General features: G+C 42.6%; 1 protein-coding gene across 1 annotated transcript; it reads left to right on the top strand.

Annotated features, from left to right (window-relative positions):
- The first annotated feature begins 40,983 nt into the window (after positions 1 to 40,983).
- On the top strand, positions 40,984 to 69,251 carry LOC106024628 (sphingosine 1-phosphate receptor 3). The gene is made up of 2 exons (XM_013136999.3): positions 40,984 to 42,529; positions 67,563 to 69,251. The coding sequence occupies exons 1-2, from the start codon at positions 41,832 to 41,834 to the stop codon at positions 68,053 to 68,055; spliced, it is 1,191 nt and encodes a 396-aa protein (XP_012992453.2). The 5' UTR covers positions 40,984 to 41,831; the 3' UTR covers positions 68,056 to 69,251.
- The last annotated feature ends 921 nt before the right edge of the window (positions 69,252 to 70,172 follow it).

The following is a 70,172-nucleotide window of genomic DNA, read 5'->3' as shown; positions in this document are numbered from 1 at the left end:
TGCCAGAGAACACCAGAATTGGCAGGCCCGCCATTGGCGGCCTGTTCTCTTTGCAGATGAGAGAAGGTTCACACTGAGCACATGTGACAGACCTGAAAGAGTCTGGAGATGCCGTGGTGAATGTTATGCTGCCTGCAACATCATTCAGCATGTTTGGCGAAGGGTCAGTGATGGTCTGGGGAGGCATATCCTTGTATGGTCACATAGACCTTCACATGCTGGCCGACGGTACCCTGACTGCTGTTAGGTACTGGGATGAAATCCTCTGACCCATCGTCAGACCATACTCTGGTGCAGTGAGCCCTGGATTCCTTCTGGTGCAAGACAATTCCCGGCCTCATGTGGTAAGAGTGCGTTGGCAGTTTGTAGAAAATGTATTCAACTTATTTATTAATTATCTTATTAGAAGCGATTTGTACTGTTTGTTTGATCAATTACACATATGCTAAAAAGCTAGTCTTTCTCTCTGTGTCCAACTTATAAGGCCAGTGTCTTGTGTTCAGGGGCAGTGATGAATGGAATGTCGGCTGAGCAGGGCCTTGGCTCCTTTAAGCAGTAAGAGAAACAGGCTTCTGCCTGTGCCATAAAACCGCCATAAGAAACTGTTCTCTAGGAGGAAGCTCTTGAACAGCAGGGGGTTATTATTACTTACATCCCACAGGTGAACAGAGCTCTATTCCTTATTGGGAAGAGCATAGTTAATTTAAGTCCCCATATAGTAACTGTCCAGATTTCTATATCTCAGCCTTTGGCCGGGTTGTCTGGGCAACCGACATTCTATGATTCTCTGTCTCCTGGAGCTATTTGTGCAACCTTGCATTTTTAGATTACACCGTAGTGGCTACTATGCCTTGTATGTACATTCTGCAAATGCTAATTCTGTCATCTGTACTGTTGGAAGAGGATATAAGCTTGAAACTTGAAATGCATAATCAGAACAATCTGTCCTCCTCCATGAACTACCACCTTAACGTGGTGGAGGGGTTTGAGTACCCGAGTGACCCTAGGAGCTATGTTGTCTGGGGCTATATGCCCCTAGTAGGGTCTCCCAAGGCAAACAGGTCCTGGGCGACGGGTCAGACTAAGAGTGGTTTAAAAACCCTTCATGATGGAAAACATTTTGAGGACCGTGACATCGCCCGGTATGGCGCAGCCGGGGCCCCACCCTGGAGCCAGGCCCGGTGGCCGGGCCTTTCCCCACGGGGTTCGGCCAGGCTGAGCCCGAAGGAGCGACGTGGGGCCGCCTTCCAGTGGGCTCACCACCTGCAGGAGGGACCATAAGGGGTCGGTGCGTAGAGGATCGGGTGGGAGTCGAAGGCGGGGGCATCGTCAACCCGATCCCTGGACACGGAAACTAGTTCTAGGGACGTGGAACGTCACCTCGCTGGCGGGGAAGGAGCCTGAGATTGTGAGTGAGGTTGAGAGGTTCCGACTAGAGATCGTCGGAATCACCTCTACGCATGGCTTAGGCTCTGGAACCACACTCCTTGAGAGAGGATGGACTCTTCACCACTCTGGAGTTGCCCATGGTGAGAGGCGGCGGGCTGGTGTGGGTTTGCTTATAGCCCCCCAGCTCTGCCGCCATGTGTTGGAGTTTACCCCGGTGAACGAGAGGGTCGTTTCCCTGTGCCTACGGGTCGGGGATAGGTCTTTCACTGTTGTTTGTGCCTACGGGCCGAACGGCAGTGCAGAGTACCCAACCTTCTTGGAGTCTCTGGGAGGGGTGCTGGAAAGTGCTCCGACTGGGGACTCCATCGTTCTACTGGGTGACTTCAACGCCCACGTGGGCAACGACAGTGACACCTGGAGGGGCGTGATTGGGAGGAACGCCCCTCCAGAGGAACGCCCCACTGTGCTAGTCACAGTTTGTCCATAACGAACACCATGTTCAAGCATAAGGGTGTCCATCAGTGCACGTGGCACCAGGACACCCTATGCCGTAGGTCGATGATCGACATTGTTGTCGTTTCATCTGACCTGCAGCCATATGTCTTGGATACTCGGGTAAAGAGAGGGGCGGAGCTGTCAACTGATCACCACCTGGTGGTGAGTTGGATCCGATGGCGGGGGAGGAAGCTGGACAGACTCGGCAGACCCAAGCGTACTGTAAGGGTCTGCTGGGAACGTCTAGCCGAGTCTACTGTCAGAGAGATCTTTAACTCCCACCTCCGGCAGAGCTTCAACTGGATCTCGAGGGAGGCTGGAGATATTGAGTCCGAGTGGACCATGTTCTCCACCTCCATTGTCGAAGCGGCCGCTCGGAGCTGTGGCCGTAAGGTCTCCAGTGCTTGTCGAGGCGGCAATCCCCGAACCCGGTGGTGGACACCGTAAGTAAGGGATGTTGTCAAGCTGAAGTCCTGTGGGACTCCTGAGGCAGCTGACGGGTACCGGCAGGCCAAGCGGACTGCAGCCCGGGTGGTTGTGGAGGCAAAAACTCGGGCCTGGGAGGAGTTCGGTGAGGCCATGGAGAAGGACTATCGGCTGGCCTCGAAGAGATTCTGGCAAACCGTCCGGCATCTCAGGAGAGGGAAACAGTGCCCTACCAACGCTGTTTACAGTGGAGGTGGGCAGCTGTTGACCTCACATGGGGATGTCGTCGGGCGGTGGAAGGAGTACTTCAAGGATCTCCTCAATTCCGCCGTCACGTCTTCCATTGAGGAAGCAGAGGCTGAGGGCTCAGAGGTGGACTCGTCCATCACCCGGGCTGAAGTCACTGAGGTAGTCAAGAAACTCCTCGTTGGCAAGACACCGGGGGTGGATGAGATCCGCCCTGAGTACCTCAAGTCTCTGGATGTTGTGGGTCTTGGTTGACACGCCTCTGCAGCATCGCGTGGCAGTTGAGGACAGTGCCTCTGGGATGGCAGACCGGGGTGGTGGTCCCTCTTTTTACGAAGTGGGACCAGAGGGTGTGTTCCAACTACAGGGGGATCACACTTCTCAGCTTCCCCGGGAAAGTCTATGCCAGGGTACTGGAGAGGAGAATACGGCCGATAGTAGAACCTCGGATTCAGGAGGAACAGTGTGGTTTTCGTCCGGGCCGTGGAACACTGGACCAGCTCTATACCCTCTACAGGGTGATGGAGGGTGTTTGCCCAACCAATCCACATGTGTTTTGTGAATTTGTAGAAGGCATTCGACTGTGTCCCTCGCGGCATCCTGTGGAGGGTGCTTCGGGAGTACGGGGTCCTGGGTCCTTTGCTAAGTGCTGTCAGGTCCCTGTACGACCGAAGCAGGAGCTTGGTTTGCATTGCTGGTAGTAAGTCAGACTTGTTCCCAGTGCATGTTGGACTCCGGCAGGGCTGCCCTTTGTCGCCGGTTCTGTTCGTAATTTTTATGGACAGAATTTCTAGACGCAGCCAGGGGCCAGAGGGTGTCAGGTTTGGGGACCACACGATTCCGTCTCTGCTCTTTGCGGATGATGTTGTCGCGTTGGCCCCTTCAAACCAGGACCTTCAGCATGCACTGGGACGGTTTGCAGCCGAGTGTGAAGCGGTTGGGATGAAAATCAGTACCTCCAAATCCGAGGCCATGGTCCTCAGTCGGAAAATGGTGGCTTGCCCACTTCAGGTTGGTGGAGAGTGCCTGCCTCAAGTGGAGGAGTTTAAGTATCTAAGGGTCTTGTTCACGAGTGAGGGAAGGATGGAACGGGAGATTGACAGACGGATCGGTGCAGCTTCTGCAGTAATGCGGTCGATGTATCGGTCTGTCGTGGTGAAGAAAGAGCTGAGCCGCAAGGCGAAGCTCTCGATTTACCAGTCAATCTACGTTCCTACTCTCACCTATGGTCATGAGCTTTGGGTCATGACCGAAAGGACAAGATCCCGGATACAGGCGGCCGAAATGAGCTTTCTCCGCAGGGTGGCTGGGCGATCCCTTAGAGATAGGGTGAGAAGCTCGGTCACCCGGGAGGAGCTCAGAGTAGAGCTGCTGCTCCTTCACATCGAGAGGGGTCAGCTGAGGTGGCTTGGGCATCTGTTCCAGATGCCTCCTGAACGCCTTCCTGGGAAGGTGTTCCGGGCCCGTCCCACCGGAAGGAGACCCCGGGGAAGATCTAGGACACGCTGGAGGGACTATGTCTCCCGGCTGGCCTGGGAATGCCTCGGTGTCCCCCCGGAAGAGCTAGAGGAAGTGTCTAGGGAGAGGGAAGTCTGGGCATCTCTGCTTAGACCGTGACCCGGCCCCGGATAAGCGGAAGAAGATGGATGGATGAGAACAATCTGTCATGACTTACTCTGTGTTGGTCTCTGTATTTGAACTATTTTTGTCATGATGCTTGTTCCCGTTGTGCCACGTAATTAAACTTGAAATAATCAACTGTAATACCAGATTCTGAGAAGTTTTTATTGCAATAAATCCCGAACATTTTCAGTCTTTCCACAATTTGGCACCCCAGATGGGCCTGCAATATCTTCACGACGACGTTGTTTGCTTTTCAACTCTCTCCAGCTGACTGTACTGCATGCATCATAAATAGGTAAGCAAAACGTACTTGACAAAATTCGCAATGAGTTCATATCAGTCTGTTTTGGAAGTTTAATTGTTTGCACCGGAGCTGGGAGTGACGAAGTCCGATTTATTACATGTAAAATAACAGTTGATTATTGATGGTACATGTTTTATTGTTGTTACATTGAATTGATGTTATGTACTAAAAGAAAAAATATAGAAAATCCTTCAGTAAGAAGTTAAGAACAAAAAAAGAGATGTAATGGACTGCTGTGATAAATACCTGATCATTATGAGAACTCCTAAACAGTATAGTATAACCAATACGAGGTTCCCAAGATCTATTGCATGTGAGGGAATAACTAATACGGCACTCCCGAGACCTCATTCACACCTAAAAGTGAGGGAGCTATTTGACCAGTTATCAACTGCCGCTGGGGGTTAGAGTCCTCCAGGAGAGATGGTTAGAGTCCCCTTGCGGGTGATTAGACAGGTGTGTGAGGTAAACTAATTGGGTCACATTACAGTGGTTGAATCACTATGTGCCAAGCCAAGGCTGGTCCTAAAAAAATAACTACATTTCTAATTCAAATGAGATTATCCATGAAAACCTATGTTGATGATACCCAATACTGTTAGTTTTGGGAACTGTTAGAAATTGGGCGTTTCATATAGTGGTTGAAATAATTATCGAATACCCAGTTGTCAAAGGAGAGAGTAATTTAATTATTTATTGCAGCATTTGATAGTCAATTAGCTCATGCTGTTACAGGCTCAATCTCTTCTCACTGTAATGTTGGTTACAAGCTGATATATACATTGAAGGGTGTGTCTACCTAGCAAAGATCAGGTTTTCCAAGACAGTAACCCCCATGCCAAATGGTCAATGTAAAACATTCCTGTGATTATCAGAGCACAACCTACAGAGATAATCTAAACAGATAGGTTTCTGTTGTTCTCATTATCTAGGCACATTCACTTTCCATGAAACATACATTCACATTGTAATTGTTAATGCTCAGATTCCACAAAAGCATCGACCATGGCGAGGCCTGTTCTGAGTGGAACCTGTCCTGTTAAACAGCTGTATGGTCTTGGCCACCATGCTGCAGCTCAGTTTCAGGGTCTTGGCAATCTTCTTATAGCCTAGGCCATCTTTATGTAGAGCCACAATTCTTCTTTTCAGATCCTCAGAGAGTTCTTTGCCATGTGGTGCCATGTTGAACTTCCAGTGACCAGTATGAGGGAGTGTGAGAGCGATGAAACCAAATTTAACACACCTGCTCCCCATTCAAACCTGAGACCTTGTAACACTAACGAGAGTCACATGACACTGGGGAGGGAAAATGGCTAATCGGGCCCCAATTTGGACATTTTCACATTTGTTGCCAGCGTTTTAGACATGAATGGCTGTGGGTTGTGTTATTTTGAGGGGACAGCAAATGTACACTGTTATAAAACTGTACACTCTAATAATACTTTACATTGACGCAAAGTGTCATTTCTTTAGTGTTGTCACATGAAAAGATATACTCAAATTTTAACAAAAATGTGAGGGGTGTACTCACTTTTGTGAGATAATTTATGTTCATCAGACCAAAGCAAATTCCTTGTATGTTAAGTACTACTTGGTAATAAATCTGTTTCTGATTCTTAGTGCTATTCTGCTTGAAGTTATTGACCACATAAGTGATCTCTCTTCAACATGTGCACATTTTGTGTAATTAGAATGTGATACACACTTTGAAATATATTTAATTACTGTAGGTCAAAGGTGTTCATAGATATTGTGATTTCAAAATCTAAAGTTTAATGTAGCACCCACCAAAAAATTAATTGTTTTGGCTGTCATAGGCCTTTAAACTAAACAAGTATCTTGTTAGTGCCCCATATGCTCCATCATTTTCTACAAGGCTGTTGGTAACAACTTGTCAGTCGGCTTCATGTCACAGACACATACTTGGTAAGTAATTAGAGGTGTAGGCATACCACTGTGTATGAGGTGATCACAGAAATTGGTGTAAAGGCTTTATAGGGATTTTAGCGCCTTTGATAGAGTCCTGACAGTCACAGTATTACCAATAGACATGTACATAACAATCACTTCACAGCTTTATAACAGCCTACTGTCCTAATATTTATTGTAGCTAACTTTCTTAATTTAGAATTTAAGAATGATAATGAGATACTTGGAGATCAGAAGGATTGAAATACTTATTTCCTCATTAGTCATTCGCCTTCAATCATTCTCAGGTGATCCAAGAGCCTAAAGATCAATGGATGATTGTTTATTTCATTAATTGTTCCTTCCAAGATCGGTGGATCATCATTCATTTAATTAATTGTTCTTTCTGGTGAATGTGATTTGGAGATCCAAAAGTGCCATGGATCATCGTTCCACGCTCCTTCTGCTGAACGAGATTTGAAGATCCTACTGAGATGAATCATGAATCACAATTTACCAAAAAGATTAGTTCAAAAAGAGCGAATCGTCCATGAACGATCCATCACTATTCGCTTCGAGCAAACTGGGTTAAAATTTCGAAGCAAGCCTCAGAGCCTCGGCTTCATGCGTCCCATCACTACTAATTTTGTCTCCGTTTTTTTAGCAGTGGCAACTTAGCTGCTGCTGTCAGTTAGCTCCGATGTTTTTAGGTGTAATACTGAATAAAATGTTAGTAGGCTTAATTCTAGAAAGTTTATAATAGCCCAACACGTCACCACAACACAAAGCTATAGCTATCCATTTGTACAGTGCTTTCTATTAAATACTGTGTTGATGTGTATTAGAATAAAATATTGAATTAATGCACAGATTCCAAATAATACTAATAAAGTTGGGTACTGTGTATATTAGTTAATTTAACGTACATGCAATTTGTTTTCTATTTCAATCAATCAATTCAGCTATGGGCTTTGTCTTTTTCTGATCCAGTAATATTATTTTATTTTTACATGAGTCAAATCAGTCAGGTGATTAGCTTAGTTGCTGGCAGAGACTTCTATTGCATTAACTTATTGAACGTCATTAATTGTATTGGCCAGCTAGAATTATAAAGAAGTAAAAGCCTGACTTTGGCATGCTACCAAGCTCTTAAATTACTTTAGCTTTACATATGAAGTAGATCAGCGTCTTGTGAGCAACATTAAAGAAACACTTCCGGGTCACGAAAATTCCAGAATTTTTCAAAAAAAAAGAGACCAACGAATTACTTAAAAACTGAGAAATTTTGTTTATTAATTGTTGGAGAACATGTACCTCTCAAAACATTGACAACAATTCAAATATGATTATATTTAAGAGTAATTTCGATAAAAAGTGGGTGTTAAAACACGTTCCAAATTCAATGCCAATGACAGAATATGGAATACATATTGCCTCATAGCTTATAAACTATTGAATATACCACAGAGAAAGCAGTGCAGGAAATGTTCAGGAGAATGTGTAGAGTAAGACAAACCTGTCTAATCATGGGGAAAGCTGTGTTACATCTAGCAACACAATATTTCCACACCCTCTTTTTCCACAATGCAACTTAATGGATATGAAATACATATTGCCTCATACAGAAAAAAATATTCTATACGCCACAGTGAATGTATTGTAGGAAATGTTTAGGAGACTATATAGTGTGTTTATGTGCAAAAGAATCAAGGGGCACTGTGTATTTGCAATTGTTGCTGGCATTTTACTCCACCCACCCCATTGGCCACAATGTAACTCAATGGATATGAAATATGTATTGGGCTATAAAAAAAAATCGGTTCTATATGCCACAGTGAATGTATTGTAGGAAATGTTCAGGAGACTCTATACAGTGATTATATGCAAAGAAATCAAGGGGCACTGTGTATTTGCAATTGTTGCTGGCATTTTACTCCACCCATTCCATGCAACTCAATGGATATGAAATACATATTGCTCTGTACAGAAAAAAAATATTATATACGCCGCAGTGAATGTATTGTAGGAAATGTTCAGGAGAGTAGATAGAGTAATTATATGCAAAAGAATCAAGGGGCACCGTGTATTTGCAATTGTTGCTGGCATTTTACTCCGCCCACTCCATTGGCCAAAATGTAACTCAATGCATATGAAATATATATTGGGCTATAAAAAAAATCTGTTCTATAAGCCGCAGTGAATGTATTGTAGGAAATGTTCAGGATACTCTATAGATTGATTATATGCTAAGAAATCAAGGGGCACTGTGTATTTGCAATTGTTGCTGGTGTTTTACTCCGCCCACCCCATTGGCCACAATGTAACTCAATGCATATGAAATATATATTGGGCTATAAAAAAAATACTATTCTATATAGTATATGCCGCATATGCCGCAGTGAATGTATTGTAGGAAATTGTAGCAAGATCTCACCCCGTGGGGTCAAAATGATCACAAGAATGGTGAGCAAAAATCCCAGAACCACACGGAGGGACCTAGTGAATGACCTGCAGAGAGCTGGGACCAAAGTAACAAAGGCTACCATCAGTAATACACTACGCCGCCAGGGACTCAAATCCTGCAGTGCCAGACGTGTCCCCCTGAATGTATTGTGAGATTTTGAGTGAAAACGTCCTTCCATCAGCAAAGGCATTGAAGATGGAACATGGCTGGATCTTTCAGCATGACAATGATCCCAAACACACCGCCCAGGCAACGAAGGCGTGGTTTCGTAAGAAGCATTTCAAGGTCCTGGAGTGGCCTAGCCAGTCACCAGATCTCAACCCCATAGAAAATCTTTGGAGGGAGTTGAAAGTCTGTGTTGCCCAGCGACTATAAAATGAACTTGTGCTATAGTTATCCCAATCATCCTTTCAGTTGCCAGGTAGCATCTTGTTCACAAATCTCTCATTTGATAGGCCTGTAATATATAACCAGGTTAGTAGGACAAACCCCATTTGCAGACAGTCCTTGTTTGGACTCTGCTTGGATCAGCTTACATTTGTACTGAATCACTGTTAAATCTTTTTAAGAGGCTTCGTTTCTTCATCAGGTTGGCAATATCTTCTCAATTTGTTGGTTTTGCTGTTTGATTCATTTTGGTATGCATATGTTGTTAATTTCATTTCACTGAGCAAAATTCTGATTGATTGAATGATTTTAATAGCCAAATGTAGAGGCAGAAAATCAATACACACATCTTCTCCTTATTGGCTTATTTAGATTATTTACAATAAAACTCTTAAAAAGTATTCATAGCAATATTCCCAGAGAGGTCTTTAAAGCACCATGGACATCTCTATGTTAACACATTTATAGCATATGTCTGCCCTGAATGTTGGTCGAGTAGGGCCAAAACCCAGGTCTTCATTCTCACATTACTGACTTATTTTGACCGGGATACCATCTGAGTACAGTTGAGATTGTCTGAGTGCTAACTTCCTCTAAGAAACAAAAACATAACAATATATATATAAAAAACGTAATTATTGGGATACATCTCTAACTTTCTTTCCTTATAGTTTGTCCTGATCATTGGTAATTCTCATCTCAATGCCTTAGTGGATAACATTGTCCCCATGCCAAATCAGGCTGATTCCACTGGTCGATCTACCATGGCTTTTGGCTTCATGTCCACTCCTGGAGCAAGAGTTTCACATCTGATGGCAGATGTTCGTGAGGAGGTGTTACCCAGAGGCCTCGTCCCAGTCATAGTATGTCTGATCATTCCTGGTAACAACCTTGAAGCCAGCCCATCCATCTCCCAGGCAATTACCAAGAACTACTTGCCCTGGAGTATGAAACCCAAGCATGTGATCTGGATGTGACTTACGGATTGGAGACGTCCAGGGCCTTCCGGGCCCTATGAGCAGTGGCCGAAAAGATTCATTAGAGCAATGTTTTTGAGACGCCAATTATGGCAACCCTGATCAAGGACACTTTGTTTAAGGAAATACAGGTAATCGATACAACTAGACCCCGTTGTGCTGGGGTCCTAACTCCTATTTGCAGATCTTCTCCAAGTCATTAAGGTATCAAGGCTGACATTTGGCAACTCAAACCTTCAGCTCCTTTCACAGATTTTCTATGGGATTAAGGTCTGGAGACTGGCTAGGCCACTCCAGGACCTTAATGTGCTTCTTCTTGAGCCACTCCTTTGTTGCCTTGGCCTTGTGTTTTGGGTCATTGGCATGCTGGAATACCCATCCAAGACCCATTTTCAATGCCCTTGCTGAGAGAAGGAGGTTCTCACCCAAGATTTGATGGCCCCGTCCATCGTCCCTTTGATGAGGTGAAGTTGTCCTGTCCCCTTAGCAGAAAAACACCCCCAAAACATAATGTTTCCACCTCCATGTTTGACGGTGGGGATGGTGTTCTTGGGGTCATAGGCAACATTCCTCCTCCTCCAAACATGGCAAGTTGAGTTGATGCCAAAGAGCTCAATTTTGGTCTCATCTGACCACAACACTTTCACCCAGTTCTCCTCTGAATCATTCAGATGTTCGTTGGCAAACCTGTACATGTGCTTTCTTGAGCAGGGGGACCTTGCGGGCGCTGCAGGATCTGATTGATTGATTGCTTCTGTGGACAGGTGTCTTTTGTACAAAATCAGCAGGGGATCAATTACATTTTTCCCTCACTGTACACTACAAGCCTTCATACGTCTCAATTAAAACATGTATCTTTCAATATAAGGACAAATACATATTTTTGTCTCAAATTACGCTATAGCTGGAATGTAGTTGCAATAAAATATATCCTTCTAAAAGAGTTGATGAAGTTGAACTTATTCTAGCATGTAATAGTTGGAAATTGGTTATGATTTGACTTTGTTGTAAAAATTATTTTGCTAATCTAAAAGGTATACAACTGTAAATGGTTTTTTGGACTCACCTACATCTCTAAAGGTGGTACAACAGGCTAATGGCCAGTTAATATATGTCATTGACAACTATATTAGATCATTGGCTGAATTGTTAGGTAATCACCAAGTGGTGATAATCACCTCCATTAACAAAAGGAATAATGGATCTAAAGGCTATTCAGCAATTTGGAATGTGGCCAATGGTATGGATGGAGGAAAACACCAGCAACAATTGCAAATTCACAGTGCCCCTTGATTTCTTGGCATATAATCAATCTATAGAGTATCCTGAACATTTCCTACAATACATTCACTGCGGCATATACAATAGTTTTTATAGCCCAATATATATTTCATATGCATTGAGTTACATTGTGGCCAATGGGGTGGGCGGAGTAAAACACCAGCAACAATTGCAAATACACATTGCCCCTTGATTTCTTTGCATATAATTACTGTATCGAGTCTCCTGAACATTTCCTACAATACATTCACTGCAGCATATAGAACTTTTAGAGCAATATATATTTCATATGCATTAAGTTGCATTGTGGCCAATAGGATCTAGGATGGGTGGAGTAAAATGCCAGCAACAATTGCAAATACACAGTGCCCCTTGATTTCTTTGCATATAATTATTCTATCCACTCTCCTGAACATTTCCTACAATACATTTCTACCATATACACTAAGCAAAGTGTCAAAATCGATACATTTAACATGATTAAAATCGCGTATTACCGCAGACTTCTATTTTGAAGGCAAAATCCAAAAACCGGAAGTCTTATTGTTGCTACGGAATCTCTAATGTTGCCAGCATGACGCTAATATGAAGTAGTGGGACAGACAGTAGTGTGGTACTCAGTGGTGAGGCAGATCAGAAGCAAATAAAGAAGAAGCAGAGAGATAGTTTAGGACAGTGGTTGTCAAACTTGGGGGTTGGCTCATGTGAGCTCCCTTGAGAAAAGCTTTCACTCATGTTATCAATAAATTAAATACCTGCAAAATAATTGTTTCAAAATGAACATCAAGCATAACACCCCCTTATTCAATCTTAAAATATGCGTAGAAAAGGCTAACAAGACATTGTTTAATGTCATATGATGTTGTTATAAATCTGTGGTTGTTGGTCTTACCTCAGTGGCCCATTGAAGTTTACATTTGACCAACTATCCATCTTTTTTTTTTTTACCAATGCATCACTGATATTAATACATAATTGTTATAATTGTTGTTTAGTTCGGGTAAAGTGTGATTACTAATGCATTGTAATACAATTGCGATACTTGAGAAATGTCTAGGTATTGATGTTTTTTTTTTTTGACAACTGACTGAAAAGTCGCTGTTGATACGTGTCATTGTGAATCTTCTCTTTTGTTTTAATACAAGGGTGTTGTCTTTTTTGCTTGTTTTTAAAATATATATATATTTTTTTTGATTGTATAATAATTCAGTAAAGGAGCATCAACTTTCAACTGTGAATATACTTTTTTTAGATGCATAATTTGGCAAATTTGTTTTTGTCAATATGACATGCCTGAAAGATTGAATAAAGATTTTGTTGTCAATTTAGTGTATTTTCATCCATGTATCTGTGTCAAATTAGAATATTTGTAAAAGCAGGGCACAACCTGTGCTACTTTTCTATGTTCAGGGAATTTATGTTCAAGTTAGTCTTTTTCTGTGTTCTGTTGTTTTAATCCTTTGTGTTCATTGCTTTCACCTGTGTTCTTAATCTATTCACCTGTCTCGTTTTCCCTTCATCACCTTCCTATTTATTCTCCCCAGTTCCCTGTCTGTTGGTCATTGTTCCATGTAAAGTCTTTGTTTCCTTGTAATCACCAGTAAATCGTTAGGTTGAACATGTTTGTTTATGTGCTCTGCACCTGTGTTCTGCTCTATATGAAGACATTACAATAATTTACTATGTTTTAATTTCCCCCCAGTCTCCACTATTCCATCTTGCTATATAATTTATTTATTAGAAATACATAATGCTAGATTATATTTTGAATATGGCCAGTAATTTAGTGTATAGTAACATTTAAACTACATAATGACATAGACACTTCTACTTTGCAGATGAGGACAGATGAGGGAAACAGGCTAGTGGAACACGTAGAACAGCACAGGCAACTGGACGGAAAGAAGAGGTTCTCAGACCTTTCCTGGGGACCCACAGCTGGTTCACATACTAGATGTTTTCCAGAGCTAGCACAACTGAATCAAATTGGCATCTAATCATCAAGCCCTTATCTGCTTGATGCAGGTGAGTTAGCTCTAGGCTACAACAAAATTGTGAGATTAAAATAAAAAAATTAAGTACTTTCTTTAAGTAATTAACTAAAACTGTAATAAAAAAATCTATCAAATGTCTTTTATAAAGCCTTATTTACATCCGCATTTGTCACAGAGTGCTTTTACAGATACCCAGCATAAAATCCCAAAGAGCAAGCAACTACAGAGTTGATACACAAAATTCCCTTGTAAGGTCAAAACAGAAAGAAACAGGGAGGAACCAACATACAAAGGAACCCTTCAACATAGACGGCCATTCCGTCTGTGACGTCCAAATGCACAGAAATCTGTGGGAGTGTGAACACGTCAAAATCCTGCTCCAAAATCTGTCTTGCATTAGTGTATCCTGCTGGACAAAAAGAATGAGCTATTAAGACCTACATTGTTCTTGACGAGCAGAGCAACAAGTCCCTTGGAAAAACAGAATTCTTTGAACATTTCGGAATTCAAGGCGCAGGATCGAGGTACACTCTGAAGACATGCTCAGGAGTGGTGGATACAGCCGGGTGACGAGCCAGCAACTTCATGGTGGAGTCGGCAACATCCACATTCCCTTGCCTACTCTGATTGAGTGTGACCTGCTGCCAGACGACAGGTCTGAAATACCATCACCAGAGGTAGCTAGACATCATCCACTCGTAAAACACTGGACAGACAAAATCCCAGCCCTGGATCCCAATGCGTCCATCCTTCTCCTCCTTGGGTGAGACATAATCCGGCTGCACATAGTGCGGGAACAATGTAATGGGCCACACAACGCACCGTTTGCCCAGCGACTCGACCTTGGATGGGTTATAATTAGAGATGTGTGACTGGGAAGAGCACATAAAACCACTGCTGCTAGCGTCTTCAGAACCAGTGTGCTGATAAGCGGACGCCACTCCATCCTCAGCCCATGCACCAGCAACTTAATAGTCAGAGAGAAGATTGACAGTGCTTCACCACCCCACACCTCTCTATGTGTGTCCCATGCAGCCAATGAAACAGACAGCCTGGGCAGAGATGTGTTTCAAAGAATGCAGCGCGACGATCAGCTTGGCCTGTCCATTGAAGATTGGTTGTTCCTTGACCTCATGGATAAAGAGGTCTACATAGACGAAGCAAACTGCTGGGTAGCACCGCTGCCATTCAAGCCAAACAGGCAGCGTCTGCCCAACAACAGACAACATGCTATCAACCCCCTCACCTCCCTCCGTCGCATGCTGGAAAAGAAACATGACATGAAAGAGCACTTCTTCGACTTCATACAAGCAATGTTTGACGCTGACCAAGCAGAGCCTGCCCCGGCACTGAGGCCACAACAAGAATGCTGGTACCTACCAATATTCGGTGTTTATCACCCACAGAAAAAGGACTAAATACATTTGGTGTTTGATTCCATTGCAAAGCACAAAGGCACCTCTCTTAATGACGTTCTTCTCAGTGGGCTTGACCTGAACAACACCCAACTAGGGGTCCTTATGCGCTTCCGCAAAGAGCCTGTAGCGATAACTGCAGATGTACAGCAGATGTTCTACTGCTTCGTTGTCCGGGAAGAGCATCGTGATTTTCTAAGATTTTTGTGGTTTAAAGACAACAACCCAAACAAACACATCACTGAGTACCGCATGAAAGTGCAAGTTTTTGGCAACTCTCCTTCCTATGCGGTAGCCATCTACTGCCTTAGAAAAGCAGCCCTGCACGGAGAAAGGGAACATGGCAGTGAAGCTAAACAGTTCGTCATGAGAAACTTCTATGTTGATGATGGGCTTTCTTCATTCCCCACCGACGAACAAGCCATCGTCGTACTGAAAAACACAAAAGAAATGTTAGCAGAGTCAAGCATCAAGCTACACAAAATAGCCTCTAACAGCCGTGCTGTAATGGATGCCTTTCTCCCTGAGGAGCGGGCCAAAAACCTGGTGAATCTAGAGCTAACTGCTGACCCCTTGCCACTGCAGCGCAGTTTGGGACTCACCTGGAACTTGCAGTCAGACACATTCACCTTCCGTGTTTCCAGAGAGAAGAAGCCATTTACTAGAAGGGGAATCCTGTCTACGGTCAATGGACTTTATGACCCCCTGGGTCTTGTGGCACCTGTCATAATTCAAGGAAAGGCTTTAGTCAGGGAGCTGTCTGCCGAACAAGCTGAATGGGATGCTCCTTTGCCAACGCTCAAAGAGGAACAGTGGAGAATGTGGACGGACTCACTCTGTGAGCTTGAGCAGATCCAGATTGAAAGACCCTATGTGCCTGATTCTTTGTGTTCCACAAAACACAGAGAACTCTGCGTCTTCTCCGACACCTCCACTATGGCCATATCAGAAGTGGCTTATCTCAAAGCAACAGATGAAAAAGGACACACTCACATTGGATTCCTCATGGGCAAGGCAAAGCTGGCTCCTCATCCCCCGCACACTGTTCCACGGCTTGAGCTTTCTGCTGCTGTCTTGGCTGTTGAGATGGCAGACTCAATTACAGAAGAACTCGACATAGACATACACAAAGTCACATTCTACACAGACAGCCAGATTGTATTGGGCTACATCAACACAAGTAGAAGATTCTATGTATATGTCGCCAACAGAGTCACTCGCATCAGAAAGTCAACAAGCCCTGAACAATGGCACTTTGTCAGCACAGAGCACAACCCTGCAGACCATGGGACCCGTTCAGTGCCAGCAGCCATGTTGAAAGACACAAACTGGTTTACAGGTCCAACCTTTTTAGCCAAAGACACTTCACAGCCAGAGGAGTTTGAGCTCATTGACCCTGAAGCAGATGTAGACATACGCCCACAGGTCCAGGCCTTCAAAACCAATGCCTTTGAAAGCGAGCTAGGATCAAAGCGATTTGAGCCCTTTTCTAGCTGGAAGTCACTCATTCGAGCCGTTACCACGCTCATACAAAAGGCCAGGTCCTACGCAAAGGGCACAACCAACAATATGGATGAGCGGACACAAGCAAAACTAATTGTTGTCAGAAATGCTCAACACGATGCGTTTGCTGAGGAGATAAAATAAGTTTCCAGAGGTGAAGTCGTTCCAAAGTCAAGCCCTCTGAGGTAACTGAATCCAATTGTGGACAAGGATGGCCTGCTGAGAGTTGGAGGACGCATTCCTTTGGCTGACATACCCTGGGAAGAGAAACACCCAATCATTGTTCCCAGAAAGCACCACGTAGCAACCTTATTGGTGAGGCATTACCATGCAAGGGTCGCTCATCAGGGAAGACATCTGACAGAGGGTGCTGTTCGCTCTGCCAGACTATGGCTGATTGGAGGCAAGAGACTGGTGTCAAGCAGCATACATAGATGTGTGACCTGTAATAAGCTGAGAGGAAGAATTGAAGAACAAAAAATGCTCAAGACGAACTTGTGGTGGCATTGCTGAGAATAAACGCTGGGCAGTCATCTTCACTTATACGGTAACAAGAGCTGTGCATATCGAAGGGCTTGAGTCTCTCTCTTCCTCAAGCTTCATTAATGCACTAAGGAGATTCACAGCTGTCCGTGGTCCTGTCCGCCTGTTTCGTTCTGACCAGGGAACAAACTTCATAGGGGCATGCAAGGAACTTCAGATCAAATCTGATGATCATGAACTGAATACTTACCTTCACGATCAAAGCAGCACCTGGACCTTCAATCCTCCCCACTCCTCCCATATGGGTAGGGTGGGGGAGCGTATGAGAGGCATGGCCTGTAGAATACTGAACACACTGCTGTTAAAGACAAACACTGCTCACCTGTCTCATGAAGTTCTGGTCACACTCATGTCTGAAGTCATGACCATTATGAACGCTAGACACATTGTTTCGGTGTCATCCGATCCAGACATGCCCACGGTCCTCACACCTGCATGCTGCTAACTCAGAAAGTCGACCCAGTGATGTCACCCGCAGGAGAATATGACCTTAAAGACCTATACAGCAAGCAGTGGAAGCAAGTAAAGGCGCTGACAGACGTATTCTGGAAACGCTGGCGTCAAGAATACATGGTGTCACTTCAACCAAGGAGAAGGTGGCAAGTGGACAAACCAAACCTGAGCGACGGAGATGTTGTGCTGCTCAAGGATGCACAAGTCAAGCGGAATGAATGGCCTGTCGGAGTGGTGATGAAAGCCATTCCCAGCAAAGACTCTAAAAGTCGCAAAGTGGACGTGAGTGTGTGCAGACAGGGTACTCAACGGGTATATTCTAGACCAGTCTCAGAAGTTGTTCTACTTGTAAAAAGGGAATAGTGTTATAATATATTATAACAAGCGGGGAGTGTGATGTTCTGTTGTTTATCTGGAGAAAGGGAGACCTCGAGTGGTGACTCCTAACGTAATGTTTATGTTGTACTAGCAGTCTTGCTACAGTTCGATGATACAGTCACATATTTTCTCTCTGGACTTAGGTTGGCCAGAAAAATTTTTGCCTGTAAGTACGAGCCCATACAGTTATCTTGACATTGAGTACTACAAATAGTAGAAATTAAGTCCTTTGTTAATGAAGTTAAGTTGTTTTAAATGCGTGTTTTGACCGCATATGCTAAACGTTAGCATCGTAATGGAATTCCCCATAGAGGTTAGCATTAAGCTAGCGCATTTGTTTCATACGTTTTTAACAGAAAATATATCAGTATTGTTCTTGAACCACGTCTGTAACCGAATGAAATACTGAGATGTATTCTTTGTTCTTTGCAGTTTTACAGCACTTCTCGAGTAAAGTTTGGAAAGGATACACAACCTTCATTCTTGTCTTGAGGAAACTGTTAGCTATCTGCCGAGCTAATGTAACAGGCTAGACCAGAGGTGTCAAACCGGTTCCACGGAGGGCCGAGTGTCTGCAGGTTTTTGCTCTCTCCTTGTACTTGATTGGTTAATTAGGTCACTGATTGGTTAGTTTCTACCCTCACCTGGTTGTGTAGGTATGAACTAGGAACCAATTTATAGGAAAAACCAAAAACCTGCAGACACTCGGCCCTTTGTGGAACCGGTTCGACACCTGTGGGCTAGACCGTGCCACACACACACAGAAGCGGGGGCAGAACAATATTACATTTATTAAATCAAAGTAAAAGTTGTGTTACTACTCTTGCTTCAAGCCTGTTACTTTGATAGAAATCCGCAACTTACAGGACATGACATCAACTGCCTCTTTGGAACAGAATGGTCTGAGGGAAAGGAATTGGTCTCCTTCTATGTGTTTTCTTATGTTTGACAGAGGGGGACACTCTTAACATGTCAACCCTTTACCCAGAATTCACATAATTAATCATTTAAATGTTACATTTTAGGATAATGTTTTAAAACTGCTAAAAACCTGTCATCCAGTGAAAATATGGGAGCTCAGCTCCCAAGAGGTCTCATTTCGACCATTTGTGCAGGAGCTCAACTCCTTATCCTGTACATAGGTTTTCACTTATATAATGCGTATAAGGAATTATTATATCTCTCATTGGGGGAAAGTCAATTACAAAAATGATTGCAACTGTTTAAATGGTGTGTTTTTATGGTTTTGAAGTTCATCATCATCATCATTTTCTTCCGCTTATCCGGGGCCGGGACGCGGAGGCAGCAGTCTAAGCAGAGATGCCCAGACTTCCCTCTCCCTAGACACTTCCTCCAGCTCTTCCGGAGACATAGTCCCTCCAGCGTGTCCTAGGTCTTCCCCAGGGTCTCCTCCTGGTGGGACGGGCCTGGAACACCTTCCCAGGAAGGCGTTCCGGAGGCATCCGAAACAGATGCCCAAGCCACATCAGCTGACCCCTCTCAATGTGGAGGAGCAGCGGCTCTACTTTGAGCTCCTCCCGGGTGACCGAGCTTAAGGGGCCGGTGCGGAGAGGATTGGGCAGCAGTCGAAGGCGGGGGCCTAGACAACCCGATCCCTGGACACGGAAACTAGCTCTAGGGACGTGGAACGTCACGTCGCTGGCGGGAAAGGAGCCTGAGATTGTGTGTGAGGTTGAGAGGTTCCGACTAGAGGTAGTCGGGATCACCTCTACGCACGGCTTGGGCTCTGGAACCACACTCCTTGAGAGAGGATGGACTCTTCACCACTCTGGAGTTGCTCATGGTGAGAGACGGCGGGCTGGTGTGGGTTTGCTTATAGCTCCCCAGCTCTGACGCCAGGGAAACAACCCTCTCGTTCACCGGGGTAAACTTTGAAGTTGACAAAACAAATTAAGCATGATCTTTTTTCACCCACTTGTCCGTCTCAATTTTACAGGATTGGGCATTTCTGATTCTTCTGAACAGGTCTGAATAAAACTACCCAAACTGTATGTCAAGGAAAAATCGTAATTAAAACATCAGGTGCATCACTGTGTCAATAACCTCTACTAATACTTATTATACTTATATATTCTTAGGTGGCATGATATATTTTCGATACATTTAAAGATGTCTAACTTTACATCTGCCTGATCCCACGAGCATCCATTTAAACGCTACACGGATGTCAGTCTGGTTATGCTGAGTAATCCAAAGTCTGGAGCCAGCTACCATTTAAACCCTGCCAATCACACTTTCCTGAATTACGGGTGGGATCTAGGATCAAAATAATATCATCAAGTTGTATTTTTGATTGAATTGGTGCCCAATTCTAATAAACTAGGGATGAACGACCGGATGTAGAGTTTGTGTCCTTTTTAGGAAATTACAGTGTTTTTGTTTTAGTAGCATTGTAAAAACAATCATGTGATTATGGTGAGTTACCCCAAAGGGACTGAACCTGATGCCAAGACATTGTATGAGTATTGTTGTGCATGTTCTCCAATAAATAGTTTAACAAATATGTGGCGTTTTCTGTCTGAATTCATTTATTTGTTACATTCTTCAAGAATGAATTGGTACATAAAAAATTATATTCAGCAAGCTGATTGCCTTTTTATTAAACTGAGAAAAAAAGCCATTTGTTTTAAAGAAAAGCAGAAAAGTTAATAATTCATTAATAATCGTGTAGACCATTTATAAGACTTACTGTGTACCATTTCTTAAAACAGATAATAGGTATTACTCAATGTATTCCATTGTTACAGTCATGAGAACATTTCAATAATAACAAATGAAAAGTTGGTCAATTGTTAAAACACCTTTGTGGTGAGGCCAGTGTGAAAAGATTACATTCATACACTCGCCTTCAGGGAGTACTTATTTTGAACAGTGTTTGTATATGAAGAATATTCAGCATGGCATTCATAAATAAATTTTCGATGTTACAGTTAAAACAGCAAAACTACTTCAGAATGAGACCTTTCCAAAACAAAAAACATGCATGTTGTTACATCCCCCACCATACATATTTCATAGCCATTCTCTATATGACTGGTGCCTTCCTGTCCTGGTCCCCAGGCTCCAGACTGTCCCAAATTTCCTCCTACTTCCTATTTAGTGGCCATAGTGTTCTAGTCAAAACTAGTGCGCTACAAGGGAAATAAGTCAGGACCCCCCCAGATTCAGAGCCAGTCAGACTACAGCACAAGGGAGGCATGTGTCTGCTAGGTAGGAGGCTTAGCCAGGAGTATAATGTCAGGAAGTCAGTGAACAGTCTGTGGTTTCCAAACTTGTGGTCCCCCCATGTCCAATAAAATATATCAAGACCCCTTTACATGAAATGAAATCATTCCTATATTAGTTTTGTAAAGATTATTTCAATGTAAGTGTATGTTTTTATTGTATTTATGAAAGGCATTGATGGCATTGTTGCCAATGCCATCAGCCAACATTGCTTGATTTTTATTATTCTATTTTTTTTTTTAAATGTATTGAAATCTCAATCAGGGTGAGGACTGCTACTGGCTTCTGGAAATATTGTGATCAATGCATGGAGAGATTTTTGGCAACACGCAAGGTTTGGTTTTCCAGGGCTGTTCATTAATTAAACTTGTCTGTTATTGTATCTGAGGTCTGTGAGAGCCGGTCTGGGAGAGCCGGAATTCTTACTGGTTGGTAGGTGATCAAATACTTATGTCATGCAATAAAATGCTAATTAATTACTTAAAAATCATACAATGTGATTTTCTTGGATTTTTGTTTTAGATTCTGTCACTCACAGTTGAAGAGTACCTATGATAAAAATTACAGACTTCTAAATGCTTTGGGAAAACCTGCAAAATCGGCAGTGTATCAAATACTTGTTCTCCCCACTGTATCTTTCCCACTTTCCTCTTACAAATAAAATGTTAAAAATATACCTTAAAAAAAAATGACATGCTCTTCTTATGTTGGACACAATAATAGGTCTCGTGGGAAGGCTATTAGGTCATATTGTTTCACTTTTTACGAATCATTTCCATTTAAGGCTATTTGTCATTGGTAACGGGAGCACAAACATTCTTATCTCTCGACGCAATTGAGTACGATTAACAAAACGCACGCCTGCTCGCTCAAACACAGTCTTACACATACACACAAACTTATCACACAAACTCATGTGCGCAGACTCGCACACCCACACATAGCAGATGCTTCCCGATCCCGCAAAAGGCTAGAGCCATAACTGATATCAGCCATGAGTGAGCAGACATTATCTATTTGTAAACCATCTTTATTAGAATTGTTTGTCACGGTGTTGGGTAGGCAGGACATGAGGCGCAGAGCTGAAGTGGGAATGAATTCCTTTTATTCACAAACAGTGAGGTAAACCACCAATTGAAGGCACACAGCACAAACAATGAACCTCAAAAGACAAAGGACAACTTAAATAGGGTGCCCAGTGACAGGCAACACGAGGCAGCTGCCTCTAATGGTGACAATCAAAAGAGGAGTCTGGCCCTAAATGTGGCCCCCAGGTGCATAGAGATGCCTAGAGGCACGCCAGCCAGGATCTGACATCATTTCGATCAATACCAAACTCATGCATTCTCATTTCAATACCAAATTACAGGTGCATGGCCAAATAGTTATTTTTCATGTAATCTGACCAGATCATTGGTTCCCATGAAAGTGTTGTTTAACAATTTCCACTCTCCAATCCCCATATTTCCATTTGTCTCTTTGTAATCAATTTGGCTTCAAAATGTCAATGAGCAGAAAAAAGCTCATACTGTCTGTAACATGTAGTGGTGGATCTTTGATGTATTTTTGGCATTTTGACTATTGCTGGTCCTGGGGCACTTCTTAAATGACAAAAAAATTTTTTTTAAATGTACGCTATCATTTCATAGTTTGGAGTCACTTAGAAATGTCATTTTTTTGAAAGAGGGGCAAATTCTTTGTCCATTAAAATAACATTAAATTGATCTGAAATACAGTTTTAATGATGTAAATTACTATTTTAGCTGGAAATGGCTGATTATTAATGGAATATCTACGTAGGCATACAGAGGCCCATGTTAAGTCCTCTGTTGTTTTGTGTGCTGTCCTTGTTTCTCCACTGTTTCCTTCCCAGGTGCTGTGTGTTGCTGCAGACGATGTGGGCGTGGCCATCGCCTCCACTGGCCAATCCTGAGCGTCTCACCGGCCTATAAAGTCTTTCAGTTTGTGTGTGGAAGAGCTAGCTTAGCACACTGCGTGCGTCCGTCCGTCCGTATGTTTGGCTGTCCCAATGAGTATAGTGAAACCAGAAAAAAATTGACTCATTGGGACCTTTTGCCGGTACCCGTGAGGCAAAAGTCAATTTCAGGCTCAGGGTTTAAGTTTAGGGTCAAACCTACAATTTATTTTATAGTTAGAATTGCGATTTCTTTAAGGTCCAGGCATTGTTGGTTATGTTTAGGCATAAATGTTACTTTATTGAGGTTAAGGTTAGGTTTAGGGTTAGATTAGGGTTAGGTTAAGGTTAGGGTTTGGTTTAGGGTTAAGATTAGAGGAAGGGAGCATGCAATTTCTATTTTCTGGTCCCCATGAGGGTAGCTGTACAAACGTGTGTGTGTGTATGTGTGTGTGTGTGATGGGTGCGCTGTTGCCATCTGCTCCAGCCAGCAGTTAGTAGGCCTACACCGGCGAGGTGGAGTGCTCGAGATGGAAAGAGCACACAGCGCGACGTGGAGCATCGGTCACAAAGGTCATTATTAAATTAAGATGATTGACTCTAACCAGTTGTTTCTTTACTTGTATTTACAATGTATTTAATAGAAATTATATTAAACACATACAGTACAATTTACAAATCAGCTCTTGTTTGTAAAAGATGATAATAGTCTTTTCGCAGTAATTAATGTAATGCAATAAGCCTAGACTGGTGGTTATGTTGGTTGCTCCCCATTTTGCCAACGATAATTAGTTAAACTCATTATAACAAGGAGATTCTCTGGAAAATGTTTTGAAAATTGATTCCATGATGTGTTGATGAGAAATGGTTTAAGTACTGCATATTCATATATTTCTTTATTTGAACACATAATAATCAACATTAAGATACATGATATGCATTGTATTATAATATTGTGAGAAGCTCAAGTTATATATTTCATGAACATATTCAGGGCACATATGTGAATACAGCTCCAGATTTTTTTTTGGAAACCACAAACTTTTTCTTCCCTTTCCATAAAATGTGAAAAGGAAGGTTTTGAGTGAAGAACAGAAGGGTTACATTTAAAAGACCACGGCAAATTGAACGCTTCTGTTGCTCACTCAAAACATTCCTTTTCAACTTTTCAGGAAAGAAAAAGGTGCAGTGGTCTCTTAATTTTTTCCGGTGCTGTATGTGTATTTTGAGGAAGAAACCAGCAAACTAGCACGGTCAGGGCCATAGATAACACGGGGAAAGATGGATATGTGTGACGGTGAGGTGACGGACAGCTCCGTCATCTCCCGCTCTTCCCAGATTCCTGTTGCACATGAACTCACCCCAGACTCCTTCATTTGTCTTGTCTCCAATTGTCGCTCACAGCAGGTCCCAATCAAGTCATTAGTATGTGTTTAAATGTTTCTCCTCTGCTCCCCTCACTTGTCTGTCATTGTTGCTTGTCCACATTAGTGATTGTATGTGGTGAGTGGTCCGCTTTTGTTTATACCTTTTGTTTTGTATGTTTTTTGGTGCACTGTATTCTTTTCAATTAAATCACACATCATCAGTCACATCATCGACTGCCACTCTGCCTGCGTCTGGTTCCTTCCTCTCCCCCCTATGCCAACCCGTGACAATATGATTCACAGGGCCATTGGCTTAATAAAATCAATGTAATCTATAAGTGAGGGGCACCAGGCATATATCTTTTCAGGGGGCCCAGTATTCTTGGCAACAGCCCTGACCACAGTAACCAAAAGTTATAGTGTATTCATTGCCAGTACTGCTATTTTGATCATTAGTATGGCTATTCCAAACATCTGAAAACAGACACTGTGGTTTGTGTACAAGGTTACTAGTTACATGGAGATGTGTTTGTCTAATTATGAATTTGCCATCTGCTTTTAAGTGTTTGAGAGAAATGGCATAATCAGAAAGCCGAAAGGCAGAGCGGGGCCATCTACAGGTGGTTTGTCACCTCTTTGACCCCTCTCTCCAATACCCAAGCCCTCCTCCAACATCCTGTCCCACCAACACCTGATGGTGCAATCCTCTGACCTGCAAGCGCCTCAACTTCCCCCCACAGACCCGAACTTATGGAAGAACATGCACTCACAGGACACTTTATTAGGTACCCAGCGCTTTCCATTAACTTCTTTGCTCACCAGCCACTGTGGCAAGTGGTTTTCCAAAGTTACTAGCCACTCAACATTTTCACTAGCCACCATTGGGGAATTACATTTAATTTGATAAAATGTGACTATGGTGTGTTACATCTTAGCCTGTCTTGTTTACTGGTTCAGTCTCTATTAGGCAAATATGGTACCCCACTCTACCAGACACCCCTCTGTGAAATACTTTACATAATGTGGCTACACATTACTTTTATAGTGTTAAATCTGCCCTGTTGTCCATGTCCACTTGTGCAGCTAATGCACGCTACAATGTCCTCCCTAATATCAACCAAAATGTGCAAGCAATATATATATTCTTAACATAACCTAGAACTATGTCATTTAAAAAGAAATATGAAATCACCCATCAGCTTTATAATTAATCACAGTCAATATTATTGTTGTCCATTTTTGTTATGCTATGTTTTTGTTAATATAGACTTGCATAAAAAACGAAACAGAGCTGTATTTATCACAGCCTTGTCAAGTTATCCCCCCCCCCCCATCTTTGCCTTGATGCCACATTGTTAATCTTCCTCGACTTCCTTTATCTGTGCTAGGCTCTACTGCTGTCGCTGATGTAGCGTCTTTACGTTCATATATTTATATTGTTAGTAACTTAAATAAGTTAATTATGTTTTTTTTACTCTATATATTGCATATATAGCCTAAAGCTTTTGGTGATAGTACATGCCCTAATCTGATGGTCTTTTCACCTGTCAACTTCGTTTGTGTCGCGATTTGCGGATTAGATGTAGTTTGAGGTTCACGTTTTAATGGAATATATTGACATGCTTGGGTGTGAAAGAAAACTAGGATCCACTTGTTTTTCCGACATTACTCATCTCCGCGTAATCGGGACAGGTGTGGTCCTGTATGCAAGGTTGCCAGATTTCATTGACCATAAACTGTATTCTGCCGTGTCTCCAGAAAACAAATCCACTCGCCCAAGCTCATTAAAAATAGACCAATTGGTTAGGAAACACACTCCACCTGGCAACACTCAATATGGAAAACGTTTCGTCCTACTGTCACTGCAGCTGCAGTGTTTCGTTGGTATTTAATATATGAGCGCAAAATCATGTTTTACCTTGCCAACACACAGGCAGTGCAAGATTTTGGGAAGGCAGTAAGCTCTGAATTCAGGAAAAACCCTGTGCATAGATATATAGAATGTCACCCGCCTAAGTGGCTAGTAAGTGTGACTGCGTTACATGCCACCCGCATTTGGCGAGTGGGCGGGTGCCAATGTCAAGCCCTGTAGGTACCCCTATCTAGTATCGGGTAGCACACACCTTTCCTCCATCCGCTAAAGGGTTCTATAGCTTTGTACGTATTTGGCACCCTCAAAAGTTTCTATGTAGAACCATTTCAGAGGGTTCATTTATAAGAACCTTTGGGGTTCTTTGTTGCTAATGGTTCTATACAGAACCTTATTTTTACTTCCAATCAATATCCAAAATCCTTTATTGTCTTATTTTTTGGCCACAATTCTCAACAGTTTGTGTAATAACCCAGTGTGCATGGCTATCTATCATTTCCTGAAGGGATAGGGGACAGAATCACATAATTCAATACATTTTATTTTATAAAACCCTTTTTATAATCATCAGTTGTAACAGGATGCCTAGCCTAAAACTCCAAAGAGCAAGAGATAACAAAAAATGTATGCAAAATGGCAAGGAAAAACTGGAGGGGTGGCTGGTCTTCTTATGGGTGAATAGAATTAATCAGAATTATAATTTTATAATTCCGCACCCAAATAAAGCTACATATCTTGTAATATACCAAACATTTCTCTAAAATATCTGTTGGTCAAGCCAGTGAAATTCAAATGACATAATACTCAAAATACTTCCAATGTTTTTCAAATACAGTGCAGTCCATAAGTATTTGGACAGTGACAGACGTTTTGTTTATTCAATTCACTCCAGAATCTGGCCCTGTCTGGTCATGTACAGTGCCAGTTCCTCAAAGAACTAAAACTACAGACGTCCCCCAATGTCGCTATAGATACTTAAAATATCGATATCCCTAACAAACTCAGACTGTACCTGAATCACAAACACGTCATACCACATCCATAGAGTTCTCCGTTGAGAAAGAAACGCTTACGTTGATGGATTTGTGGGATGCACATCCAGGGCACGAAGCTCCCGTTCCACCACATCCCAAAGATGCTCTATTGGGTTGAGATCTGGTGACTGTGGGGGCCATTTCAGTGAACTCATTGTCATGTTCAAGAAACCAATTTGAAATTATTCAAGCTTTGTGACATGGTGCATTATCCTGCTGGAAGTAGCCATCAGAGGATGGGTACATGGTGGTCATAAAGGGATGGACATGGTCAGAAACAATGCTCAGGTAGGCCGTGGCATTTAAACGATGCCTAATTGGCACTTAGGGGCCTAAAGTGTGCCAAGAAAACATCCCCCACACCATTACACCACCACCAGCAGCCTGCACAGTGGTAACAAGGCATGATGGATCCATGTTCTCATTCTGTTTACGCCAAATTCTGACCATCTGAATGTCTCAACAGAAATCGAGACTCATCAGACCAGGCAACATTCTTCCAGTCTGTCCAGTTCTTCCAACTGTCCAATTTTGGTGAACTTGTGCAAATTGTAGCCTCTTTTTCCTATTTGTAGTGGAGATGAGTGGTACCCGGTGGGGTCTTCTGCTGTTGTAGCCCATCCGCCTCAAGGTTGTGCGTGTTGTGGCTTCACAAATGCTTTGCTGCATACCTTGGTTGTAACGAGTGGTTATTTTAGTCAAAGTTGCTCTTTTATCAGCTTGAATCAGTCGGCCCATTCTCCTCTGACCTCTAGCATCAACAAGGCATTTTCGCCCACAGGACTGCCGCATACTGGATGTTTTTCCCTTTTCACACCATTCTTTGTAAACCCTAGAAATGGTTGTGCGTGAAAATCCCAGTAACTTAGCAGATTGTGAAATACTCAGACCGGCCTGTCTGGCACCAACAACCATGCCACGCTCAAAATTGCTTAAATCACCTTTCTTTCCCATTCTGACGTTCAGTTTGGAGTTCAGGAGATAGTCTTGACCAGGACCACACCCATAAATGCATTGAAGCAACTGCCATGTGATTGGTTGATTAGATAATTGCATTAATGAGAAATTGAACAGGTGTTCCTAATAATCCATTAGGTGAGTGTATAAAATATGTCTCCAGTTGCTTATTTTCATCTTCGAAACATTGCAAAAATCTGAAACTTTTTTTCAAAAACTGATGTAGGAAAAGTAATCCATGCTTTTATTACTTCTAGACTTGATTACTGCAATGCTCTACTTTCCGGTTACCCTGACAAATAAATAAATAAACTTAAATTAGTGTTGCACATGGCTGCAATAATCCTAACTAGAATAAAAAAAATTACTCCTGTACTAGCCTCTTTACACTGGCTGCCTGTTAGGGCTTGGGCTGATTTTATTGTTAACCTATAAATCAATATATGGACTTGCTCCTAATTGATCCAACCATAAATACCTACACGTAACCTACGATCGCAAGATGCAGGCCTTTTGATTGTACCTAGAATTTCTAAACAAACAGCCGGAGGCAGGGCCTTTTCTCATAGAGCTCCCCTACTGTGGAATAATTTGCCAATTAAGGTTAGAAATGCAAACTCAGTGCAAACTTTCACGTGTCTATTAAAGACTCATCTCTACAGCATGGTCTATGATTAGGTGTAGCCTGGCCCAGGGGCGTGAAGGTGACCAGAAAGGCTTGATACTGTCCACCCATGCGGTCTTGCCAGTCTTGCCTGTCTTGTTGTTGTCCCTCTGTTGCGCACTTGTGCAATTGGGCAGTACTCTGCTGGCAATACTCGGCCCTCATTCAGGGTGGTTGCGGTTGGTGGGTGTCCCTTTGGTTGATGCTTGGCAATGTGGGTGGATTGATTTCCTGCCTATTGAGCCCTGTCCGGGGCCTCCCCCAGATAGGGCCACAGTGTCGCCGGATCCCTCTGTCTCAGTCCCAAGGTCTTACGCTGCTATATTATTGTGCTGGGGGAGTAGGGTCAGTTCTCCTTCTCCACTAAGTTCTCCTTCTCCACTAAGTTCTCCTTCTCCACTATAAATCCTTGTTGATATGAGGAATGCATTTTCCCAGTCTCCTCCCATTTTGAACTTAGGAGGACATGAGGTCCTGGTCCACACCTGCGGAGTACCTGGCTTGAAAGACCTGTTGCTGTACCTGTCCAAAGTCCTCCTGGTTGTGTTGCAGATCAAGATGATACCTGACGATTTCAGCTGCCACTGTGCTGACACCTCCTCCCTCCCCCGTGCTGTCACTTTCCTTGTCCATCTGGTCATGCTTCTGACCTGGACTAAGTTTAAATAGACTCTAGACTCACATGCATTTATTAATTATTACAATTGTAATCTTAATATGTTCACCCGGCACAGCCAGAAGAGGACTGGTCACACCTCTGATCCTGGGTCCTCTCTAGGTTTCTTCCTACATTTTGGCATTCTTAGGAAGTTTTTCCTAGCCACTGAAATCCAACACTATTGTTGTTTGCTCCTTGGGGTTTAAGGCCAAGTGTTTTGTAAAAGTGCTTTGTGGCAACTGCTGATGTAAAAAGGGCTTTATAAATACATTTGATTGATTGATTGATGTTGTATGAGAAAGTTTTGTTAGTGAAGGAATACTTTTGGCTAGAATGTTGACCAGAACGGCTACCAATGGGAACTTTGACAGAGGTAAATGCTTTTATGGCCAAGACTGGTCAAATGTGCATGTGACAACAATATCCCAAGCTCTTCAAAACTGTGGCATGTATCTATTTTGGGAATGTAAATGGAACAGTCAATGGAATGCAGACTCATAAGACAACACGTAAAAGTATGAAATGGGGTTTAGAATGTATATAGGCACTGTATAGGGAATAGGGTAACATTTGGGATCTATGCATGGCCTTGGGTAACAAAAAAACTGCCATGATAACTTTACAACAACAATGGCACCATATCACTGAGTGGAGGTAATGGACCAGAGAGAGAAGAGAGAGAGATATATGAAAAAGAAAGGGGAGAGTGAAAGGAAAAATAAAGAGAGGAAGAATAAAGAGGTAAAAGAAAGATAGGAGAAAGAAGAGAGAGGAGAGAAATAGGGAGAGAGTAAAAAAAGGCATTAGAGAGAGATGAGAGTGAGAGCACATAGCCCAGTGACTAATGGACTATTGCTAAATGTTCACATTAACCGTCTCGCCAGCATGATTGCAGGCCGCCCCTGTCAACAAAAAATCTAAACACAGTCTACATCCCTAATGACACCATAATTCATTTATAGTGCACCACATTGGACCAGGGCCTATAGGACTTGGGAAAATAGCAGTCCACTCTGGTGCTATTTGGGTAACAGTTCCTTTAATGCAGCTGGAATATATCTGACATTCCATCTGCATCAACACATTATTGAAACCTAAACAAAGCTGGTCGGTATTCTATAGTTAGGTAGACTGGTTAAGTATTATTTGAGGTATTTTCCATTTGGCTGTCAAGGACAGAGTTCCAAATGGCAACCTATTGTCTTTGTAGTGCACCAATTCTGTCCATATGTATTCACTAGTTGGGGAATAGCATACTATTTTGGATGCAAGCACAGTATGTTTCCTCAGTCAATAGCCATCGTCCAGTTTTCAGTGAGTTATATTGACACGTAGATTAGCTAAAACAATCTTCTCTCACAGCATGTTGTCCAAAAACAACATCCCCCTCTTTAGGAAGCGTGAGAAAAAAACTGAAGAGATGAGGAATTTACAACTTTTTAAAATATCCTCACTAACAACAATTTTCATTGTGTTTCAATTTTTCCATTCATTCCATTCATTAGTTAAAGCTCATTCCCAATCTGTAGTTGTTCAAATTCCGGGCAAAAGAAATTAGCATAGTTAGAATGGGAGCTCATTAGGGATCTACACAGAGAGTGTCATGATTTATAGTGACCATTTCCCATACAGTCTGTGGTGAAATGCAATGCAGCACTATATAGTAAAAACCAAAAGAGGAACCAGGCAAGCCTAGGTCAGCCAACCTAGAATTGAAAGTGATGAATGTTGTTGCCCGCACTGGATTCAAACCAGGGTCACCCACATGAGAGGCTATCTATTTAGTCACTACACCACCAAACCGCAAGCTTATCACATATCGGTATAGCGTCTCAACATTATATTATTTTGACACGCATTAACATCACGGAAAGTTTTTATATTTTGCTAGACACACTTAATCATTGTGTTAAACTGACCAATGTTTCTTATTAAGTTTACATCCACAACAAATATCATCTATGAACTGTATGGATTTGCCACTGGCCTTTTTAACAGCTTATTAGCCAATTGTGAATGACATTGGGATTAAGGGCTGGACACTGGCTAGGCCACTCCAGGACCTTAATGTGCTTCTTCTTGAGCCACTCCTTTGTTGCCTTGGCTGTGTGTTTTGGGTCATTGTCATGCTGGAATACCCATCCACGACCCATTTTCAATGGCGTGGTTGAGGGAAGGATGTTCTCCCCCACGATTTGAAAGTACATGGCCCCGTCCACCATCCCTTTGACTCGGTGAAGTTGTCTTGTCCCCTTAGCAGAAAAAAAACCCCAAAACATAATGTTTCCACCTCCATCTTTGACGGTGGGGATGGTGTTCTTGGGGTCATAGGCAGCATTCCTCCTCCTAACACAGCGAGTTGAGTTGATGTCAAAGAGCTTGATTTTGGTCTCATCTGACCACACTTTCACCCAGTTCTCCTCTGAATCATTCAGATGTTCACTGACAAACTTCAGACGGGCCTGTACATGTGCTTTCCTGAGCAGGGGGACCTTGCAGGCACTGCAGGATTTCAGTCCTTCATGGCGTAGTGTGTTACCAATTGTTTTTTTTGGTGACTATGGTCCCATCTGCCTTGAGATCATTGACAAGATCCTCCCGTGTAGTTCTGGGCTGATTCCTCACCGTTCTCATGATCATTGCAACTCCACAAGGTGAGATCTGGCATGGAGCCCCAGACAGTGAGAGATTGACAGTTCTTTTGAGTTTCTTCCATTTGCGAATAATTGTACCAACTGTCACCTTCTCACTTAGCTGCTTGGCGATGGTCTTGTAGCCCATTCCAGCCTTGTGTAGGTCTACAATCTTGTCCCTGACATCCTTGGACAGCTCTTTGGTCTTGGCCATGGTGGAGAGTTTGGAATCTGATTGATTGATTGCTTCTGTGGACAGGTGTCTTTTATACAGGTAACAAGCTGAGATTAGGAGCACTCCTTTTAAGAGTGTGCTCCAAACATCATACACGGATGCATACTTCGAAAATCTTCCAGAAATAGTCGCAATATAAACGGTTTTATTTAAACGGTCTATGACGTAGCTACTGAAGTTTGTAGCCTCAAAGTTTTTGTCTATCCTGACCCAAAAGGCATGCACGGATGCGTACTTCATAAATCCACAGCAGGTCATTCATGTTGTTATCACAGGGACTAACGTCAGCTAATGGGTATGTCACAATCAAAAAGCCTTTGAAGCCATAATTGATTCAGTGGGTTTTATCCAACATATCTCAGGTTCAACACACTGCCACAATCACACCTTAGATTTAGTCATGTCACGAGAAATAGATATTGTAGATCCAAAAATGTCCCCCCAAAATCCTGGATTTTTGGATCGCTGTCTTATTACATTTACCGTTAAAACTAGAAATCCACTTGCTCCACAAACAATGATTTTCAGAAGCCGTACTATAAATTCTCGGACTACAAATACATTCCTTGATATTCTTACAAGTTCATCAACGATAGAGTAAATAAACCCGTAAACGATCAAATCAAGGATCTAAACTCAACACTGCAATATATTTTAAATACGGTTGCACCAATAAAAACAAAAGAAATATGCAACAAGAAACTTGCTCCCTGGTACACAGACATTACTAGAGCACTTAGGCAAGCCTCCAGAAAATTGGAGCGAAAGTGGCGCTCCACCAAGTTTGAAGTATTCAGACTAGCCTGGAAACAGTACACTACAATAACGAAAATCACTCACATTTGCTTGATCAGCTAATTTCTCCAACCTCATTGAGGTGAACATAATCCAAAATGTATCTTCGATACAGTTGCAAAGTTAACAAAAAAGCAACGCTCAACAAGTGAAGTGGGTCTTCACTTTAGCTGTAATGAATAAATGAACTACTTTGATGAAAAGATCATCACCATTAGAAAACAAATAACTGACTCCTCCTTAAATAGTTATAGTCCCCAAAATCTCACTTGTTCTGAGAATGTCCTGAACCTCCCTGACCAGGTGTCAATGGGGACACTTGAATTTTTTGATACCGTATCGCTCAACACATTCACTAAATTTGTAATGAGTTCTAAACCCACAAATTGTCAGCTAGACCCGATTCCAACAAAATTACTTAAGGAGCTATTTCCTGTGCTAGGTCAGCCAATGTTGAACATAATAAATTGCTCCCTTTACTCCAGATGTGTACCAAACTCCCAAAAAATTTGGGAAAATAAGCCTCTTCTAAAAAAATCTAATCTGGATCCCGACATATTAAACAATTATAGGCCAATATCGAACCTCCCGTTCCTCTCATAAAATCTTAGAAAAATAAGTTTCCCAACAACTGAATGCCTTCCTGAAAACAAATAACATTTATTAAATGCTCCAGTCCGGTTTTAGACCCCACCATAGTACTGAGACTGCACTTGTGAAGGTAACAAATGACCTAATGGCCTCAGACAAAGATTCTGCATCCGTTCTGTTGCTTCTTGATCTTAGTGCTGCTTTTGACACTATTGATCACTCCCTTCTCTTAGAGAGACTGGAAACCCATATTGGGCCCATGTTCTAGCCTGGTTTAAATCTTATTTATCTGAAAGATATCAGTTTGTTAGTGTGGATGGCATATCCTCTGACAAGTCACAGATATGTTTTGGTGTACCTCAAGGCTTGGTTCTGGGCCCATTATTGTTCTCACTATATATACTGCCTCTGGGTGATGTAATCCGGAATCACAATGTCAACTTTCACTGTTATGCTGATGACACACAGTTATATATTAAATTAAGCATGGAGAAGCACCAAAATTAGCTACATCTGTTTCAGATATTAGGAAGTGGATGACAGAGAACCTCTTGCTTTTAAACTCAAGAAAAACAGAAATGCTTGTTTCAGGACCCAAGAAACAAAGAGCTTTGTTAGCAGATCTCACTGTGAACTTTGATGGCTGCATGGTCGTATCCCAAAAAACGGTAAGAAACCTCGACAGTACCCTTGACCCTGACCTCTCCTTTGATGAACATATAAAAAATGTCTCAAGAGTTGCTTATTTTCATCTTCAAAACATTGCAAAAAATAAACTTTTTATCAAAAACAGATGCAGAAAAACTAACCCATGCTTTTGTTACTTCTAGACTGGATTACTGCAATGCTCTACATTCCGGATACCCTGACAAATCAATAAATAAACTTCAGTTGGTGCTGCACACGGCTGCTAGAATCCTAACTAGAACAAAAACATGTGTACACATTACTCCTGTACTAGCCTCTTTACGCTGGCTGCCTGTTAGGGTTAGGGCAGATTTCTTTTTTTACCTATAAGCCTGGCCCAGGGGTGTGAAGGTGACCAGAAAGACTTGATAATGTCCATCTTTGCTGTCTTGCCAGATGGGCTCTCATCGCCACTAGAATGCCCTCCCTCCAATGCCTCTTGCAGGCGGAGTCACTGGGTTGTTGTTGTCCCTCTGTTGCGCACTTGTGCAATTGGGCAGTACTCTACTGGCAATACTCTGCCCTCATTCAGGGTGGTTGCGGTTGGTGGGTGTCCCTTTGGTTGATGCTTGGCAATGTGGGTGGATTGATTTCCTGCCTGTTGGGCCCTGTCTGGGTCCTCCCCCAGTGAGGGCCACAGTATCGCCGGACCCCCCTGTCTTAGTCCCAAAGTCTTACGCTGCTATATTATTGTGCTGAGGGAGTAGGGTCAGTTCTCCTTCTCCACTAAGTTCTCCTTCTCCACTATAAATCATTGTTGATTTGAGGAATGCATTTTCTGAATTTTCCCATTAGCCTCCCGTTTTGAACTTAGGAGGGCATGAGGTCCTGGACCACATCTGCGGAGCATACCTGGCTTGGGGGACCTGTTGCTGTCCCTGTCCAGAGTCCTCCTGGTTGTGTTGTAGATTGAGACGATGCCTGATGATTTCAGGTGCCACTGTGCTGACACCACCCCTACCACAGTGTTGTCCCTTTCCTTGTCCATCTGGTCATGCTTCCGACCTGGACTAAGTTTAAATAGACTTTAGACTCAGCCCACACGCATTTATTATTACAATTGTAATCTTAATGTTCACCTGGCACAGCCAGAAGAGGACTGGTCACCCCTCTGAGCCTGGGTCCTCTCTAGGTTTCTTCCTAAATTTTGGCATTCTTTTCAATGGCTAGGAGTTTTTCCTAGCCATTGAAATTCAACACTACTCTTGTTTGCTCCTTGGGGTTTAAGGCCAGGTGTTTTATAAAAGCACTTTGTGACAGCTGCTGTTGTAAAACGGGCTTTATGAATAAATCTGATTGATTGATTGATTGATAGGCATTGCATTGAGTTGATTTGTTGTCAGGTGTTACACAATGTAACTAGGTTCCACCTCTTTTGTCTGCATTTTGACATATACGTCACAACTGACATGACAGATATGGAAGTGTCATAACATTAGCATTGATTAGCCAGCCTAATGTGCATAATGTGATCATGTTCAACATTTGTTACTGTTACCAAAGTGGGTTCAATATTCAATATTAGCAAACTAGAAGGCAATCTTACTTGAATGTGATCTGTCCTCTTGATAAAGCCATATGTCAACAATAGCTGTCCTGCCGTGTAGTTCTGGGCTGATCCCTCACCTTCCTCATGATCATTGATACCCACGAGGTGAGATCTTGCATGGAGCCCCAGACCGAGGGAGATTGACCGTCATCTTGAACTTCTTCCATTTTCTAATAATTGCGCCAACAGTTGTTGCCTTCTCACCAGGCTGCTTGCTTATTGTCCTGTAGCCCATAGCAGCCTTTTATCCCTGATGTCCTTACACAGCTCTCTGGTCTTGGCCATTGTGGAGAGGTTGGAGTCTGTTTGATTGAGTGTGTGGACAGGTGTCTTTTATACAGGTAACAAGTTCAAACAGGTGCAGTTAATACAGGTAATGAGTGGAGAACTGGAGGGCTTCTTAAAGAAAAACAGGTCTGTGAGAGCCAGAATTCTTACTGGTTGGTAGGTGATCAAATACTCATGTCATGCAATAAAATTGCAAATTAATTTTCTAAAAATCATACAATGTGATTTTCTGGATTTTTGTTTTAGATTCCGCCTCTCACAGTATGATAGAAATTACAGACCTCTACATGCTTTGTAAGTAGGAAAACCTGCATAATCATCAGTGTATCAAATACTTGTTCTCCCCACTGTATATGTACATTACCATTCAAAAGTTTGGGGTCACTTAGAAATGTCATTGTTTACTATGAAAACATACATGAAATTAGTTGGAATAGTACATATAGCAAAGTTAATAGGAAATATAGTCACTGACACTGTAAGAAATAATTATTTTTAATTGAAATTATAACTGTGTCCTTTTTTGTCAAAGAATCCTCCATTTGCAGCAAATACATTCTTGCAGACCTTTGGCATTCTAGTTGTCAATTTATTGAGGTAATCTGAACCATGCTCCTGAAACACCTCCCATAAGTTGGATTGGCCTGATGGGCACTTCTTACATATCATACGGTCAAGCTGCTCACCCAACATCTCAATATGCTTGAGATCCAGTGACTGTGCTGGCCACTCCATTATAAACAGAATACCAGCTGACTGCTTCTTCCCTAAATAGTTCTTGCAAAGTTTGGAGCTGTGCTTTGGGACGTTGTCTTGTTGTAGTAGGAAATTGGCTCCAGTCTGTATTACTGTATTTATTTCCTATACTTTCAATATTGGTTTGATAATAACAACATTGTAGATCTACTGAAACCAAAGTTATTCAACCGTCTTGTCAAGGAACCCAGCCATTCCATGTATTTGACCTATTCCAGAACTTGTGCACCTGATTAGACTTGTCAGGTAATCATCAAACCCTTGTATAGTGAGTGAGGTGTGCTGATTCAGGGCTACAACAAAGGAAAATATTTTGGGATCCCTGAGCAGAGAGTTGAAGAAGTATAATTTTTCATCTAGGTTTTATCAATAGCTAGGATTAATTTGAATCTCCCATTAGCAATGTTTGTTCCACACACCTAATTCAAAAAGGGTGGAAAAGACCTGTGAGCGGGGCCACCCTGCTAGCAGTTATATGTTTATGCAGTACCCAAGACCACACTGTGAGTTAATGTGACCATTAAAAAAAGTGCTACAGCTGCAATCCTGTTTTGATTGAAATTAGCTGTTTTCCCATATTAGTTTACGATCACATTATGTATTTTTTAATGATTTGATCTGACGCTAATGTGTTGATCTTACATTACATAACCACTACGGACACTGGTGCCATGATGGAAAACGGCCATTAGGGAAGAAAGAAAATCTGCCATGAGGGAATTCACAGCTGGGAGAGGAGCTTCTCCTGTGAAGAGAAAAGGCAAGGGTCTGCACAATATTAAATGAGAGGCTGCAGCTCTGTGGTTTTGGTCAAAAAAATACCACCCCAGATGGATGAAATGTGACAGTATGAAGCTGGGACATCAACGATAAAAGGTGCCAGCTGTAGAATCAACTCCAGTCGAGTCAGTGCAGAGCAGCAGGAGTGGAGAAAAGATGACAAGAGGATGTGATCTGAGAAACCCATAGCAATGGTTGGGGGGTGGGTCTTCACAGGACTGCAACCCCTAGCAACCAACACACAGAACTGTAGTTATGGTTCCATATTTTGCTGAGGGTTCGAAATCTCTTTTTTATTTTTCATCCTATTTGATCCTTTTCAACTTAAAACCTAAACCAACCAGAACTCTGCACAGCACATCTCAAGTTTTTCCCATCCACAAAATCAGACCTGATTAAAAATACTATTTGGAGTAGTTTAAAATGATTTATCTCTGTCCGATTATGTTTGCCTGGCCAACAGCATAGTCCTAAAAGTGCAAACACCACCCAGTGGTCCATCCAGGCAGACTAGAGCATACCAGGAAAGTAGTGGAAAGATCTGATTTTGGTGCTTGATCCTGGGGTCTGCATAAATCAACATGCCTCAGCTAATTTTTTTAGTCATTCTAGATCACTCCCAGATAGGATCTGACTAAAGCTAAATGGTAGTGAGGTATGTTCATCAGAACAGATGATGGATTTTCCCATAGCTGCCGGGCACAGTACACAGTGTGTCCATCCCAAATTACTCCCTTGGTCAAAAGTCAAAAGTAATACACTATATAGGGAATATGGTCTGATTTGGTACACAAGCAATGATTCCAAGGTACAGGAAATAGCTGTGACTGTAACCATAACAAAGAGATTGGAGGCTCGCCAGACCACACCATTATTACTAGCCTGGATTCCTGATGACAAACTCTGGACAGGCATCACAATTGGGTCAGAGACCAGGCTACACAATTCATACTTCACCACAGAACAGATGACAAAGCATTCCTCTTCCTTAACAACCATTAAGTAATTTAGCAAAATAATTCAGACTTCTTATCCACACTGGGGCAGTTAAAAAGAAGGATTGGTCCATGTGATAAGGGAATTCAATTTAAGTATTGTATTTATTATGGTTTGATACAGTACATGCATTCTGCTTTTGATTATATTTGTTGGCCTCTATTTTGCTTCTACTTTATTAAAGCATCATCTGTAGTTCGCCCAAATTTCCATGTAAACCTACTAGTTTTGTGAAAGCACATCAAACTTATTATTGATATGTTTTAATGAATAAACTCAGTGAATGCTAGAGATCCTCAAAGAACCTTTGCAAGTCAGTGGTTAATAATATGCACCTTTGTTCTGTTGAGGAATTCATGGAGGTCTCTTTAATGTTTTATTGCAGATGTGGCTTAGCATGGGCGTAGCTTAGATTATTCTTTTGTTAATAAATGCAATGTTTTGTATTGATCTTTTGTATTATCCTCATATATTTAGGTTGCTTAAACATACATTTTAATGCTTAAATTAAGCTAACAGAGAGCATACGTTCCTAAAAAGCTATCACAAATCCCAAAGGGTTTTTATAGTCACCTCTTTATAGTGTTAACAGCAATTTTGATATTATTAACATTATATTCAAGATATCTCAGGTTTTGAAACATAATATAATGAATACAATTGCAATTTACTCTAACAGGCCTCCACTAAGCTATGCCTCCAATGCCTCCAAATGCCACAGTCTGCCACCTCTATGTTTTTCAAGGTTCAAAGTTGAATCCCATCGAAAGAAGTTTCCAGGTTTTACAGTCTTTACTGCGATTCCTCAAAGGCCATTTTCATAGGGGTTCTAAAAGGGACCCTTTTTGTACTAGACAGGTATACCTAAAATGTTCTCCCAGGCACTTTCACTTCTAAGAGTGTCCTATTTCAGTCCTGAATCAACATTTTCAGGTCACTAAACCTGGGATCTTTCAATTCAGAAGCTTTAATACAATGATAAACATCCTCATCCGGGTGTTACGATGATCCTTCTCTACATTTCTCCTTGTGTTACATCACCACCAAGCCCTTCCCATCCTTCCTGTAGCCTGTAGATCAGGTCCTCAAAGCCAGGAGGATCACACACTCATGGGCCTGCAGGACAATGTAGTAAGGAAGTCCTTCCTACAGAACTCAGTAAGCGATGCCCAAGCCACGTCATTGAACTTTCCCTTCAACTCTGAAATCTACAACAACGATCAATGTGTCTCAGTAGTCAGTCTGTGACCATTGGGAAAGAAAAATCTTAGCTGAAGGTGATCTACCAATGAGAGAAGCAGCTACAGTGAATAAGCAGCAATGGTTTGGTCTGCTCATCAGTCTGCCTGTCTTTCAAGCTGTCTCATTCTCAGCCTGTATGTGTCTGTCTGTCTGTCTCTGTATTCCTGTAGATCTGTCAGGGTTACTTTCCCTGACATTCTCTTCTTTTCAGTATACCATAGCCAGGGAGGGTGACTCCTTCCCCTTTACCAGAGCTACACGCCTTTACCACAAAGCAGAGCTAAACCTGCTTATGCAGCACAGTCAGAGGGCTATTTTAAAGTTGGACCATATGATGTTTATAAGATTGGTTTGGTGTGGAAGTCTTCAGAACACGGCCTTTTGGATATTCTCAAGCTCTTTCTGTTTGATAGAAAATATACAGATGTTTTGTATACCCCTCTCTCCCTAAACCTATGCCCCTGCTTGGATGTATACAGTACATTGTGTGCATTTTTTCAGTAATTACAATACTTGCTATCTTAAGGACTGAAGGACATCACAACATTTGTAGAATGGGCTGATAGGAATTTCAATTGAAGGCTCCTGGGCCCCTTATTCTTCTCCTCTGTTCCCAGATAGGCTACTGACTCCTGCTGGGCGTTAAGTACAGAAAGCCATACTCCTTTGAAACATGCTAAATACAGATAATGAAGAATGATTTCCAATGTCTCTTGGCCAGTACTCAGCATATATTTTCATATTTGTAATGAGCATTTGTAATGATACATCTGCAGGGCCCACTAGGACAGATGTACTTTGCATGGTCACCAACAGGGCTACTGCAACAAACTGTGAAACAAGAACAGTAAAAAAAATACAAAAATACGTGACTCAGTATTGATGCCATTTTTTCTTACATACCTTATGCATTTGATGAATGCCTGCAGTTTTCTTGTCGGTTAACAGCCCTCAAACGTTTGAGAGTCCGTCCCTCTCTTGAAGGGAGGGGAGTGCCTTTATCCGTTAGAAAATGGAAGATGTCGGGTGCTTTGGAGTACCGTCCACCTAGGATTGGAAAGCTATTAGAAAAAAATATTAATGACTCAAGAACGTGGGTGAAAAAGTTACTACCGTTGTACTCGATTTATGACTAAATTACGGAAAATCAGCACCAACACGTTAAAACATTTAAAAGGAAGAAAAAGCGGAAATACAAGAACAATGTAAGAAGCTCGGATGAAGAGGAATAACTTTCGATCTATAAGGACTTGTCGAACTCGAAAGCATCGTATGGTGGTTAGCCTGTCAACTGATTGTATGCGACTGGCTAGATTTTGCGTTTCAGTAGGTCAGTAACATGATTTTGCGTTTCAGTGAGCTTTTTTGGAACGTCGAACAATATTATACATTTATTGAGATATTAAGATTACTTTTTGATTTATTTTCGGAAATGAAATGTTTTATGAAAACTAATGGTGTAATGACAGTTCGTATGCGCTAATTCGTTTTAAAATTGAGCAAACGATTAAAGCGATTGCTTTATCGTAATTAAGTATTATTTGTGGTCAAACATTAATATTTAGAATGACAATTTGAACTAAATACATTTTTATATGGCAACAACAGCAACGAATAATGAATGTCTCAGGTACGGATATATGTTACCCAGATAATATCATACTTTTAATAAAAAGGAATATAGATAAAGCCGGATAATTTTGGTCCGGTTCATCGTTTTCTGTCTTTAAAAGTGGAACACTGCTGCTCGCTCAATACAAGATTTGTGCTGACACTAAATACATGTCTCTACTGACCTCTGCTGGACATTTGTGGAATAACACCATGACAGAGATGATAAATAGGCAGATTTATCTCCATTACAACTACACAGGGAAACTGGAAAACCGACAGAATGCAACAAGCACTGGGCTTGTCTTCTTGGACGCTAAAACCACTGTATTCCTTATCATCTGCAGCTTCATAGTCCTGGAGAATCTGATTGTTTTGGTGGCAATATGGAAGAACCACAAGTTCCACAACCGCATGTACTTCTTCATTGCGAACCTTGCCCTGTGTGACCTTCTGGCTGGGGTGGCCTACATCGTCAACCTCTTGATGTCAGGGGAGAAAACATTTCATCTGTCTCCAGTGATGTGGTTTGTGCGTGAAGGGAGCATGTTTGTGGCCCTCGGGGCATCTACATCCAGTCTCCTGGCAATAGCCATAGAGAGACATCTGACTATGATTAAAATGAGGCCATACGATGCCAATAAGAAATACAGGGTGTTCTTGCTCATAGGGACCTGTTGGCTCATTGCAATATCCCTGGGAGCGTTGCCCATCCTGGGATGGAACTGTTTAGACAACCTCCCTGACTGCTCAACGGTCCTACCGCTCTATTCCAAGAAATACGTGGCCTTCTGCATCATCATCTTCATGGCTCTGCTGCTGGCCATGTCCATCCTGTATATACGGATCTATGCCCTGGTGAGGACCAGGTATGTATTAAAGCTATTCCACCGAGGTCTACTGATGGTATAATTAAGTAATAATGCCCAGGTAGGTGTGGTACAGTGGATATAAAAAGTCTACAAACCCCTGTTTAAATGCCAGGTTTTGTAATGTAAAAGAATGAGACTAAGATAAATCATGTCAGAACCTTTTGAACTTTTAATGTGACCTATAATGTGAACAATTCAATTGAAAAACAAACTGAAATCTTTGAGGGGGAAATTGAAAAATAAAAACCTTACAGTAACCTGGTTGCATAAGTGTGCACACCCTCTTATAACCAGCGATGTGGTTGTGTTCAGAATTAACCAAATAGAAGTCATTACACACCTGCCATTATTTAAAGTAACTCTGATTAATCACAAATAAAGTTCAGCTGTTCTAGTAGGATTTTCCTGACATTTTCTTAGTTGCATCTCAGAGCAATAGCCATGGTCCGCTGAGAGCTTCCAAAGCATCAGAGGGATCTCATTGTTAAAAGATATCAGTCAAGTGAAGGGTACAAAATAATTTCCAAAGCATTAGAACACAGTGAAGAGTCATCATCAAGTGGAGAAAATATGGCACAACAGAGACATTACCTTGAACTTGACGTCCCTCCAACATTGATGAAAAGACAATAAGTAAACTGGTCAGGGAGGCGTCCAAGATGCCTACAGCAACTGCAGGAATTTCTGGCAAGTACTGGCTGTGTGCTACAGGTGACAACAATCTCCTGTACTCTTCATATGAATGGGCTATGGGGTAGGGTGGCAAGACGGAAGCCTTTTCTTACAAAGAAAAACATGTTATGCAAACTTCTGGCTGAAGTTTGCATAACAAACATCAAGTCCCCCAAAAGCATGTGGGAAAATGTGTTATGGTCTGATGAAACCATGGTTGAACTTTTTGGCCATAATTCCAAAAGGTATGTTTGGTGCAAAAACAACACTGCACATCACCCAAAGAACACCTTACCCATGAAGAGAAAGTTCACCTTTCAGCACGACAACGACCCAAAGCACACATCCAAATCCACAAAAGCATGGCTTCACCAGAAAAATATAAAAATTTTGGAATGGCCCAGCCAGAGCCCAGACTTGATCCCATTTGAACATCTCTGGGGTGATCTGAAGAGGGCTGTGCACAGGAGATGTCCTCGAAATCTGACAGATTTGGAGCGCTTTTGCAAAGAAGAGTGGGCAAATATTGCCAGGTCAAGATGTGCCATGCTAATAGACTCCTACCCAAAAAGACTGAGTGCTGTAATAAAATCAAAAGGTGCTTCAACAAAGTATTAGTTTAAGGGTGTGCACACTTATGCAACCAGGTTATTATTATTTTTATTTGTCCCCCTCAAAGATTTCAGTTTGTTTTTCAATTGAATTGTTCAAGTTATAGGTCACATTAAAGGTGGAAAAAGTTCACAAGAACCTGGCATTTTAACAGGGGTGAGTAGACTTTTTATATCCACTGTATGTTGCTAATATATACCATGGCTAAGGACTGTAATTATGCATCCAGCAACACAGTGATGTATTAGCCATGGTATATTCTCATTGAGGTGCCATATTGCTTATATGTATAACCCCATTTCCAAAAAAGCTGGGACGCTGTGTAAAATGTGAAGAAAAACAGAATGCAATGATGTGCAAATCACTTAAACCCTATATTCAATAGAAAATAGTACCAAGACAACATATCAAATGTTGAAACTGAGAAAATACATGTTCATTTCGAATGTTCAGAAAAGCTGGAGAAGAGGCACCAGAAGACTGGAACCGATGTGTAATGCTAAAAAACTAAACCTGTTGGAATATCACAACTAATTAGGGCAATTGGCAACAGGTCAGTAACATGATTGAGTATTAAAAGCTAATTACAGAGAGGATGGGTCTGTCAGAAGTGAGGATAGGGAGGGGTTCACCACTCTGTGACCGCAGTCAAATAGTGTCACAATTGACGAATAACGTATCCCAACCTAAAATTGCAAAGAGTTTTGGGATCTCATCATCTACAGCACACATTATAAATAACCCTAGGATGCATAGTAAACATTAGACCCTGTTGAGAATTTTACGTGTATCAGAGTTTCTGAAGAAGGACGAGGATCCGGTCCAAATGGAAATTTAGCACAAAGATTTATTAATATGAATTGATAAGTCAAAATACATGAAATACACTGCAGCGGTCAAATATTTGCTCAACCCTCGAGCTTCCACAAAATATTCGCGCCGAACAAAGATCGAACATTGGTTTTAATACTCCCGCCACAGGGGCGGTTACTTTTCACTCTCGTGAGTAAAACCCATCCTTATTGGTTCTTTGTTGACATGGTGACATGTTGGACGAATCCAATCCAATGAAGACGGACATGCTCTAACTCTCGGTCATAGATCAACAGGTTCTTTGCATACAGGTGTGAAGTCTTAACCAGGTTACAGTAATTTACATTCTATTGTCCTAACCTAGACTATAACATCAGGGGGCTGGAGACAGAAGGTCTCTTTGTGCTGTATAGGGGGCAGTTTCATTTGTATGTTAATTGAGGGGTTTTAATCCTGTCTCTCTATCAGAGCCAGGTGTAAAGTCTGAGTGAGTGTGGCTGAGTGTAATTTAAGGAGTTCTAAACTTTATGGTTATTGTATTCAATCATATTTCCCTAACCTGGCTGCAGCATACAATTTAATAAAACAAAAACATAAGAATACATGGTTATTAAATCAGCATTATTTAAACTACATTTATCTCAACAACCCCAAGAATGCATATGCCATATCAAAATGACCCGATAACGTAATGTCTATGTTTTATTTATGCAGTGATAGCCATTGGCACCCGCCCACCTATCAAAATGCGGGTAGAAATCGGCTGTGGCGTGTAACGCAGTCACTCTTACTAGCCACTTTGGCTGGTGGCATTCTATATATGTATACACTGTGTTGTTCCTGCATTCAAAACTCAAAGGCCACAGCCTCCCAAAATCGCGCACCGAATCTGTGTTGACATGGTAAAAATGCCAGCGAAACACTGCAGCTAATTTGACGATATGAGTAAACTTTTTCCATATTGACAGTGTTGCCAGGTGGGATGTTTCCTACGTATTAGGCTATTTTGAATGGGCTTGGGCTGGTCGATTTTTTGGTGATTTTTCGGGAGAATAGTAGTTTACGGTTAATGAAATTTGGCAACCTCGCATACTGGACCACACAGGTCCTGACATCGCGGAGATGACGTCGTAAAAACAAGTGGATCCTACAGTAGTTTTCTTTTACATCCAAGCATGTCAAAATATTTAATTAAAACTTAATAACCTCAAACTATATCCAAAACGCATACATTTTTTTTTTGCTTTTCAGGTGACTTCTTATAGCCTAGAATTGATGTATTTAGGGATCGCGAGACAAACGAATATGATTGGTGAAAATACCATCCGATTAGGGTATGTACTGTCGATTCACCAAAACATTAGGATATACAGTATGTGCAATAGCCCTACACAGTGTACAAAATATACATTTAACATATTTAAGTCACTAACAATATAAATATATAAACGTGAATATGCTGGATCAGTGACTACAGCTGAATGAAGTCGAGATAGGGGGATACATTATGTGGCGTCAAGGCAAGGATGGAGGAAAAAATAACGTGACAAGGCTGTAATATATACAACTCTGTTTCTTTTTTATGCAAGTCTATACTAACAAGAACATAGCATAACAACGAAAATAGACAACAACAATATTGACTGATTAATTATAAAGCTGATGAGTGATTTCATATTTCTTTTTAAATAACATGTCAATAGGTCTATGTTAGGAATAAATATATTGCTTGTATATTTTGATTGCTGTTAGGTAGGACATTGTAGTTGTCTTTCTTCTTTTATATTATATGAAGTATGTCACAGGGGCGCCCAGTAGTTTGGGGGTTGGGGTACCAACTTTGCCTAATTTTGAGCCAGGAAAACCTTGTGTGTGTGTGTATATATACAGGTGCTGGTCATAAAATTTGAATATCATAAAAAAGTTAATTTATTTCAGTAATTCCATTCAAAAAGTGAAACTTGTATAATTTATACATTCATTCCACACAGCCTGATATATTTCAAGTGTTTATTTCTTTTAATTTTGATGATTATAACTGATAACTAATGAAAACCCCAAATTCAGTATCTCAGGAAATTTGAAAATTGTGAAAAGGTTCACTATTGAAGACACCTGGTGCCACACTCTAATCAGCTAATTAACCCAAAACACCTGCAAAGGCCTTTAAATGGTCTCTCAGTCTAGTTCTGTAGGCAACACAATCATGGGGAAGACTGCTGACTTGACAGCTGTCCAAAAGACGACCATTGACACCTTGCACAAGGAGGGCAAGACACAAAAGGTCATTGCTAAAGAGGCTGGCTGTTCACAGAGCTCTGTGTCCAAGCACATTAATAGAGAGGCGAAGGGAAGGAAAAGATGTGATAGAAAAAAAGTGTACAAGCAATAGGGATAACCGCTCCCTGGAGAGGATTGTGAAACAAAACCCATTCAAAAATGTGCGGGTGATTCACAAAGAGTGGACTGAAGCTGGAGTCAGTGCTTCAAGAACCACCACCCATAGACATATGCAAGACATGGGTTTCAGCTGTCACATTCTTTGTGTCAAGACACTCTTGAACAAGACACAGCGTCAGAAGCGTCTCGCCTGGGCTAAAGACAAAAAGGACTGGACTGCTGCTGAGTTATGTTCTCTGATGAAAGTAAATTTTGCATTTCCTTTGGAAATCAAGGTCCCAGAGTCTGGAGGAAGAGAGGAGAGGCACAAAATCCACGTTGCTTGAAGTCCAGTGTAAAGTTTCCACAGTCAGTGATGGTTTTGGGTGCCAAAACTATGTATTGAGTGCTGTACATACTTTTCATGTTCATACTTTTCAGTTGGCCAACATTTCTAAAAATAATTGTATTGGTCTTAAGTAATGTATGTATGCATGTAGTACACCATAGCCAACTTTAATATATATAAATATATACAGTGAGGGAAAATGTATTTGATCCCCTGCTGATTTTGTACGTTTGCCCACTGACAAAGAAATTATCAGTCTATAATTTTAATGGTAGGTTTATTTGAACATTGAGAAACAGATACATGTCAAACATTTTATGAATTGATTTGCATTTTAATGAGTGAAATAAGTATTTGACCCCTCTGCAAAACATGACTCAGTACTTGGTGGCAAAACCCTTGTTGGCAATCACAGAGGTCAGACGTTACTTGTAGTTGGCCACCAGGTTTGCACACATCTCAGGAGGGCTTTTGTCCCACTCTTTGCAGATCTTCTCCAAGTCATTAAGGTTTCGAGGCTGACGTTTGGCAACTCAAACCTTCAGCTCCCTCCACAGATTTTCTATGGGATTAAGGTCTGGAGACTGGCTAGGCCACTACAAGACCTTAATGTACTTCTTTTTGAGCCACTCCTTTGTTGCCTTGGCTGTGTGTTTTGGGTCATTGTCATGCTGGAATACCAATCCACGACCCATTTTCAATTCCCTGGCTGAGGGAAGGAGGTTCTCACCCAAGATTTGACGGTACATGGCCCCGTCCACCGTCCCTTTGATGCGGTGAGGTTGTGGTGAAGCAGAAAAACACCCCCAAAGCATAATGTTTCCACCTCCATGTTTGATGGTGGGGATGGTGTTCTTGGGGTCATAGGCAGCATTCCTCCTCCTCCAAACATGGCGAGTTGAGTTGATGCCAAAGAGCTCGATTTTGGCAATGTAGAAATGTTATACAGTTACATTATTTGGTAGTGTTGTTATTTACTGTGTAATTTAAGTTCACTACCAATATCTGTTTTCATCATGTATAAATCTAAGTCTTTGATCAGTGTTAAAAACAAAGAGTACTTTGTAGTGAACTCAGAATCCTGGAGCCCACTGTGTTTTTGTGTTTTGGCAACATTGGATTTAGGTCCAGTAAATACCCCAACTAGCTACAGGCTGTTGAAACAGGGTGATGACAGGCACAGGATGCTGCAGGCATGGATATCCACCATCTTCTGAAAAAAACATATTTTTTTAGACCGTTATTCCACATTGTGTTGTTTATAAATGTTCATAACTGAATTCTAAACACCTTAACCCATTGTGAAGTAGTTGATTTTTATTGCTATACCTTTTAATATGAGGTCCAAGATGATTTGGACCTTCTAAAACTGTTCTGATTCAGCCTGTGGAATTGGAAACAAGCTGTTGCCAATAGTAAACTCCAGTAAGGCATTTACTTCATGAGATGGCTGGGGTTTCCATTAAGGTTTTCAAATTAAGCAAAATGGTTTGGTTATTATTCCATGACTTCCATTGAGAAAGACAAGTGCCAACATGATGTAGCCTTGCCATCCTCCATTTCATTCTGGCCCTCTGGATCAGGTGCCTTTGCTCAGCGTCCTCCTATACAGTGGGGAGAACAAGTATTTGATACACTGCCGATTATGCAGGTTTTCCCACTTACAAAGCATGTAGAAGTCTGTAATTTTCATCATATGTACTCTTCAACTGTGAGTGATCCAGAAAATCCAGAAAATCACATTGTATGACTATTAAGTAATTAATTTGCATTTTATTGCATGATATAAGTATTTGATATATCAGAATAGCACAACTTAACATTTGGTACAGAAACCTTTGTTTGCAATTACAGAGATCATACGTTTCCTGTAGTTCTTGACCAGGTTTACACACACTGCAGCAGGGATTTTGGCCCACTCCTCCATACAGACCTTCTCCAGATCCTTCAGGTTTCGGGGCTGTCGCTGGGCAATACGGACTTTCAGCTCCCTCCAAAGATTTTCTATTGGGTTCAGGTCTGGAGACTGGCTAGGCCACTCGAGGACCTTGAGATGCTTCTTACGGAGCCATTCCTTAGTTGCCCTGGCTGTGCGTTTCGGGTCTTGTCATGCTGGAAGACCCAGCCACGACCCATCTTCAATGCTCTTACTGAGGGAAGGAGGTTTGTGGCCAAATCTCGCGATACATGGCCCCATCCACCCTCCCTCAATACAGTGCAGTCATCCTGTCCCCTTTGCAGAAAAGCGTCCCCAAAGAATGATGTTTCCACCTCCATGCTTCACGGTTGGGATGGTGTTCTTGGGGTTGTACTCATCCTTCTTCCTCCAAAGACGGCGAGTGGAGTTTAGACCAAAAAGCTTTATTTTTGTCTCATCAGACCACATGACCTTCTCCCATTCCTCCTCTGGATCATCCAGATGGTTATTGGCAAACTTCAGATGGGCCTGGACATGCGCTGGCTTGAGCAGGGGGACCTTGTGTGCGCTGCAGGATTTTAATCTATGGCGGCGTAGTGTGTTACTAATGATTTTCTTAGAGACTGTGGTCCCAACTCTCTTCAGGTCATTGACCAGGTCCTGCCATGTAGTTCTGGGCTGATCCCTCACCTTCCTCATGGTCATTGATGCCCCACGAGGTGAGATCTTGCATGAAGCCCCAGACTGAGGGAGATTGACTGTCATCTTGAACTTCTTCCATTTTCTAATAATTGCGCCAACAGTTGTTGCCTTCTCACCAAGCTGCTTGCTTATTGTCCTGTAGCACATCCCAGCCTTGTGCAGGTCTACAATTGTATCCCTGATGTCCTTACACAGCTCTCTGGGCTTGGCCATTGTGGAGAGGTTGGAGTCTGTTTGATTGAGTGTGTGGACAGGTGTCTTTTATAAAGGTAACAAGTTCAAACAGGTGCAGTTAATACAGTTAATGAGTGGAAAACAGGAGGGCTTCTTAAAGAAAAACTAACATGTCTGTGAGAGCCGGAATTCTTACTGGTTGGTAGGTGATCAAATACTTATGTCATGCAAAAAAATGCAAATTAATTATTTAAAAATCATTCAATGTGATTTTCTGGATTTTTTTAGATTCCGTCTCTCACAGTTGAAGTGTACCTATGATATAAATTACAGACTTCTACATGCTTTGTAAGTAGGAAAACCTGCAAAATCGGCAGTGTATCAAATACTTGTTCTCCCCACTGTAAGTGGAGTGATGATGATGAACTGGTGTCTAGAATTCTGTTGATTGTGATCTGGGGTGTGAGTGACGTTCAGGAGAGGGAGGTTGTAGGTGTGTGAGGGAAGGTTGTGCAGGAGCAGGGCGTGGTGTCTGGCTGGACCTTACAACAGCTATTGAAAATATTAGTATATTTATAAGTTTTATATTCAAACTTTGAGTGTCAATAACAAAATACAACCACCTTAAACATGATGAAAATTTTCAATTGTGAAATTGTAAAACATACAGTGTGCATGTCAATCAATCAATCAAATGTATTTATAAAGCCCTTTTTACAACAGCAGTTGTCACAAAGTGCTTTTACAGAGACACCCGGCCTTAAACCCCAAGGAGCATACAACAGTATTGTTGAATTTCAGTGGCTAGGAAAAACTCCCTAAGAAGGCCGAATTTTAGGAAGAAACCTAGAGAGGACCCAGGCTCAGAGGGGTGACCAGTCCTCTTCTGGCGGTGCCGGGTGAGATATTAAGAGTCCAATTGGAATAAGTAATACATTTATCTGGGCTAAATCCAGAGTCTATTTAAAATTAGACTAGGTCAGAAGTATGACCAGATGGACAAGGACAGGGACAGCAACGGGCCCCCCAAACCAGGTACTCCGCAGGTGTGGACCAGGACCTCATGTCCTCCTAAAGTTTAAAACGGGAGAAGACTGGGAAAATTCAGAAAATGCATTCATCATATCAACAACGATTTATAGTGGAGAAGGAGAACTTGGTGGTGAAGGAGAACTGACCCAATCCCTCAGCACAATAGTATAGCAGCGTAAGACCTTGGAACTGAGACGGGGGGTCCGGCGACACTGTGGCCCTACCCGGGGGAGGCCCCAGACAGGGCCCAACAGGCAGGAAATCAATCCACCCACATTGCCAGGCATCAACCAAATAGACACCCACCAACCGCAACCACCCTGAATGAGGGCAGAGTATTGCCAGCAGACTAATTGCACAAGTGCGCAACAGAGAGACAACAACAAGCCAGTGATTCCACCCTAGAGAGGCATTGGAGGGAAGGCATCCCAGTGGCGATGAGAGCCCACCTGGCATGACCGCAAGGGTGGACAGTATCAAGCCTTCTGGTCACCTTCACGCCCCTGGGCCAGGCTACACCTAATCATAAACCGTGCTGTAGAGATGAGTCTTTAGTAGACACTTGAAAGTTTGCACTGAGTTTGCATTTCTAACCTTAATTGGCAAATAATTTCACAGTAGTGGAGCTCTATGAGAAAAGGCCCTGCCTTCGGCTGTTTGTTTAGATATTCTATTGATTTATAGGTTAACAATAAAACCTTAAAATCAGCCCTAACCCTAACAGGCCGCCAGCGTAAAGAGGCTAGTACAGGAGTAATTAGTTACAAAAAAAATGTTCTAGTTAGGATTCTAGCTGCTGTGTGCAGCACTAATTGAAGTTTATTTTTTGATTTGTCAGGTTAACCGGAAAGTAGAGCATTGCAGTAATCTAGTCTAGAAGTAACAAAAGCATGGATTCGTTTTTCTGAATCTGTTTTTTTTTTTAATCGAAGATGAAAATAAGCAACTCTTGAGACATATTTTATATGTTCATCAAAGGAGAGGTCAGGGTCAAGGGTAACGCCGAGATATCTTACAGTTTTTTGGGATACGACCATGCAGCTGTTAGAAATCGGCCGTTTCGTATAGTGGTTGTAATAATTAGCATAACCGTTTGTCAAGGGAGAGAGAAAGTATATTATTTATTGCAGCATTAGAAAGTCTTGTTCATGAGGTTACAGACCTGGTCTTCCTTACACTACCTCAATCTCATCTCAGTCAATCTCTTCTCACTGTAATGTTGGTTACCAGCTATCCTATACATTAAGAGCGTTTCGAACTTTTTAGAAGTCAACCCCCATGCCATATGGCCATCGTAAACATTCCTGTCATTAGAGCACAACCTACAGAGAGATATTCTAAACAGAGAGGTTTCTGTTGTTCTCATTATCTAGGCACATTCACTTCCAATGAAACGTAATTTAATATGATCATATTTTCAAAATAGCCCGTCCACTGCATGTGTTGTATGTGAACGTTTTTGCTGGACCTCGTAAGCGGAGCTGGCCAAGAAGAGCAAATGTCGCTCACTCACTCACAGACAGACAGACAGACAGACATCCCTTGTTAAATAGCGAAGTGGTTAGAGAAGCGAACTATAGGTCCCGAGTTTGTATCTCCTCGCAGGTGAAGCGAAGTATGAATTATTCCGTATAGACAAAACCTTTGCTGGCTAAAACCAATAGTATCTACATTATAGTAAGCCTGAAATAAAACAGTTTACAGTTATATTGGGATTGTTTCTGGTTGATTTTCGAAGTACGCATTCGTGCATGCGTTTTGGGTCAGGATAGACAAACACATTTGCTGGCTACAACATACACTCACCTAAAGGATTATTAGGAACACCATACTAATACTGTGTTTGACCCCCTTTCGCCTTCAGAACTGCCTTAATTCTACGTGGCATTGATTCAACAAGGTGCTGAAAGCATTCTTTAGAAATGTTGGCCCATATTGATAGGATAGCATCTTGCAGTTGATGGAGATTTGTGGGATGCACTTCCAGGGCACGAAGCTCCCGTTCCACCACATCCAAAGATGCTCTATTGGGTTGAGATCTGGTGACTGTGGGGGGCATTTCAGTACAGTGAACTCATTGTCATGTTCAAGAAACCAGTTTGAAATGATTCGAGCTTGGTGACATGGTGCATTATCCTGCTGGAAGTAGCCATCAGAGGATGGGTACATGGTGGTCATAAAGGGATGGACATGGTCAGAAACAATGCTCAGGTAGGCCGTGGCATTTAAACGATGCCCAATTGGCACTAAGGGGCCTAAAGTGTGCCAAGAAAACATCCCCCACACCATTACACCACCACCACCAGCCTGCACAGTGGTAACAAGGCATGATGGATCCATGTTCTCATTCTGTTTACGCCAAATTCTGACTCTACCGTCTGAATGTCTCAACAGAAATTGAGACTCATCAGACCAGGCAACATTCTTCCAGTCTTCAACTGTCCAATTTTGGTGAGCTCGTGCAAATAGTAGCCTCTTTTTCCTATTTGTAGTGGAGATGAGTGGTACCCGGTGGGGTCTTCTGCTGTTGTAGCCCATCCGCCTCAAGGTTGTGCGTGTTGTGGTTTCACAAATGCTTTGCTGCATACCTCGGTTGTAACAAGTGGTTATTTCAGTCAAAGTTGCTCTTCTATCAGCTTGAATCAGTCGGCCCATTCTCCTCTGACCTCTAGCATCAACAAGGTATTTTCGCCCACAGGACTGCCGCATACTGGATGTTTTTCCCTTTTCACACCATTCTTTGTAAACCCTAGAAATGGTTGTGCGTGAAAATCCCAGTAACTGAGCAGATTGTGAAATACTCAGACCGGCCCATATGGCACCAACAACCATGCCACACTCAAAATTGCTTAAATCACCTTTCTTTCCCATTCTGACATTCAGTTTGACCAGGACCACACCCCTAAATGCATTGAAGCAACTGCCATGTGATTGGTTGATTAGATAATTGCATTAATGAGAAATTGAACAGGTGTTCCTAATAATCCTTTAGGTGAGTGTGTATATATATATATATATATATATATATATATATATATATATATATATATATATATATATATATTATACACAAGTGGAATGTGTCGATGTGCAATTAATGCAAATGCATTTGAAATGGCATTTCTAAATGTGCAGTGGAAAATTCACAAATGTACAGAGAATGTACAGGTATTAAGTTGAATTAATGTACATTTGAGATAAATAGTTGTGGCAATTCTCAATGGCATTCAGAATTTGTGCTTGAGGCATGATATTATCCACCCTTGCTGTCTTGCCAGATGGGCTCTCGTCGCCACTGGGATGCCCTCCCTCCAATGCCTTTCGGGGAAAGAGTCACTGGCTTGTTGTTGACTCTCTGTTGCGCACTTGTGCAATTGGGCTGTACGCTGCTAGCAATACTCTGCCCTCATTCAGGGGGCTTGTGGTTGGTGGGTGTCCCTTTGGTTGATGCCTGGCAATGTGGGTGGATTGATTTCCTGCCTGTTGGGCCCTGTCCGGGGCCTCCCCCGGGTAGGGCCACAGTGTCGCCGGACCCCCCCGTCTCAGTTCCAAGGTGTTACGCTGCTATATTATTGTGCTGGGGGATATGAGGAATGCACTACTAACTTTTTTTCAGTCTCCTCCAGTTTTAAATGTTAGAAGGAGATGAGGTCCTGGTCCATACCTGCGGATTACCTGGTTTGGGGGGCCCGTTGCTGTCCCTGTCCTTGTCCACCTGGTCATACTTCTGACCTAGTCTAAAATCAAATAGACTCTGGATTTAGCCCAGAGAAACGTATTTGTTATTCCAATTGGACACACCCGGCACAGCCAGAAGAGGACTGGTCACCCCTCTGTGCCTGGGTCCTCTCTAGGTTTCTTCCTAAAATTCGGCCTTCTTAGGGCGTTTTTTCCTAGCCACTGAAATTCAACACCACTGTTGTTTGCTCCTTGGGGTTTAAGGCCGGGTGTCTCTGTAAAGCACTTTGTGACAACTGCTGTTGTAAAAAGGGCTTTATAAATAAATTAGATTGATTGATTGATTGATGGGATGTCAGAGTTCAGCAGGATGACAGCAGATGGAAAGATCTGAGCCTGCTGGTGCGAGAACAGAGAGACCTGCACCTCCTGCCTGATGGGTAAAGGGCAAACAGTTTGTGGAATGGATGTAAAGGGTCTCTGGTGATGTTGCGCACCCTATGCAGACACCACTTGCGCTGGAGGTCTTCATTGGCTGGGAGCTGAGTACCAGTGATATGCTGGGCGGTTTTCACCACCCATTGCAGGGCCTTCCAGTCGGCTATGGAGTGTTAGAAATCGGCCGTTTCGTATAGTGATTGTAATAATTAGCATACCCGTTTGTCAAGGGAGAGAGAAAGTATATTATTTATTGCAGCATTAGAAAGTCTTGTTCATGAGGTTACGGACCTGGTCTTCCTTACACAACCTCAATCTCATCTCAGTCAATCTCTTCTCACTGTAATGTTGGTTACCAGCTAGCCTATACATTAAGGGCGTTTCTAACTTTTTAGAAGTCAACCCCCATGCCATATGGCCATCGTAAACATTCCTGTCATTAGAGCGCTACCTACTGAGAGATAATCTAAACAGAGAGGTTTCTGTTGTTCTCATTATCTAGGCACATTCACTTCCAATGAAACGTACATTCATATTGTAATTGTTAATGCTCAGATTCTACAGTCCCCCCTATCAAACATTTAAAGAAAAACATTACATGTTTGATAAAACATTACAATTCAATTCCTAATGAAAAGAAAAGGCCCATACGCATATGTTACAAATGACTAAAATGAAAGAATAAAATGAGTATCTGACCAATCAGGTCTTATTGTTCCTCAAATGAAAATGAATGTAAACAAGACAATTGACACACCACACTCCGACACATAACTCAACGTATGACAGTCATCAATCCTGTCCCCACCTCAGATTATAAAGGTCAAGAAACATTGACATCAACAGGTTATTACCAGTGTTAACAGTGTTCAGCAGAAAACCAGACTCAACATGACATCATGATTAAAACATTTCCCCCAAAGTCCATTGAACAATCAAAACCCCCCTTGTCCGTATCATGATCCATGCGACAAAATCATACAAAAGACTTATGCATATCCTGTTGTACCTGTGACAGATTTCTACCTTTAAAATAGGGAAAACATCTACCTTTGTCAGGGACCATCTATAATAGGGAACAACTCACTGTCCAAACAAACCATGATAGCCATCATAATGTAGATAATTAAGCATCATCACAAATACGCCGAAGTCCAATACTGGGATTGTCATTGTATAGAGTTTCCCACCTGTCTTGCGAGAAACAAACCTTCATACATATGAAATCACCATATCAGTTTATTTAGGAAAATCTTAGATTGTAAGGAAAGAAGTTAGTTTCCAATCAAGTGTCCTTCAGTTCTTGTCTTCAGTTTTCTTTTTCTTGCATCAGTGATGAAAGTTCCAAAATCAGTTATTGCAGTCAGTGTGATGTGGACCCAGCAAATTGCCTGGTTGTCCTAACAAGTCAGTGTAGGTGTGTAATGGAACAGTGAGTTTCCAACACTTCACTTAATCAAGATTAACACCACAACAGTGTCTTCCACTGTGTTGGGACCATGTGACCTTTCCAGTCAACTGGCCCGTGGTACTCTGACCTGTAGTTTGTGTAGTCCTTCAGGACTCAGGTGGATTCTCCTCATCTCGCTGTCAACGATTCATCTATAAATGGAGTGTGAAGCCAAGTGATCTGACCCTGGCATCGTTCTGCCATGTGAGTGGTCAGGAAAATTCGAAACAGATTCAACCAATGTGGTTGTAGAAGTCCTTCTTGAACATGTTGCTGGTGCTCACACACTCAGTTGTCTGTGTCCAGTCAGTGACGTGATGTATCATCAGAAAAGGGGTTGTGATGTCCTGATCTGTTGAAAGTATAACTGCAAAACAACGATTAGTGTGGTTCAACAGTCCATCGGACTTTCATCCACTGGGTATGGTTCCGTCAACTCCCAACAATGAAGACAATAGATCAGTCGTGGAAACTTGTGGATCTCAGAAGTTCCATCATAAGAGTGAAGTGTACACTCTATTCAGACAAGTTTCCATAAAAGTCTATGTCAAAGTTCCTTTCCCATCCAGAACTGGCTTGGTTGTTTTATGACTCCTTGTGCTATATTAATGCCCGATAGCAGCTAGCAGTGGAATCAAATTGTCAGACTTGACTTTGCTTAGCCAAATCAGAAATGGTTAGATCTATACTATTCAACCATTAAAATGTTAGACCTTACATCAAACAAAACAATTTCCCAAATAAACCAATTAAAAACATCCTGTAAATGGAAAATGTAAAACATAACAGATGCCAAATGCTCCGTTTATAACTATGCAAACAGGAAAAAACTATTTTTTTTTCACAAAACTCCTTATAAATACCAATTTGATTTGCCTTGAGCCCTAAGCTCAACTCTTTCCAATCATAATCAATTATCATATCATACATCCCCCCTGCCTTCACTTCATTAAGTCAACGGAAAATGACACCATGAGTGAATGCAGAACAATGACAAATAAGGCTACAGGAGGCGCCATCCTGAACCCACACTGGCCATCTTTTCAGGACAGACATGAAAAATAGAGAATTGGTAGTAGGGATGGATCTATAATCCATTCGATAAGGAGTTGCATCCTGTATATTCATCAAAACAAAGTGAACAAGTTAAAAAACACGAACATTCACTAATACAAAGACATCAATGTGCAACACGGTCGCTTGTACGAAGGAATTATAAACCATATAACCCATTAACAAATTTTACCACATAGCTATACAGCTCTCAAATTTGTCTTTGCCACAGTACCATCACACAGGTCTGTGAAATTGGCTATCATGCATTTATAATATCCTGTAGTTTCTTGGCACATGCTTAACTAAATTGTTTGGCCCCCAAGGGTAAGCTGCGCAACTATATTGTAGGAGTGAATAAAAACCCAGCCCATGTGGAGTGATTTACCTGTTGCAACCACCAGGGCAATTGTATTAGCATAGCTACAGCATACAAATTTAGCTTTTTTACAGGCAACAGCCAAACTACCACATGGCAGACACAAAGTATCTTGATTAACCTCCTAAATTTTAGGGAATTCGCAAAGTTAGATACATTTTTATTCCAAATAGTGGCGGTCAGCCAAACCCTAAATCGCAACTTTATGCTTATCTTTGTTCTATAATCAACAATGGGGGATGACTGTAGGTCTCTACCCTCACTTCAGTTGGTTTCAAAATCATAACTTTCAACATTAAAGCTATTGATTGGAAAATATATTTAACTTTCACTTCATGTTTTTTTTTATTTTTCTCAAAACTGAATATGCTTGTGTTGATAAAATTACCATAGATGAGACCAGACTGAACACTCAAATTTAACCCTTAGTAATAGGCTACTCTGATGTAAGGGGAAAGGTTGCTACTCTGAGCTCCACCCATTTATGGTAATGCATTAAAAAGGCCAAATGTTTGTTTATGGTCCACAGACTATCCTATCAATTTAGCCAACATCCTTTGTTAACTGGAGATTTTGATTTAGTGTCCAACCCATCTAATATTTTCACAGTTTGTAAAAATGTGATCTATACAACAACTCAACATTAGGGTGGAAATTAAGAAACTCTTAAGAATGGCAATCCAGACAGAAAACAGATGTATGACGTCACTAAAATCAAGGTACAATAAGTAATCCAAAGGAAACTCAATGTAGACCTTAAACACTGTTACATCAAAACTCTATTTGTTCATTAGTCAGTTTACCATTTTTAGAATTTGAACTCCATAACAAGTATCAGGTGTTGGTTTTAAAACAAGCATTATCCCAGTTATTGTTGGTAAATACTAATAAGAGAAACTATATTATTTAACCAAACTCAATTCAGCATTTTAAAATAGGTCATTTAATTTTGTGTGGAGTAAACTCGCTTTAACTGTATTACCATTTTTTTTAGGCTATGACTATTTTGGATTCAATTCAGTCCTCATGGGACACAGCGTGTCTCCTTAATGTTAGACTATCCCCATGTGGATTCTTCATTCTACCACTTATACAATATATAAGGAGAGCGAAAGCACAATATCTGTAACCTTTTGCTAAGACAACCATGAGGACTATTTTACCCAGATTAGAAAATGATTGTACCAAATTCTAATTCATCACTAGGTTTCAGGCGTACCCACTTGCGCTAGCGAACAGCTCAGCAAGCAACAGACAAGTACCACGTGGTGGGCCTTGATTAGGCCTACCTACATTGTCGTGAGACCCCCCTTGAGGCCTTACGGATTTAAACATTATCATCAACGCAGTAAATACGTTCTGACTCAAAATTACATAAGTACACATGACAAAGCACAACAAAACAGGTTATTTCTTGAATACATATTAAACATGTTCAAGCATGACAGAACAAAACAGGCTATTTCGAATGCCTATTAAACATGCTATATAACATTCAATTGCTTCCAAACTACATGTAATATTTAATTAAATAAGCTTGGCTATTACGAGGAGGTGATCAGGTTTTCCTTGATAAGTTCCAGCTTCATTTAATGATTAAGTACGATACATTTTTAGGAAATAAACATTTAAGAACTCTGAATCAATGATTATGAAAGCTCACGTCAGTTCCTAGTATTGTCCATGATTCCAGGATCCCATAAGAGAGACTCCATCTTGAGACTACTCTCGGTCAGCCAGGTGGTCAAACAGAATGAATCTTCGTCCATTTCGATTGTCTCCTTTTGCGCCTTTCGACTTTTGTCCTTTCTCGGCCATCTTAACTTTCCTCTGTCTTCTCTCTTCGTCTGTACCACACTCTCCATCTGTCCATATACAACTTCCTCGGAATCCATCTTGTTTAGCCGGAAAACGTTATTTTTCTTTCTGCCCATTTCCAGTCCAGGCATCGTTGTTAATGATCCTTTTCGTTCTTGATGGTATCCTATTCGCGCCTTGCTTTTTAAACATAAACGCATCATGCAGGTTAGAGGCTGCAGTCCTCTTGTTGTATTTGTACAACTGGACGGCATTATATTTTTACTTGTACAAGTCACTGTATAATTGCCGAAAAATACAATATCACACACTAATCCCGAAAAGGAAAATGGAGTGTCATCATACTATGGCAACATGGAATACAGTTCAGCACTGAAGCACACCGGTCAACGCCCCAACAAATTGAGACAGACTGTCCGCACCCGCAGACAGATTCCACGCAATAAAAATCACGGCCTAGTCGGGTCGTCATAGGGCTTCTTTGGGCAAACTAACGCTTTTTTGCAATCTTGACAGTTCGTTCTATGGCGTAGTTTTACGACTCACTGTTCAGTTGTCTTCAGCAACCAGTAACCGGGAAAACAACTTCTTCCTCATGATTGCAAATCGAGCCCCTAAGCTCTCCAACCGAAGTTCAGCAGAATTGTTAAAACATATCCATCCGGGTCACGGCACCATCATGTTAGAAATCGGCCGTTTCGTATAGTGGTTGTAATAATTAGCATACCCGTTTGTCAAGGGAGAGAGAAAGTATATTATTTATTGCAGCATTAGAAAGTCTTGTTCATGAGGTTACGGACCTGGTCTTCCTTACACAACCTCAATCTCATCTCAGTCAATCTCTTCTCACTGTAATGTTGGTTACCAGCTAGCCTATACATTAAGGGCGTTTCTAACTTTTTAGAAGTCAACCCCCATGCCATATGGCCATCGTAAACATTCCTGTCATTAGAGCGCTACCTACTGAGAGATAATCTAAACAGAGAGGTTTCTGTTGTTCTCATTATCTAGGCACATTCACTTCCAATGAAACGTACATTCATATTGTAATTGTTAATGCTCAGATTCTACTGGAGTAACCACCAAACCACACTATGGCGCAGTTGGTCAGAATGCTCTCGATTGTGCAGCAGTAGAAGTTCACAAGGATTTTGGAAGACAGGGGGGCCTTCTTCAGCCTCCTTAAGAAGTACTGGCACTGCTGTGCCTTTTTGACCAGGGCTGAGGTGTTGAGGGACCAGGAAAGGTCCTCAGGGATTTGAAACTGGATTGCAGTGCACACCTTTGGCCAATCAAGAGTTGAGTAGTGATGTGACGAGTGGTTGTCAAATGTTATTTCTCTTATCTCAAAACATTCTTTTAAACAACTGACAGGTAACACTGAAAGTGAAGATGGCAGCAAAGGATAATTATGAGCTCAAACGGAAGCGCAACTTTTTACCTCAGTGGAAAAAATAATTTACCTGGGTTGACTTTTATGGAACTCAGACGCACTCTGTCGTAAGTTCCCGGTTAAAGCAGACAAAAGTGGGTCTTTTTACACAGGCACCGACAACTTTCGAAAACAATCCCTGACCAGACATGTTAATAGCAGACAGCACCTTGTCTACATGACAGCTAAGCGGGTGGCTGAGAATCCATCTTCCGGGCCCTTGACCGCGCTGGTCAGGAATTTAAATGCAGATGCCCATTGTGCCATTGCACGACTTATAACAACGGCATATCACGTAACTAAGACGGACCCGCCAGTCGCCTCACCCCGGGCTGTTGAACTTCAGCAGAAGATGGTGTCGACCTGGGTAGTCAATTCATTTTGACGGAATGTATAATATTTTTTATTGAGCGAGGATTCTGCACCAATTGGAGGAGTAGCCTGTCTGTAGAAATGGTATGGAGACTATTATATATTAGCATTGAAGGACCAGAGACAGATAGAGTTGTGCAGAGATGGTTGTCAACAGGAGTGCATGTCATGTTTGAGGTCTTAGTTTTTGTTTTAAAAGTAAATGGTTTTGTTGACTATTACCTTTAAAAAAAAAACATTTAAAATGTGATTTAAAAAATGTATATCCAGGATGTATGTAATAAACAATAAAACATGTTAACAGAATTACAAAACTTAAGAGTCTGTGGTTTTATTGTAACACTGATAAATTACAACTTTTGGAGGTAGAAAGTAAACATTTTGGAGGGCACAGGAAAAATTGTCTTGGGGCCAGTAAGTTTCAAACCTACTGGCCCAGTGGGGCCAGTGGCAAAAAAGTTTAACAGTGAGCCGTGACTGCAGCCTTTAGACTTCCTGTAATCCACAATGAGCTCCTTGTTTTTTTTGCATTTACATCCAGGTTGTTATCAACGCACCATGCCACCAGGCACTTGACCTCCAGCCTGTAGGCTGATTCGTCATTGTCACTGATCAGGCCTCCCACTGTGGTGTCATCTGCAAACTTGACGATGATGTTGTAGCTGTTTACAGGAACGCAGCTTTGGAAGAAGAGGGAGTACAGAAGGGGGCTCAGCACACAGTGTTCAGTATCAGGGTAGAGGAGGGGAAGTTTTCTAACCTGTCAGACTGGGGTTTGTTGTCCAAAGTCCAGTTACAGAGACAAGGGCTGATCCCTAGGTCATAGAGTTTGTTGACCAGCCTAGAGGGGATGACCATGTTGAATGCTGATCTAAAGTCTATGAACAGCATTCTTACATGTGTTGGTTTTGTCCATGTGGGTCAGGGCAGAGTGGAAAGCTGTAGAGATGGCGTCCTCTGTAGACCTGTTCGACTGGTAGGCAAACTGGTAGGGATCCAGTGTTGGGGGCAGGCAGGACTTGAGGTGGGCCAGAACTAGTCTTTGTAAGCACTTCATGATTTTGGGGGTGAGTGCAACAGGTCAAAAGTAATTCAGACAGGACGCAAACAACTTCTTTGGCACTAGCACAATGGTTGCGGTCTTGAAGCACATGGGGACCACTGCCTTGGCTAGTGGTTGAAAATGTCAGTGAAGACCTCGGCCAGCATCCTATGGACATGCTGTGAGCACATACCCGGGGATGCCATCAGGACCAGCAGCCTTGCGTGCATTCACCCTGCTCAGTGCAGACAACACATCTGCGGTGGATAGGCTGGGGGGGGCATCCAGGGGGAGTTTAATGGCTGGTTCTTTGTTGTCCCTGTCGAAACGAGCTTAGAACCTGTTTATCTCGTGGGTGATGAAGACCTCGCTCGGTGTGGGGGTGGGGTTATTTGGCCGGTAGTCTGTGATGGCTTGGATGCCCTGCCACATGTGTCAAGGATCAGAGTTGAAGTTCTCCTCGATCCGCAGTTTGTGATCATTTCTAGCCAACTTGATGCCCCTTTTCAGGTTTGTCCTGGATGAGCAGTAGCCCTCCAGGTCACAGGATCTGAACGCAGCGTTGCATGCCTTTAGTAGTTGTTGGACCTCACTGTTCATCCAAGGCTTCTGGTTGGGGAAGGTCTTTATTAGTATGTGGGTGATGACGTCATTGGTGAAGGTGTTGATGTAATCCAGAACAGAACAGACATATGTTCCAATGTCCATATAGATTTTATATCCATATAGAATTATATCGATTTATTGTTGTAGCAAAATAAAAGGTCAGTTTGACGAGTGCAATGCAGTGAATTCCAAAGGCAATACGTATGGGTCATGTTTGACCCACATGAAAACTTAGGGAAGTGATGCAAAAACTGTTTTACTTCAAAAATAAGAAATTAAACAACAAAACTGTGATGTTGGAACATAGCATAGCATAGCATAGCATAGCATCATCTTCCGCTTATCCGGGGCCGGGTCGCGGGGGCAGCAGTCTAAGCAGGGATGCCCAGACTTCCCTCTCCCCAGACACTTCCTCCAGCTCTTCCGGGGGGACACCGAGGCGTTCCCAGGCCAGCCGGGAGACATAGTCCCTCCAGCGTGTCCTAGGTCTTCCCCGGGGTCTCTTCCCGGTGGGACGGGACCGGAACACCTTCCCAGGAAGGCGTTCCGGAGGCATCCGAAACAGATGCCCAAGCCACCTCAGCTGACCCCTCTCGATGTGGAGGAGCAGCGGCTCTACTCTGAGCTCCTCCCGGGTGACCGAGCTTCTCACCTTATCTCTAAGGGATCGCCCAGCCACCCTGCGGAGAAAGCTCATTTCGGCCGCCTGTATCCGGGATCTTGTCCTTTCGGTCATGACCCAAAGCTCATGACCATAGGTGAGAGTAGGAACGTAGATTGACCGGTAAATCGAGAGCTTCGCCTTGCGGCTCAGCTCTTTCTTCACCACGACAGACCGATACATCGACCGCATTACTGCAGAAGCTGCACCGATCCGTCTGTCAATCTCCCGTTCCATCCTTCCCTCACTCGTGAACAGGACCCCTAGATACTTAAACTCCTCCACTTGAGGCAGGCACTCTCCACCAACCTGAAGTGGGCAAGCCACCCTTTTCCGACTGAGGACCATGGCCTCGGATTTGGAGGTACTGATTTTCATCCCCACCGCTTCACACTCGGCTGCAAACCGTCCAAGTGCATGCTGAAGGTCCTGGCTTGAAGGGGCCAACACGACAACATCATCCGCAAAGAGCAGAGACGAAATCGTGTGGTCCCCAAACCTGACACCCTCCGGCCCCTGGCTGCGCCTAGAAATTCTGTCCATAAAAATTACGAACAGAACCGGTGACAAAGGGCAGCCCTGCCGGAGTCCAACATGCACAGGGAACAAGTCTGACTTACTGCCGGCAATGCGGACCAAGCTCCTGCTTTGGTCGTACAGGGACCTGACAGCCCTTAGCAAAGGACCCAGGACCCCATATTCCCAAAGCACTCTCCACAGGATGCCGCGTGGGACACAGTCGAATGCCTTCTCCAAATCCACAAAACACATGTGGACTGGTTGGGCAAACTCCCATGAACCCTCCATCACCCTGTAGAGGGTATAGAGCTGGTCCAGTGTTCCACGGCCTGGACGAAAACCACACTGTTCCTCCTGAATCCGAGGTTCTACTATCGGCCGTATTCTCCTCTCCAGAACCCTGGCATAGACTTTCCCGGGGAGGCTGAGAAGTGTGATCCCCCTATAGTTGGAACACACCCTCCGGTCCCCCTTCTTAAAAAGAGGGACCACCACCCCGGTCTGCCATCCCAGAGGCACTGTCCCCGACTGCCACGCGATGTTGCACAGGCGTGTCAACCAAGACAGCCCCACAACATCCAGAGACTTGAGGTACTCAGGGTGGATCTCATCCACCCCCGGTGCCTTGCCACCGAGGAGTTTCTTAACCACCTCGTTGACTTCAGCCCGGGTGATGGACGAGTCCACCTCTGAGCCCTCATCCTCTGCTTCCTCAATTGAAGACGTGACGGCGGGATTGAGGAGATCCTCGAAGTACTCCTTCCACCGCCCGACGACATCCCCAGTTGAGGTCAACAGCTGCCCACCTCTACTGTATACAGCGTTGGTAGGGCACTGTTTCCCTCTCCTGAGGCGCCGGATGGTTTGCCAGAATCTCTTCGAGGCCAGCCAATAGTCCTTCTCCATGGCCTCACCGAACTCCTCCCAGGCCCGAGTTTTTGCCTCCACAACCACCCGGGCTGCAGTCCGCTTGGCCTGTCGGTACCCGTCAGCTGCCTCTGGAGTCCCACAAGCCAACCAGGCCTGATAGGACTCCTTCTTCAGCTTGACAGCATCCCTTACTTCCGGTGTCCACCACCGGGTTCGGGGATTGCCGCCTCGACAGGCACCGGAGACCTTACGGCCACAGCTCCGAGCGGCCGCTTCGACAATGGCGGTGGAGAACATGGTCCACTCGGACTCAATATCTCCAGCCTCCCTCGGGATCCAGTCAAAGCTCTGCCGGAGGTGGGAGTTAAAGATCTCTCTGACAGGAGACTCGGCCAGACGTTCCCAGCAGACCCTTACAGTACGCTTGGGCCTGCCGAGTCTGTCCAGCTTCCTCCCCCGCCATCGGATCCAACTCACAACCAGGTGGTGATCAGTTAACAGCTCCGCCCCTCTCTTCACCCGAGTGTCCAAGACATGTGGCCGCAGGTCAGATGAAACGACAACAAAGTCGATCATCGACCTGCGGCCTAGGGTGTCCTGGTGCCACGTGCACTGATGGACACCCTTATGCTTGAACATGGTGTTCGTAATGGACAAACTGTGACTAGCACAGAAGTCCAATAACTGAACACCGCTCGGGTTCAGATCAGGGGGGCCGTTCCTCCCAATCACGCCCCTCCAGGTGTCACTGTCGTTGCCCACGTGGGCGTTGAAGTCCCCCAGTAGAACGATAGAGTCCCCAGTCGGAGCACTTTCCAGCACCCCTCCCAGAGACTCCAAGAAGGTCGGGTACTCTGCACTGCCATTCGGCCCGTAGGCACAAACAACAGTGAGAGACCTATCCCTGACCCGTAGGCGCAGGGAAACGACCCTCTCGTTCACCGGGGTAAACTCCAACACATGGCGGCAGAGCTGGGGAGCTATAAGCAAACCCACACCAGCCCGCCGCCTCTCACCATGGGCAACTCCAGAGTGGTGAAGAGTCCATCCTCTCTCAAGGAGTGTGGTTCCAGAGCCCAAGCCGTGCGTAGAGGTGATCCCGACTACCTCTAGTCGGAACCTCTCAACCTCACGCACTAACTCAGGCTCCTTCCCCGCCAGCGAGGTGACATTCCACGTCCCTAGAGCTAGTTTCCGTGTCAGGGGATCGGGTTGTCTAGGCCCCCGCCTTCGACTGCCGCCCGATCCTCTCTGCACCGGCCCCTTATGGTCCCTCCTGTGGGTGGTGAGCCCACGGGAGGGCGGCCCCATGTCGCTCGTTCGGGCTGGGCCCGGCCAGGCCCCAATGTTGGAACATGTAAGACATTATTTAGCATATTAGATTATGAAATATTTGGGGGTGATCAATACAGCAAAAAACACATTGGAGCAGGTCATTTTGAGGTTTTAAAGAGGGCTAAAATCATAGGGTTAAAAGATTCAGAGAATCTGGAGTAATATTTGTATGCAAGGGACATGGGTGAAAACCATTCTACATTCAAAATTACAGCAATTAGCCTCCTCAGTTGCCAAACACTTATAGAGTGTTGAAGCAGTGATGTAACACAGTGGTAAACATGCTGCTGGTATCACGTTTCTGGTATCAAATTCAAAATGGTCATGTATTTTTCTAAAAACAATAACATTTCTCAGTTTCAACATTTGATATGCTGTATAGGGATAAATGTTTGCACATCGTTGCATTCTGTTTTTATTTGTATTTTACACAGTGGCCCAATTTTTTGGGAAACAGGGTTGTACATACAGAGGTCCTGTGTAGCTTTTTGTAGAGCATGGTGCTTGCAAGGCTGGTGCCCTGGCATGTTTTTGGCACATTTTCTAGTCCCTAATTTTTGTTTCTTGCCTTGTACAGTAAGGGTCACTTTACTAGACTGATTTAGACTATATTTCCATGGCAAGTTGTTTGTAGTCCAGGCTTATCTATGTCTGGGAAACAAACTTTTTGTGTATTTACATTTTTGTCTGCTTTCGTTTGACATGTTTCCAATTCGGTGTTCCCAGCAGCCGCAAGGTGACCAAACATTCAAACTCGGAGCACTCCATGACCCTCCTCCGCACTGTCATCATCGTGGTTGGCGTCTTCATCGCCTGCTGGACACCCATCTTCATCCTCCTCCTCATTGACGTAGCCTGTGAGCCCCGTCACTGTGCTATCCTCTACGAGGCGGACTACTTCATAGCCCTGGCCGTGCTCAACTCAGCCATGAACCCTGTCATTTATACCCTGGCCAGCAGGGAGATGAGGAGGGCCTTCTTAAGTCTGGTCTGTGGCTGTCTGATGAAGGGGAAGGTTTCCAGTGGTGGTGGTCCCAACAAGCCTAGCAACCTGGAGCAAAGCAGGAGCAAGTCCAGTAGCTCTGCCCATAATAATCAAAACCACCACAGGGCAGCTGAACAGGAAAAGGATGCTAGCCCTCAGATCACAGTTGCCCACATTTCCATCAAGAGCCCATCGTCATTGTGCGCAAATGGGGCTAATGTGGAAGAATGTTAATACTTTGCTGTGGGGCCATGAACCTCCACTCATTTTGAGTGAACGCAAGTTACTTTTAAGTGTGGTAACTTAAAATTATGGAGCATAGGATAAAAAGACATTGTAGGCCTATAACAGCTTTGGCCAAAAACTCCATGACCACAAACAAGCACTTGGCTCTTCCTTCCATTGAGGGTAATGGGCCCAGAAACTGTCAAGAGCAGATAAAGATTGTGTTGTTGAGATTGAAGTCTATATTTAAACCGATTTCTCATTTTCTGCACCTTTTAAAGGCAACTTTGCCACGTTCGTGGAGGCTGCATTCACACAGAACATTGTATATGTCTACTCAATTTGGAAAATACTGTTTAAATCAGCTGATCTTTCGTGGTTCAGATTAAATCTAGGATATTCACCCTGTACACTAGGCTGGGATATCAAACTGATAGGCATTTTACATGCATGGTAACTGTAACTCTTGAAGAAAGCTATACTGTAATAATTTCACTGTACATTATACAATGGTAGCATGTTTTTTTAAGTACTGTAAACTTTTGTATTTAACGAGATGATTTGCTAAACATTAAGCTACTACCTGTATTGAAGCATGATTTTACTGTTAACATAATGTCTATGAGCTCAAGGAAGCTTCCTGGTATAAGTGCTTGGTGTTATTTTGAGTTGGCAGGGCCCCCTCTGCTGGTTAGAAATAGGTATTTCAGGCAGTGTATGTATTAAAGCGATTGCCTGACAAGACAAACCTTACTAATAACCTGCCTCTGCCTTATGCTGGATAAGAAACTAACGTCTCTGAGCATTTGGCCCGGAGCAAGGAGTTTGGGTGCCAGGCAAATTAAAGCAACTTTCAGTTAATCTTTTCAGCTGACAATTGATCAAAACAGAAATAGAAATACTTAAAAACAATATAAGTTTCTCTGCACTGACAGAACATTAAATTATCATATCAGGTTTAATTTTAATGAAATAAATTAGAATATTAACAAAACCAGCTTGTCTAACAAATGTTACATTGCATTAGAGTTTGCTGCACCTTGATGTATGCTGCCTCAAGGGAGTCAGTCAAACTGCATGGAAAATCATATGCCAGCACAGAAGACATGAAATGGAGAAAAAAAAGAGCACACATTCACGGTTTTATTGCCAACAGTCATACAGAATGTACGTCATACATTCAAAGATTAAATCTGTAAACATTGTTTGGACTCATTTCATTGTTTTTATTTCTTTCTTTTTTTTTTTTACTTGTTCCAAAATGTGTTTTTGTGATCCTTCTGACAAAAATATTAATATTCAGAATTTAGAAACTAGAGAGAGAGAGAAAAGAAAAACATTGAATCTCAAGCTGCAACACTCAAGCAGTACTGCAAAACACAACTCCTAGAATGCATCCCAATTGGCATCCTATTCATATATATATACACACATATACATATATACACATATATACATACATAATATACAGTATCTCACAAAAGTGAGTACACCCTTCACATTTTTGTAAATATTTGAGTATGTGACAACATGTGAAGAAATGATACTTTGCTACAATGTAAAGTAGTGAGTGTACAGCTTGTATATATTTTGCTTTCCCCTCAAAATAACACAACACAAAGCCATTAATGTCTAATCCGCAGGCAACAAAAGTGAGTACACCCCTAAGTGAAAATGTCCAAATTGGGCCCAAATTGTCAATATTTTGTGTGGCCACCATCATTTTCCAGCACTGCTTTAACCCTTTTGGGCATGGAGTTCACCAGAGCTTCACAGGTTGCCACTGGAGTCCTCTTCCACTCCTCCATGACGACATCACGGAGCTGGTGGATGTTAGAGACCTTGTGCTCCTCCACCTTCCATTGAGGATGCTCCTTGTGGTCACCTTGGAGGTGTGTTTGTGGTCGTTATCATGTTGGAATACTGCCCTGCGACCCAGTCACCCGAAGGGAGGGGATCATGCTCTGTTTCAGTGTGTCACAGTACATGTTGGAATTCATGGTTCCCTCAATGAACTGTAGTTCCACAGTGCCAGCAGCACTCACGCAGCCCCAGACCATGACACTCCCACCACCATGCTTGACTGTAGGCAAGACACACTTGTCTTTGTACTCCTCACCAGGTTG

This window comes from Esox lucius, chromosome 14, assembly GCF_011004845.1.
Source record: "Esox lucius isolate fEsoLuc1 chromosome 14, fEsoLuc1.pri, whole genome shotgun sequence".
NCBI classification, from domain to species: Eukaryota; Metazoa; Chordata; class Actinopteri; order Esociformes; family Esocidae; genus Esox; species Esox lucius.
This window is presented reverse-complemented; position numbering and strand designations above follow the sequence as displayed.

Coding starts and splice junctions, on each gene's coding strand:
- LOC106024628 (XM_013136999.3), top strand. CDS start 41,832: ATGTCTCTACTGACCTCTGCTGGACATTTGTGGAATAACACCATGACA. Junction 42,530..67,562: donor TATGCCCTGGTGAGGACCAG/GTATGTATTAAA, acceptor CGGTGTTCCCAG/CAGCCGCAAGGTGACCAAAC.